This window comes from Wyeomyia smithii, chromosome 3 (assembly GCF_029784165.1).
Source record: "Wyeomyia smithii strain HCP4-BCI-WySm-NY-G18 chromosome 3, ASM2978416v1, whole genome shotgun sequence".
In the NCBI taxonomy this organism is placed as follows: Eukaryota; Metazoa; Arthropoda; class Insecta; order Diptera; family Culicidae; genus Wyeomyia; species Wyeomyia smithii.
In genome coordinates this window covers 241,935,795-241,993,536 of record NC_073696.1, presented here as the reverse complement: position 1 = coordinate 241,993,536, position 57,742 = coordinate 241,935,795, and the positions used below count along the sequence as shown (strand labels likewise).

The window sequence follows — 57,742 nt, the reverse complement described above, 5'->3', positions numbered from 1 at the left end:
CTGTACGTATGCATCGATACTCCATTCCAACATACCTCCTGCAGTGCTCGAACTTGCGGACCCTCAATAAGTCGGAAAGAATGTGGGTACTTCCCAAAAAAATTGAGAGACTTGCAGTTCCAAGATCCGATTTTCCAATCGTGACAGTACTATTTGAAGTCCCACGCTGGCACCAGGACGTTAATCTGCCACCCCTAACATGAAGAACAGACGCTGTTTTGAGCCACATCATCTTGGTGAACAGACACTCGGGTTGGCGAAGCATCTGCTTTACCACCGAGATATGATTAACGAAGCTTTAGTCGGATGACAACACTGTCCAGAATACACCAACCATTTGTGTCCATGTTTCAGCTAGTAGTGCGAGGACGGCAGCTAAGTTTAACGCTCCTTGCAAGTTGTGAATTCACCATTTGAAAAATTACTCATCGTACTCAAATTGAAAAAATTGATGAATTTTTAGACCAACAAAAAACAGTAAGTATTAAGAAGCGTTCAATCAATCTAATTGTTCAGTGTTTAATTGATGTTGTCTAATGCGAATTTTTAAATTAAATAGCGCTTAACTTTCCTAACTGGTCTCGAGGCACGATACTGTCCTAACTAGCTAGCCGTCGTATGTCGAAGTATATACACCCTTAAAATTCATTAGCGGGTCTCGGTATTTTTTGCCGAGAACGGCTCCATCGAGTGCTCGGTTAAAAAAATAATGACAGCTGTCACATTTTTTTGTAAATCTCGGTTCACCTAATTGAAATTTCGGCACAAAATGACAGTTGTCATTATTTTTTTAACCGAGCACTCAGTGGTGTCGTTCTCGGCAAAAAATTACCGAGACCTGGCAGTGAGTTTTAAGTGTGTAACAGGAGAAAAGTATAATGAAAATGACAAGCATTGCGCTTTCAATAGTCATATTGCCTATAATATGAAGTACGAAGTACAATATTTTAATATTGTTTCACGTTAAAGATGTAAGTAATTTCAAAATTTTCAAAATATTAAAGAATCAATAGTATTAGAAATATGAAAAATACCAAAAATTTCAAAGCAGTCAAAAAGGCCAAACATGCCAAAATTTCTAAATTTCCGATACAGGCAGTGAATGATGAAAATTTAAAATTATTGAAAATGTTATAAATGCCAAACATAATAAAAAATAATCAAAAAAAAAAAAAGAAAAAAATGGCCTGAAAAAGGACAAAAGTGTTATGAATGCTCAAAATGTCAAAAGTTACAAAAATATTAAATGCATGAAAAAACGTCAACAGATCGAAACTATCAAAGCCGGTTCAAACGTCAAGAGCTTTGTATTCAAGAGATTGGAAAAGTTAAAAAATAGGCAAATTGCATTTGCGAAATAAAAAATTAAGCTGTTTAAATTAAAAGTTTAAATTAAAAGAGAACAGATGGTGATTCGAAATCAAATACCATTATTGCTGTAACTGATTCATGTAATTTTGTTTATCACGTGTACTTATTCCATTATAAAAGAACCGGAGTTCATCATTTGGTTATCTCATTTTTAAATTCTTAGAGGGTTTTAGTACAGAAAACAAAAATAAGGAAATATGGTTGTTTAGCTATATCAGTTTTTTATGTCATCTGAAAGATCTGCATTAGGGTGTCCCAAAATTGCACAGATCTGGGGCTCACCCTCCAGATGTTAGAAAATGGTGTTACGAACAAACGTTTGTTCAGCGGCAGCTCTACAAAATGATATTTTCAACTTTCCCCGATGACTTTTTTGAAAAAATCGGTTTTTCTTTTGTTAAATCCAAAAAACATGCCCAGTTATTCAATTTTCCATGAAACCTAATCCTTTTATATTTTTTACAGGTTCCTTAGGGTCCAGACTGTAAGGAAAAAATTCGTTTCGGATTGATTATCGTCAATATATTTTCCTAAAAAAAATTTTATCGTTTGTAAAAGAGATTTTTTAAGTATACTTTGAAATTCAATCAATAATATTGGGTATTAAACCTAATGCTTTCACCAACTGAATGCCATTAAAAGTTGGGAAATTTTATGGGGAAGAAAATTGCCAGAGACTACATGGCTCTGAAATAACTTGATTTTGAGTTATTCGTGATTTTCTGTAGAATAAAAAGTTACATTTTGATGTTTTCCAATAATAAAATGTTCATTTGCCGTATCATATAGTATTATAATTTCAACTAAATCTCCCGCTAGGCCGCTACTCAAAAGGCCCGTTCTGCAGGGTCATTGATAACTGTTAAGCTTCAACATTTCGATTTGGCATCAAAATAATTTCTTTCTATCCAGGCCTTGGGATCTTCCTGAATAAAAAACTTGATATCAAGCCGCAGTCTATCGAAAAAACTTTAGTGACTTCTTTGTGAGTCCACTAGGTTTTTTACAGACGAAAATTTTTTCACTTTTGAATTGTCGTTTTCACTGCTCACTTTTTTCAAGTTTTGTACCACCTTTCTCTTCGAGTCATCATTGACATTTTTATCGAAAAATACCAGGCTAACATTGACTTCCGGAAGATACCACAGTCTGCAGACCCGGCACCGTACCGAAGTCACCGGAGATTGCGGGTTCGAGTCCCATCTGAATAAGTTTTTATTTTCTAATTTTAAGTCGCTCTTTCCGTCCTTGTTCGTTTTTCGCATCCTCGTTAAATTACATACATTTCCTCTCCTTTAGTAAACTTGATAATATTTATTCAGTTTTTTCACTCGACCTTGATTATTATAGAGAAAACATTAAAATTCAACTTTTATTGCACAGTAAATCATGAATAACTTAAAATCAAGTAATTTTAGAGCCGTGTAGTCTTTGGCAATGCTCTTCCCCATGAAATTTCCCAACTTTTAATGGCATTCAGTTGGTGAGAGCATTAGGTTTAATACCCACTTTTGTTGATTGAATGTCAAAGTATACTTGAAAAATCTCTTTTCCAAACGATAGAATTATTTCTAGGAAAATAAATTGATGATAATCAATCCGAAACGAATTTTCCCTTACAGTTTGGGCCCTAAGGAACCTGTAAAAAATATAAAAGGATTAGGTTTCATGGAAAATTGAATAACTGGACATGTTTTTTGGATTTAACATAAGAAAAATCGATTTTTTCAAAAAAGTCATCGGGGCCAGTTAAAAACATCATTTTCTAGAGCTGCCGCCGAACAAAAGTTTGTTCGTAATACCATTTTCTATCATCTGGAGGGTGAGCCCCAGATTTGTGCAATTTTGGGACACCCTAATCTGCATTTAAGTAAAACGTGATTAAAAAAAATTCCATCGTTGTCCTTCGCTTTTTAAATCACGATTTAAAATTGCTCGAAATCTGCTCGAAATCGCTACAATGTCAGTTCACCCATATACCAACTGTCATTGTAGCGATTTAGAGCGAATTTTTATTTTTCATTTAAAAATCGTAGAATAATGATATAAAGTTTTAAAAAATCACGTTTTGCTCAGAAAATACACTCTTTCAGATGATATATAGAAATCCCAATTTAAATTTTTTTAGCTCAGAGGTCTAGTAAGCATATTTTACATACCCATTAAAGCATACTTCAACGAGGTGCTTTTTATATCCAACCAGAGAAAATGAAAAAATACAGTAAAGTGCATGTTTCACCTTACCATTCTACAAGCGTGAATCAGTATCTTAAAGACAATTCGGCACGGCTGAAACGTAATTTAGTCACGCCACTTTTGAAAGCCGCAACCAATCGGCACTAGTTATTCGCGTGAACATTTCTTTAGTACTAATCAACAATTATTCGCTATCTCGAGGGTAATCCCCGTACTTAGAAAGGAAATTCCAAATCGTAAGCAAAATTTCAATTAAATGAAAATCAGTGTCAACATAAAACCTAACTTTAACTCTCGGGAGAATTGTTTTAAAAACTGACAGAAGAACAGGAGTGAAGTTGGCCCGAATAACAGAATTCACAAAACATTACAACAACATATCATTTGTGTTTTTTTTAACTAATTTTGTGTGGATACATTACATTTTAATTTATCCAATCATACGGCTGTGAATGTTCTCATTGATGACTTAAATTTCTCTCAATAATTTTCAATCTACTTAAATATTAAGTTGCAGACTTACAGTCTTAGTTTGATTTCAAGGTTGTCATAATTTAATGTAATTCATTTGAATTTCGATTTTATTTTCAGATTGTCTAATTTATTTTGAAAACATTTCAATTATTCATTGTAAACTTTTCATAGTTATATTATTTCAATAACAATCAGACTAGCAATAAATAGAATATATAAAAGTTGATGAATGAGTTTAAAACTTGAAGAAACTATATGCAAACTATTTATTCCAATTGAAGGAGAGAGATATTAAACCACAATTTAATGACTTATCTACTATGGGAGCATACATAAACGACGTAGCTTTTTTTGAGTATTTGGTATTTAGATATTGTTCACAAAACTTTACGAATACGTAAAATATGCAAAATTATGACTTTTTTTATTCTCAACTTGCCTTTAAATCAATACTCAAAGTGATGACATGTGGTTTTTTATATTGAAATGTTCAATAATGTGCTTGAGAGACCCCTTAGGAGAAATAATCGGTATCTGATTACTAAAAATTACAAGCAAAATCATGACTTTTTGTGTTCAATTTGTCTCCAAATCAAAATTTAAAGCATGACATGCGATTTATTTAACATTTATAAGTTCGTTGTTATTCAGAGAAGACATTTGAGGAAAAATAGAAAATATACGTTTACTTAAAATTGAAATATTGTTCTCAAAATTGTGTAAAACTTGTAAAATTTAGATATTATACACAAAACAACGTCAAATATACAGATTCGTTGCAATGAGATATAAAAAGGGACGTGCAACTAGTATACGAAATACCTGCAATTTAATTGTTCTCTTATCTGAACTGGCAAAAAAACTTCCCGCCAATTTGAAAATCGCGAAAGAAAAAAAAACGTTTCAACTCCGACACATCAGGGAAAACTGATCCTACCTTAAAAACTGTCTCACCCCGTACATGGCTACAGTGACGCCAGATACGCATACATGTTACATCTTCGACAACTTTATTTGAAACATTTCATTTTGTTTTAAATAAAATAAAGAAGGAATTTTTGGAAGTTTGTTTTGAAGATCAGTTGAGAATATTTATCAGTTCGTTTATTAAGCTAATTTATTTAGATTCAACTGAAATAACTTTAAATAGTATCAAGTGAAATTAACGGCTTAATCAGTTCCTCTTCTGGAGTGTTTGATCAACAATATAAACAGATTACTATTATCAAAAATTCATCAACTATTTTAAACAGTACTTATCGAACGATCACACGAGTTGAGTATTAAAGTGTTTTCGGGTAATAATATTTAAGAACTGTGATTTTTTTTAAAAATGACATATCTTCCAGTTTTACTGTTTCACTCAACTCCTTATCTAAGTACAATAGTTAATATTAAGTGAATATATTCAAAAATAGTTAAAAAACAGCATTGTTATGTATTATTTTGCCATTCAAAATAGACACATCTTACACTTCACCAAAATCTGGCCGCCCTGCTCGTTGACAGCCACCCACCCGAAAAACTGTCAAACGGTGAAAATTTTGCTCCAAGTGCGTACAACGAAAATTTTAGTGCTCCATTACCAACACCGAAAATCATGTAAAAAGAGCCCAAAACGGGCCAATAGCATCGCGAAATGGCTACACAAAAGCCCGGAGAATGGGCCAATTCACTATTGGCCCGCTTCGAGGAGCAGGTAAGCGCGAATACTGTTCGGTTCTGCCCAGTGCGTAGTCCCACTCGGGCTGGTACTCTGCCATCCGGAGAGCGAAGATTTTTCCTTCCACGATCGATCGATATTGGTTCGGTTGGCCTTGTCGGAGTTTGGCTGCGCCGTGCGTGGGTGGTAACATCCTCGCACCCCCTTCGGGCTCCGGCCCGCCCCCTTCAACAAAAATGCCGGTTGGGTGGGGGTGGGTTTGTTTACGTTGTTTCCTCGCAACAGTGTGCGTTTTCATTCATAAGAGATGTGTTTACCAACAAAGTAGTATTTGCGTTGGTAAGCGGATGTGTTTTTATGAATGACAGGATTTTTATGAATGAAAGTGATTTCAATGAGCACAGTAAGGAATGGTACTTTTAAATTTTCGAAGCAGGGAGTGTTTTTGTTTGAATAAAACAACTTTGAAAGCTTAATTATCATTTTCAGCTACCCTATCGGACGGGTCCCCATGGAACGCAGGCCCGGCTCAGCATCGATCAAACGATGACCTGTTTGATTCAGATTTCCCGCTATCGGTTCTCGCTGGTTATTTCCGGCCTAACCAAGATGCTGCAACGAGTCAACGAAATTGTAAGCACACAATGCAACCGTGTGCTGTGCGATCCTCAACATTTGATTCTAGTTTATTATTCTACAGTTTCAGCCCCCAGCCTGCAGAGGACACGAACCGGAACGGTGCTGCTACGATTCGCTGATCATTATACTGGAAACGCTAGAACGCTGTCTCTCTGGCCAGTCGAAAGATACGGCCCGGTTCGAGGAGGCAATGAACGTGAAGTTGCTGCTGCGAGAAATTTGCCAGTTTATTGGTAAGATGTTTTGGAAGAACTTTCGAACTTCCACTACAAGTAAGCTTTCGTTGTAGATATCCAAAATGAAAACAATCAGAATGCAGCTTCACTCAAGGCTCTGGCATCTAAGGTGCTGTACGCGTTGTCTCAAAATCATTTTGGAGCCGTTTTCAATCGTATATCTGCGCGACTGCAAGAACTGAGCACCTGTTCGGAGGAGAATCCGGACTACAGTGATATCGAACTGATTCAGCACATCGATTTAGACGTTAATCGGTTGACAAAACTATTAACAGAGACTATTCAAAAATTTAAGTCATTGAAAAAATCAGCACATTTAATCCTGCTAAACTCACTGGAGAAGGCACTTTGGAATTGGATCGAATTTCATCCAAAGGAGTTTGAGGATTTGCAGCGCAACCCTAACGATGAGCTGTCTAAGTGTTGCGAAACTTTCTTCGACATCCTGGATTCGTACGCAGAAAACAAAAAGGCCCGTTCGGCTGTGTGGCCGCTGCAGATCATGCTGTTGGTACTAAGTCCCAAAGTACTGGAAGAGATTGTGAACGCTGATTCGGGAGCACCGTGTTCACCGAGGCATTTGAAAAAGAAGCATTTCATGGAGGGCATAAAGAAAGGCTTGGGAGCTCATGCATCATCTAAACAATCCACCGAATCGGCAGCTATTGCGTGCGTTAAACTGTGTAAAGCCTCCACGTATATTAACATTAACGATTCCAGCAACGTAACTTTTCAACTGGTACAAAGTGTAATTAACGATCTGAAGGCGCTACTTTTCAACCCTGCCAAACCTTTCTCTCGTGGGCAAGGTTTCAACTTTCAGGATATCGATCTGATGATCGATTGTTGGGTTTCTTGCTTCCGGATCAAGCCGCATAACAACGAAGCGTTGAAGGTTTGTCTCAGTTTAAACTCACCGCCGGCGTACCACTTTGTCATTGTTAGCTCCCTGCTAAAGATAGTAACCCAAGCGAGACTACCATGGTGGCCACAGATTGATTTGGTTTATGCCCGTTCCGGAGAGCTGAGAGCGTTGTTTACCGACACCCTAAACAAAGCCACACAAGGATACATCGCTCACACCCCACTAAGGATGATTACTTCGTTGACGCTCAAGTCGAAAGATGCTCAGAGTCGGTTAACGAGACCGGACGAGGGGCCAGCTCATAAGGCATTGCTGCTGTTAATGGTCAGACTTATTCACGCTGATCCAATGCTGTTGTTAAATAGCCTCGGTAAAGCCGGCCATGAAGTGCAAAGCTCCACACTTGAGTTAATCAACGGTTTGGTTTCGCTGGTACACCAGCCGACAATGCCAGATGTAGCGCAGGAAGCTATGGAAGCGCTGTTAGCTCTCCACTCGCCGGATAAAATCGAAGTCTGGAACCCGGAAGCTCCTATAAACACCTTCTGGGACGTCAGCTCCCAAGTTTTGTTTTCGATCTCACAGAAATTGATTCAACATCAGATCGCAAACTATACGGATGTCCTGAAGTGGCTGCGCGAAATTCTAATCTGCCGAAATACGTTCCTCCAGCGGCACAAGGATTACGCTAACGTCGGCAGTCAAATCGCAATTTGTCGACAGGCTCACATTAAGCTGGAGGTGGTGTTCTTCATGTATCTGTGGTCTGTGGATCTTGATGCCGTGATGGTTTCACTGTCCTGTTTTGGTTTGCTTTGTGAAGAAGCGGAAATTAGGTCCGGCTCGGATGAACTAACGGTGGGTTTCATTCTACCGAATTACCACCTCTATCAGGAGCTTTCACATGCATCCAGCACGCTGACAACGCAAAGCGTTGAGTCGCGTTATAATTTCTACGAGCACACGCAGGGCAGGGTAGCCTTGCAGAAGAATATTATGTCACTGATGCGAAAGATCGAACACTGCGTCAATGGAGTTCAACCGGCCTGGGAGGAGACGTTCCGAAATTGGGAGGTCACCTCGAAACTATTGCAGAACTATCCCAAGGGAAAGCCAGAGGAAGGTCAGGCGGAAGTTTTTCACCGCACTATGGGTAAACGTCGAGCTAGTCATCAAAGTTCGGAGCACGACCTGGAGGAGCAGATCACAGAGTGGGCCAACATGACTTGGTTTCAGTTGGCCTTGGGAGGAGTTTGTCTGCAGAAGCCACGCAATCAGCGGCTGGCGCAGAGCCAAATACTTCCCATTGGAGTAAGTGGACCGTCGTTGATGCAGTCGACTACTTCGCTATCCAGTTCCAGCTCGGGACGGGGTTCGATGCACCCGATAATGGGATCGCTAGTTTCGTCAATGGGCGGAGGAAGTCAGGATGTTCAGTACTGTCCTGTGACGCAGTTTATCGGACAGCTTTTGCGTTTGCTAGTGTGCAATAATGAAAAATTTGGTCCCCAAATTCAGAAGCACGTGAAGGAATTGGTTGGGCAGGAAATGTCAGCCCAGTTGTATCCGATTTTGTTCGATCAGATTCGAGCGATCGTGGAGAAGTTTTTCGATCAGCAGGGCCAGGTTGTGGTCACCGATATTAACACACAGTTTATCGAGCATACGATTTACATTATGAAATCGGTACTGGACGGTCGCCAGAGTAAAGATCAGAACGATCAGCCTTCGAATGCGGAACACCTGGGCGTGACAAGCATCGAGAATCTTATGCTGGCGATCGTGAGGTACGTTCGTCACTTGGATATGACCGTGCACGCAATCCACATCAAAACGAAACTCTGTCAACTGGTGGAGGTTATGATGAAGCGCCGTGACGATTTGGCGTTTCGACAGGAAATGAAGTTCCGTAACAAGCTTGTCGAGTACTTGACGGACTGGGTGATGGGAACGTCCCATCAGATTGCTCCTCCTAGCTCGGGAGATGTGACGATAATAACCAGAGATCTTGATCAAGCCTGTATGGAAGCGGTCGCTGCTCTACTGCGTGGATTGCCTCTTCAACCAGAGGAATCCGATAGAGGAGATCTGATGGATGCCAAAAGCGCTCTCTTTTTAAAGTATTTCACGCTGTTTATGAATTTGCTAAACGATTGCGTGGACGGATCGGAGGCGGATAAGGATACAAACAACCCGCCGTTGCTACCGCCTCGACCTAGGGTTGCTGCTGGCAAGCTGACCGCTTTGCGGAATGCTACTATTCAAGCGATGTCTAATCTGCTTAGTGCTAACATCGATTCTGGACTGATGCACTCCATAGATCTGGGCTACAATCCGGATCTACAGACGCGAGCCGCTTTCATGGAGGTTCTCACGCAGATTCTTCAACAAGGAACGGAGTTTGATACGCTGGCCGAGTCGGTGATGGCAGATCGGTTCGAGCAGCTGGTGCAGTTAGTAACTATGATCAGTGACAAAGGCGAACTTCCGATTGCTATGGCTTTGGCTTCGGTTGTCACAACATCCCAAATGGATGAATTGGCCCGTGTTTTAGTGACGCTGTTCGATGCCAAACATCTGCTTTCTCCACTGCTTTGGAACATGTTCTACCGCGAAGTGGAAGTGTCCGACTGTATGCAAACGCTGTTCCGTGGCAACTCTCTGGGTAGTAAAATCATGGCATTCTGTTTCAAAATATACGGAGCCAGTTACTTGCAAGGACTGCTGGAGCCTCTAATTCGACCCCTGTTAGATGATCCAGTTACGAGTTTTGAAGTCGATCCCGCTCGTTTGGAAGCCTCTGAAGACATTGAAGTTAATCGCAAGAATTTGATCGCTCTAACGCAGAAAGTTTTCGATGCGATTGTCAATTCCGCAGATCGCTTTCCTCCCCAGTTGCGATCCATGTGCCACTGTCTGTATCAAGTGCTTAGCAAGCGTTTCCCCAATTTGCTCCAGAACAACATCGGAGCCGTCGGTACGGTGATCTTTCTTCGGTTTATCAACCCAGCGATCGTGTCCCCTCAGGAGCTGGGGATCGTCGGCAAACAAGTGCCAACTCAAATCAAGCGAGGTCTCATGTTGATGTCGAAAATCCTACAGAACATTGCGAACCACGTGGAATTTTCCAAAGAACAACACATGCTCTGCTTCAATGACTTTCTCCGTATGCACTTTGAAGGCGGGCGTCGGTTTTTCATCCAGATTGCATCCGATTGCGAAACAGTAGATCAGACGTCACACAGCATGAGCTTTATTTCGGATGCAAACGTGTTAGCACTGCACCGACTGTTGTGGTCACACCAGGAGCGGATCGGAGACTATCTGTCGAGTAGCCGCGATCACAAGGCGGTTGGTCGACGTCCCTTCGATAAAATGGCCACACTGTTGGCTTACCTTGGACCACCAGAACACAAACCGGTTGATTCGCATTTACTGTTTTCGAGCTACGCTCGTTGGAGTTCAATTGATATGTCGTCAACTAACTTCGAGGAAATCATGGTCAAGCATCAAATGCACGAAAAGGAAGAGTTTAAAACGCTCAAATCCATGAACATTTTCTATCAGGCAGGAACCAGCAAAGCTGGCAATCCCGTGTTTTATTACATTGCACGACGCTACAAAATCGGCGAGACAAACGGGGACCTGCTGATCTATCACGTGATTCTAACGCTGAAACCCTTCTGCCATTCGCCTTTCGAGGTCGTTATCGACTTCACGCACACCTGCTCGGACAACCGCTTTCGGACAGAGTTCCTACAGAAATGGTTTTACGTACTACCCGAAGTGGCCTACGAGAATCTCCACGCCGCTTACATCTACAATTGCAACTCATGGGTGCGAGAATACACGAAGTTTCACGATCGCATACTGGCCCCACTAAAAGGTTGCCGGAAGCTGATCTTCCTGGACTCACCAGCTCGACTAAACGACGTTATCGACCCGGAGCAGCAGAAACTTCCCGGTGCGACACTTTCCTTGGATGAAGATTTGAAAGTGTTCAACAATGCACTTAAACTCAGCCACAAGGATACCAAAGTGGCAATCAAAGTGGGCCCCACAGCCCTACAAATAACATCAGCCGAGAAGACAAAGGTCCTCGCCCACTCTGTCCTGCTGAATGACGTTTACTACGCATCCGAAATTGAGGAAGTCTGTCTGGTGGATGACAATCAGTTTACACTGTCCATCGCTAACGAAAGTTCGCAGCTCAGCTTTATTCACAACGATTGTGACAACATTGTGCAAGCCATAATTCACATCCGTAATCGCTGGGAGCTAAGTCAACCGGATTCGGTGACTGTGCATCAAAAGATCAGACCCAAAGATGTGCCAGGAACGCTGCTCAACATGGCATTACTTAATTTAGGTTCCTCTGATCCGAACCTGCGAACAGCGGCCTACAATCAGCTCTGCGCACTGACGGCGACTTTCGATCTTAAAATCGAAGGACAACTGTTAGAGACCCAAGGACTGTGTATTCCTTCGAACAACACCATCTTTATTAAATCGGTAAGCGAAACATTGGCCACCAATGAGCCACATTTGACGCTTGAGTTCCTGGAGGAGTGCATCCAAGGTTTCCAAAGAAGTACGATCGAGTTGAAGCATTTGTGCTTGGAGTACATGACACCGTGGTTGGCCAATCTGGTGCGATTCTGCAAGCCATCGGACGAGAGCAAACGCCAGAAACAGGTGGCTTTAATCCTGGAGAAGTTAATCAATCTGACGATCGAACAGAAAGAAATGTATCCATCAATACAGGCGAAGATTTGGGGCTCGATTGGACAAATTCCGGAATTGATCGACATGGTATTGGACAATTTTATCCACAAATCGGTAAGTTCTGGATTGGGCTCGCCGCAAGTGGAGATCATGGCGGACACTGCCGTGGCCCTGGCATCCGCAAACGTGCAGCTGGTCGCGAAGAAAGTTATCGGTCGCCTTTGCCGTGTTATGGACAAAACCTGCCATTCGCCCACGCAGTATCTCGAGCAACATATGATGTGGGATGATATTGCAATTCTAGCTCGCTACCTGCTCATGTTGTCCTTCAACAACTGCTTGGATGTTGCCCGTCATCTGCCATATCTGTTTCACACCGTAACGTTCCTAGTTTGCAGCGGATCGCTCTCGATGCGCGCCTCGACCCACGGTCTAGTCATCAACATTATTCACTCGCTGTGTACCTGCACTAAACCGTCCTTTTCTGAGGAAACTCAACGAGTTCTTCGGCTGTCATTGGACGAATTCTCGCTGCCAAAATTCTATCTGCTGTTTGGCATTAGCAAAGTTAAATCCGCTGCTGTTACAGCTTTCCGTTCGTCCTGTCGACATCCAAACGACCGCTGGTTGGGTAACGAACGTGTCTCTCAAGCTCCACCTGCTGATCGTGAACGCCTAGCATTACCATCGCTGGAAGTCATAACGGATGCCTTGCTTGAAATCATGGAAGCCTGCATGCGAGACATTCCGGACTGCGACTGGCTACAGACCTGGACATCGTTGGCGAAAAGTTTTGCCTTCTGCTACAATCCTGCTTTACAACCACGAGCTCTGATTGTGTTTGGTTGTATCTCGAAAAGCATCACCGACCAGGACGTGAAACAGTTGCTACGCATACTGGTGAAAGCTTTGGAATCCTTCACGGATATTATTCTGTTGGAATCTTTAGTCATGTGCTTGACTCGGCTGCAGCCGTTGCTTCGACCTGAATCTCCCATACATAAAGCTTTGTTCTGGGTCGCCGTGAGTGTACTCCAACTGGACGAATCAACCCTCTACGCAGCGGGACTTGCCCTGCTAGAGCAGAACCTACACACGCTGAACTCGCAGCAGCTGTTCGACAAACAGAATATTGCGGACGTGATGATGGCCACCCGGGAACCACTGGAGTGGCACTTCAAACAGCTCGATCATGCCGTCGGGCTATCGTTCAAGTCGAACTTTCACTTTGCGCTGGTCGGTCATCTGCTAAAAGGCTTCCGCCATCCGACACCGACGACGGTTTCTCGTACCTCTCGCGTGCTGACCATGCTGCTGGGAATTGTTGCGAAGCCCCACCGGCGGGACAAATTCGAGGTGACACCGGATAGTGTGGCCTATTTAACGGGTGAGTAAGATAGCAACGCATTCATTTGACAGAAGGACTGCTTTTTGTTTTTGAGTGATCTTTTCTTTTTTCGTTTTATTTCTTACTCTTCTAGCCTTGACTGAATCAAAATTATTGATAACTTCTTCAAAATCGAATCGTTTTCAACAGACATATTTTTCGAGCTTACTAGTCTGTTACCTTCAAAGCGTATGATCTAATTTTTGTATTTCACAGCCTTGGTGTGTTTGTCGGAGGAAGTGCGCTCACGGTGTCACGTTAAGCACACGCTTCCCCGCTGGCCGGTTGAAACCGGTGGCGTCTCCGAACCCGGTGCTGGTGGTGGTGATCATCTATCTGCTGGTGGAGCCGGCAATCTACAGGCGACTGCCGCCGGTGGACAAAACGTTCGACGACAAAAGTCCTGGGATATGCTAGACCAATCGGCCATCCAGTATGCCCGACAATCGCACAAAGTACAACCGCATCAGGTAAGCCAAACGGTAGTGAAAGCAGCCCGCCGCACAGCAAACCGAATCAATAAGACGAACTTCATTTCACTACCTATTTACTTAACACTGTTCCTCTGACAGAGCCCTCGGTAGCTCTGATTGGAGTTCAAATAATGGTTCATTTATTTATTTTAAGACTCATTCTTGTGTAGAGTTTTGCTGTTGGAAAATTTTAGTGTAGGGTATTTAGTTGAGAACTTTTTTTATGAAACCCCGTAGAGTTGAGTATTTGTTTTCCGTTTTGGAAATACGCTACATTCTCATAACTGGTCTCACGATGGTCACCTATTCGTTCCCACAGTTATCACATTTCTCTATAATGTTGCATTCACCTTCACGTCCGTCTTTCGTTAGTTGAGACACATCAATTCCGTTACATGTTAGTTGTTTCCTGTTACTTAAATACATCTCTTACGAGGACATTTTGTTAATTATTGTGAGTTATCCTATCTCATTCCATATTGATATTCTGTACAGAAAAAATGTCTTACCTTCTAACTGCTTGGTTGATATACCGAACACAAACATGCGGCCTCGTCTTAGACACAACTCTTTTAAGTTCTTCGTTTGTTAAACCGTTGTAAATAAGTGAGTGTAACTCACTATTTTAGGTCGCGTTTTTTTTTCTCGATAAATGGTAAATCAACCCAGCAAACCCGAAATATCTAGTAGCAATGAGTCTTCCAATAATAATGTTATTTACGAGACCCATTTTTGTATGAACCCCTCCGTTTCCTCGTTTAGGACCCGGCAATCAAAGGAAAATCCTGGCGAAGCTTAGACCTAACCCATAATCCACACATGGGAATGATCAGCCATTCCTCGTTTGTGTCACATGCTTGTACTAATACCAATACGACTACTAGCACACTTTCCGCGTATACTACCACCAATAACAACACTCTCACCAACAACGCAAATACTTCCGGTGGCAGTAGTCAGCATGGTGGAGCCTACCACAGAAGCGACTTCCGTAATCGTCGCTCCTCGTCGGAACCAGTCAACCACCAGATGGTGCTGGTCAATCCGAACATTGCCAAACTGATGGCCCTAAAACAAGCACACATTTACACCGGTACTAGTATCTCCTCTGCTTCTCCCTCCGCTACAACAGCGACCATAACTACTACTAACAATAGCAACATTAATACGAACGCTGCTAGTGCCGCAGTAACCATGATTATTACCAATACCATTAACTTGAATACTACTTGTACAAGCTCCGCCACTACCACAAGTACGCTGACGATCAATACTGCCAACAGTAGCGCGACAAACAGTACTAGCCCAGCGCAGTCTATCGAAGAGATTGAGAATGACGATGAGGCGAACAATTTTATCGTCGACTGTTTGCAAGACATTTCATCGATCAAAGTAAGGAAACTGTGCGCAGCACTTGAAACGCAACCAGAAATCCAATCCAAATCGTTTCTCTCGAGCATTTTGTCAGATTACAGTCTCTTCTTCTCAACTTACCTGACCGCATTATCTATCACTAATCGTTTTTTTGCTACGTTTTCCGCTATCTCACGCACGCACACACTGAAAAATTGGTACTTGTACTTCTCCAAAAAAAAAAAAAAACCCTGCACTCTACTTTTTCCTGTAACTCTGCATTTGTTACTCTATCAGCGTTCCATATTCGGTTGGTTGGAAACCCAGAACTGGGAACTCGATTACCTACGCACGCACCGCAAGGGGGAAACTTTCGCACAGAACTAAATACGCTCTGCAGGTTGGTTCTTTCCTTTAATCTGATCCTCGTCATCATTAAAATTCCATTCTGTTTCCGTTTGTCTGTTCACTGGTATGGTTGATTTTTTGTCTCGTGTTATTTTTATTCTTGGAAAAATGTATACTAAAATCTGTCATCTAACGGCTATTAACTCGAAGGAATGGGTCAGCTATTTTTTGGTACTTACGGTAGTTTTTTTACATTGTTGTCTCAAAGTAAAATCTTTTATGCTCACCTCTGAAAATAAAGGATTAGTGATGCTTCATTTACATCTCCGCATAGCCATTGAACGTAGCAGAGATGTTCCAGAACCGTTGAGTCTGACTGAATACCCTGAAGTTGATAGATTTTCCTGTCAGAGCAGGAATAAGGTTCATTCTTAAGTTGCAGCCCTGTACTTTAGATCTTCCTGATTTACCTTCAGGATGCACAAAGTCACTTTGTGCGATGACGGTTGCAGAAAAGTTTAGATATTTTCTCTTCCTATTTGCAAAGACGGAAAATTTTGCCCAATCCTTCTAAAACTGAAATGATAATTTTTACCTCCTAAGCCTCGAGCTTCTTTTCTCAAACCAAACAATAATCACGTTATCAAGATGAATGGGATTATTTTAAATTGGTCTGACAAGGTGACAAGGTACTTGGGACTAATTTACGATAAAAAACTTATTTTCATAGACCACGTTGAGAGTATACAAGCAAAGTGCATTAAATATACGAAATTTTAACTTTTGTTTGAAGAATAAACTTTTGATTTACAAACAAATTTTTAGACCAGCAATGCTTTATGCTGTACCGATCTGGTCAAGTTGTTGTTTAACACGGAAGAAAATGCTTCAAAGGATTCAGAACAAAATTCTGAAAATAATTTTGAAGCGTCCTCCTGGTCCTTCTTGGTTTGATACACTCGAATCACATAGACTCACTGGTGTTGAAACATTAGAAGCTATGTCAAATAAAATTATTACCAATTTTCGACAAAAACCGTTGCAATCCTCAATTGCTACAATAAGCTACAATCTTCATAGCCAATTAGTTTGCAATTAAGTTAGTTGTAAGTTTATTTCCCTTTTTTTTGACAAGTAGGTTTAAATCCTTACGAATGATAATTCCTAATTCACTCTCCGTATTTCCTGGGGAAAATACGGGAACATCTGAGTGCTTTATCCGAAAAATCGTATCAGATTACCTTAGCGTGGGTCCCTTCTCACTGCTCGATACCGGGTAATGAGAAAGCGGACTTTTTGGCTAAGGTGGGCGCAACAAACGGTGATATTTATGAAAGACCAATTGCCTTTAATGAATGTTTCGCATTTGTACGTCAGAATACGATCATCAGTTGGCAAAATTCTTGGACCAAGGGGGAACTGGGAAGGTGGTTACATTCCATAATCCCCAAGGTATCGACGAACCCGTGGTTCAAGGGGTTGGATGTAGGTCGGGATTTCATTTGCGTGATGTCCCGGCTTATGTCCAATCACTATAGATTTGACGCGCATCTCCGTCGTGTTGGGCTCGCGGAGAGTGGTATCTGTGCCTGTGGTGAAGGTTATCACGACATAGAGCACGTTGTTTGGTCATGCCCTGTACACCGTGACGCCAGGTCTAGATTAATAGCTTCCCTGCAGGCCGAAGGTAGGCAGCCGGCTGTTCCTGTTCGTGATGTCTTGGCGAGCCGTAACCTATCCTACATGTCCCTTATATACGTTTTCCTGAAATCCATCCACGCCCCAGTTCAGTCCTATTCCCTTCCGCCTACATCCAACCAAACGACAAGAACACGTTAAGACCCCGGATCCGGAAACAGCAATCAGACCCGCACGATACTCTCAAGGCCCGATGGAAACAACCCAAAATGCCAGTCCGTAATATCTTGGCCCAGCAGCGGAACAAATTTAATATGCTGCTTACCTATGACAATGGAAACCATCAAACAGCAAACCTGTGCTTTTAATGCAAAATATTCTAACTTTAAGTTAGATTTAGTTTCAGCTCTTAGTCGGCAGCGAGGATAAAAAATTTGCTTTTAGTTATTAAGATACTTTGGAAAGTAAGCTACCAGATATAATTTGCGCCGTTAAACATTGAATTGTATTTGTGCTGTGTCAAATAAACTATAGATGAAGAAAAAAAAAATAAGTCCTAATTGCTAGAGCAAACAAATCCTAACAATTAAGCCACCATTTGTGATGTGATTGGCCACACAAACTCATTATCGGAATATATATAGTTTGCTTGACTTTCAGTCACGCGCACGACAAACGAAAGTTACTCAAATTGCCTTTTTCCCAAGCAAACTCTGAACCTGAGGTTCACTGAAGTTTGTTATTTTTTTTTAGTGTAGCAACGCGAACACTCCTGTTCTGACTACAAGTTACCTTTGCTTTTAGTCCTCCACTCACCTCCTCTCGCCTGGTATGCAGAAAGTGCAAGGAAATCAAAGCTAACTGCGTCTTAACTAATGTTCGGCACACGTGTTAAACTAGCACATGGCTATAGGTTCTGATGCAGGTGCATCGACAAAAACCGCCAAAAACGTAATAAAGAGCAGAAAGCAGTTTTAAGATATAAGAAAGACATAGTATCAAAAATATCAAGCATGTAAATGAAATCTAAAGTTACCCAAACTACTGTCAGTTGATTATGAACGTTACTTTATAGTTACATGTCCAATAAGTTCTGTAATGTCATGGCATTGCCATCAAAATTAGGTTGTCAAGTTATGGAATAAGGCAGTACCTGTTTTAATTCATTGAGGATAGACTATGAAAAAGTCAAGAACATGATGGTGATTATGATCCTTTTGCTCGAGAAAATAAGCAGTTTGGATTTTTTTAAGTGTGTAGTGTAAGTGTATTTATAAAAATTGAAGAAAACCGGGTGTAACTCGGCAAAGCTATTTTATGCAAAACACCATATCGAGTTTCAAGTTAAGCTTATGGCGCATGACAAGTCAGCCGCACTTGAAATCTATCCAACTTTCTTTCTCAAAGCTCTAACAAAATTTACAAAAAGAAGTTTTAAATAAAGACAGAGCAATATGATTTTTTTTTCATATTTTTAAAAATAGGAAAGACATTTAATCTACACAAGGCATACTGCTCATATTGTACCCCAAATTAATTTTTTAAGTATTCGTGGTATACTCAAGATGTACGGAGAAGGGATAATTTATTTGTGATACGTGAAAATTTTAGCTGTTACAAAAAAAATTAGAGTATAAGATAAACTTATTCCCGACGGGTGACATTCAAACTTTGATTCAAGTTCAATAATTATACTAGAAAATTTTCTCGATGAAATTATTCAGTAAGGTTAGAGAACAGATTGATCTTCAATTTGTGTTGATTTGAGTTTGTGTTAATTGTGTACATAGTTGACGAGTAATAAGAGTTTGAAGTACATTTTTTGAGGTAAAAACTGATATCTCTCCGCCGGGATCAGGTTAAGCTATTGGTCATTATTTTTAAACATCATTTACTATTTTGATTCAAGATATTTTTGAATATCGACATGAAATTTCCAAAGTTTTTAAAATTAAACATAGGTTTATCTACTATCCTGCAAATGCGCTACAGTAAGCCAACTTTTTTTTATTTCTTATCAAATAATATTTGTTTGTTTATGTAGAAGGAGACGAAAACAAAGAAGTAGACGAAGGTGGTGTTGATGGGATGAGGATTGTTATGTTGTTACGCAACACTAGAAAAGGTTTCTGTGATGGAACGCAGATGACAGATGTTTCATGCGCGTCATTTATCATGTGTGAAGTTATATCGGGGTGTTAGAGAGGGATTTGAACTACCCATCAATGACAGTACTTCGTTATTCCAAGCTTTGCTATTGTTAATAACCAATTGCAGAGACAAACTTTTGCATGTGTGAATATTTTTTTGAGCAATCCAGTATTTTTTCGTGAGCAATGGTTTTTGTAAATTTTTTTTTTCAATCACATTCATATTTAGTTATTTGTAAGTTTAGTTTGAATATAACATATGTAACATCAAACAATTGAGAAAATCAACTATTATTCAAGTTATGAAATTAAAAAAAAATTTTTTGAAAACAGTTTTTCGAAAATAATCAAAGAATGGAGAAAAAGTCTTTAGATATTGGAGAAAACAGCTGTGCAGATTCGTTTTCGAGTAAGCAATCAATCCACGCGGTTTCATGATCTACTGAACGAAGGACTTATCGCAATTTAGATAAATTATTAAGTTTTAAACCAGCGCTGGCCATCTGCATCGAATTGTCGATAGTATCATAGTTACATCTTGAACTTCATTTCGATATTTCAAAAAAATAATTCATCATGTTAGATGAAATACTAACTTTTAATAGTCCAAAATGCATTTGAAAGTGGCTAGCTACTACGGGCCAACTAGTTTACTAATATTTATCATAAATACCTAAGCTCCTAAACAAACCTCCTTTTTTTTAAAAAAAAGCGCTGATAAATTATCCCCACACGCAGGTGCACAAGAGCGAGGCAGAATTGTTGGTTAGATTTGTTAAAAACACGTTAAATTTTACTGATTAGATCTTTTTACAGAGCCATACTTTGAGGCTTGGACTGATTCAAAACAATACCGGTTAGGATTGGTAGAAGCACTAAACGTAAGTACACTACAAGTGCCCGTACACCGCTTCAAAAAATTATTCATTTTGTAGTAATTTAAAACTGCTGATTAGGCGAGAAATATAAATCTTGTGAATTTGGAAACCCTTCTATCGATCCTTTTACAAAGAGCACTAGCAGACTTAATAAAGTTTTAGCAAAATCTAAAGACTCTCAAATTGACTTAATTAAAAATGAACATCAGTGATATAAATCTTCCTGTGAGTTTCACTTAGGTGATTTCAGTATCTTTTTCCCTGTGCGTAATGATTGGATATTAGGCCGTATAGAAAGAGAAATTTCGGATCACATTGTTATTTATACGGATGGATCTCTGCTTGAAAGAAAAGCTGGAGCCGGCGTTTATTAATTGAATTAAGGTTGGGACAGTCCTTTTCATTGGTTCTTACTGCACAGTCTTTCAAGCTAAAATTTTTGCCATTATCTGTGGAGTGCTGGCAGCCCTTCAACAAAAGGTAATTGGGCTTCTTCTATCTTCTAAACATATAAAAATGCATCTCTGTCTGTCTGTCTGATCCATATAGGCTCGGAAACTACTGAACCGATCAGCGTGAAATTTTGTATATAGGAGTTTTGGGGGCCGGGAAAGGTAACTAAGATATTTCGAGACTCCTCTTTATTCTAGAAAGGAGGGGTCCCATACAAATGAAACACAAATTTTGCACGTCTCGAGAACCAATCAAGCAGATACAACCAAATTTGGCACGTTATTGTTTTTAGGCGTAACAAATATGTCCATAGTGGTTCGGCACCCCCCCCCCCTCTTCAGTAAGGGAGCGGTTCCATACAAATGATAAACAAAATTCTGCACATATCGAGAACTAATCAAGTAAAGGGAACCAAATTTGGCATGTAAAAGTTTTAACATATTTGAACACATTCCTCTTCAGAAAGAAGGGGTCCCATACAAATTAAACACAAATTTCGAGAACCAAACAGGCGCAACGGCGTAACAAATACGTCCATGGTTGTTCGGTCCCATACAAATGCAAAATACAAATACAAAATTCTGCGCATTTTGAGAACTAATCAAGTAAATGAAATCTAATTTAGCATGTAAAACTTCTCAAAGCCAAAAAATATTTCCATGGTGGTTCGACACGAAGAGAGGGCTCCCATACAAACGAAACACAAATTTTTTCACCACTTAAAAACTAATCAAGTAATTAAAACCAAGTATGGCAAGTGGAGGTTTTTTGGAACAAAAAAATATTTTCGTGGTGGCTCGACACCCCTCCCTTTTCTAAATGAAAGGGCTCTTTTGCGAATCGAACAAAAAATTTTATGGTGCTTTGACACTTCTCCGTATTCTGAAAGGGGGAAAGTTCTCCCAGACAATTTAACCAGATATTTCAACCAGTTTTTCCAGAAAACAGCCTAAAACGATCGAGATAATGCACAGGAGCTGAAAATCGACTCCAGACGCCATTTTGAAATTCAAGATGGAAACTTCCGGTTTATGGGAATCAGCTGAACATGACCGACTACAACCCAATAGGAAGGTTTCCGGAACCAGAATAACGCTCAAATGCCAGAATTTGTCCCCAAATGCAATTTTAAAATCCAAGATAGCAACTTCAGGTTTTTGAGAAACGGCCGAAAGTGAATATAACCTGGGAATTTCCGGAATCGTAATGATGCACTGAAGCCGCAAATCGACCTCAGACACCATTTTAAATTCTAAAATGGCGACTTCTGGTGTCTGGAAAACAGCCGAAAATGACCAAATACCATCCAATGAAAATAATTCCGGAACCATGATCATGCTCAGAGGCCAGAACTGACTTCACATGCCATATCGGAGTCCAAGATGACGACTCCAGATTTCTGGGAAACAATCTGAAATGTCCAAATACCACCCAATATGGATATCACCGTAATCGTGATGATGCACAGAGGCCCAGCATCGACTTTCGGTTCCTGGAAAACAGCTGAAAATGACCGTATACCACCCAATATGAGATATTTCACCCAATGTGGGATATTTCGAGAATCGATGCGATGTACGGAAGCCAAAAGGCGAAGATGTTGTCAATCCGATAAAACCAATCATTTCAAACGATTTGTCTTTTGATTTTGATCGTATCCAATATTCGATTCGTCATGCATTTGCAGCTTATAAACAAATCGCAAGAAATCGACGAAGTGGGACGAAGTTTGTCGGGTCAGCTAGTAATCTATAATTGTCCTGGTAGTCAAACTGCTACCAGAGCATTTGGTTCCCATGATTCTAGGTCGAAACTGGTCATTGCATATCGCACTTTTCTAGAAGAATCAATCTAGAAGCATCATGAATACTGTCAATCTTCTTCGGGTCCCTAGACACTCAAACATTACTGGCAACGAATGATTTTGTGTGTCCTGAGCCCGCGGTACCTGTTCCTGAGTCTTGGAGAAAACAAAAGATATGTTCTTGGGCTTAATTGGGTAGTGAATGAATCTTGATTCCGGTCGCCAAACAAAACTGCAATTGACAAGCCTATCTCTAAAAGTTAGCAACTATCTTTTGAACCTATCAAAAATCTATAAAAAAAAAACTGCGGTGTGCTGATGAGAGTGTCAACTGGCCACTGTAATTTGAACTATCACTTAGTAAGCATGCATCACTCGAACACTTTTGCCTGTGACCCCTGTGAGGGCGATTATGGGTCTTCCTTTCATCTAGTATGTAGTTGTCTCAAACTTGCCCAACTGTGTTTAGGATTTTCGGTCGTCATCTCATAAATGAATCTGATCATAGATCTCCTGATTTGACAGATATTCTTCAGTTCATCTCAGTTGCGGAAATTTTTGCTGGGACTAAGACTAAGAAGACGAACATTATGGTTGGGGAAAGTTTCTACGTAATTACTCGAAAAACGGTTTGTCATCGATAGTTCATAGAACAACAATATCCCAGCAGCTTGATCAATGTTTCCAATCCCCTCTTCATTCTTTTCCTCTCCCACTCCCAATACTTCCTTCTTTTATCTCTTCCTTCCTTTTTATCAGGTGAATGATGAGAAGGTTCCCACGGTTAGGCACGAATCTTCCACACGTCAGGGGAACGTTCCGTTATATGCTGTGGCTTTCTAGCCGATCTACCTGATACCTGTAGCGCTTATTTACATGTAATCAATAATTGGGGTGACCGAAATTTTGACGTAAATAAAAGTCTAACATTTTTATATTTCTCAATAGAGAGAAACATCATTCTACAATGTTGTAGCCCCATTGATTTTAAGCGACTTTGTAAAAAAGGTTGTTTCTATTGTTGAAATCACCCGATTTAAGTTTTAAATTTTCACGTCAAAACTACCTACAGTCGATTTTCGGAGCTTTTTAAGACAAACATTTTGCATTGTTGAGATCGTGAAAATCTCATTGCTATTCAAAGTTATTTTCATCGAAAAATAATGTCGGCTTCAACGGTAACCGTGCGTATCTATTGAACGACTGCTCAAAACCGCAAAAATATTAAACTCCTCCCTGCAGTATTTATCATCTCTTTCCCATGTTATTCATTAACAACTTCTGCGTAGAAGTTTGCAGAAACAAAAACTGGTGTTCTTAACAATAATAAAACTGTTCTTGATGTCATCCACCTATCGACGTTCCTCGTGTTAATTTTTATTCTTTACCCATTTTCTCTCTTACTCATCATTGCGCCTGCCCGATGATGCTTGTGTGTTTGGACTTATCAACAATATTGCAACCAATCAACCATCAACTACCACCTTGAATGTCGACTCCATCACCACGAAACCATCTTGAAAAAAAAACCTCTTTTCAAATGTTACCAATCCTTCGTTCTCACAATCAAACAACTCACTATCGTCTATTGATATCTTTTGTTCGTTGTACCAAATTTGACGTTTTTTCGTTCCAATTCTGTATGCATGTTTTTAAAATATTTGTATTTTTGTTTCACAAAAAAAACTACACCAATACTTACTACACTGAATTTGGACTTTTGGTCTAAACCATAACCACAAACGATCATCTTTTTGTGTACTCTACCATTCCCTAACTGCTTGTCACGGCACACGATTTTCGTTTGTGTTTCATGGTTATGTTATGTTACCGTTCCAATATCAACACTTTTAAAAAACAAACCTGTTCCACGGCACTAGGAAAAGTGCTCCCAGACGGCCCGATTGCTTTTCAAAACGCAGCGCTCGTTCTCCGTTCCTACGCCCAAGGAAAGCCAGGGCAAATCCGCTGATCGGCAGAAGGTATCACACAGATTTCTCACTTTGTCTCTCTCTCTCTTTCTTTTCTTGTACTGTTTCTTTCTTCTTCTAAATCACGAACATTAGCAATTTAAGTACACGCTCGACTAAAACATTCGCTGAACGTATTTCACTCGAATTATATTACCACCACTTGCCTACTTTGATATGTCTACACGTGTATCACCACTCGCTTTTAGTAGATCTTATTTTGTCTCTGTCTGTGTGTGTTTTGTATGTATGTGTGTTAACCTGGGCCAACAAATGAGCAAATTTCGTACTTTTCAGCTGTTTCTTCGTAGATTCGTAGCACAATAGGCAGTCCTTCCTCAGCGCTGGAGCGAAGCACTGCACTGCTCACTTTCTGATTCACGACCGATGATCGGCTAGCGGGTGTCACTGATTATGTTTGTTTTACCCTTTTTTCCCATGCACAGGAGCGCGGATCGCGATCTTCCGTGTCGAACGAATCGAACGTACTACTCGATCCGGAAGTGCTGCCGGATTCGTCTACGCAGGCCCTGGTGCTGACAGTGCTGGCCACACTGGTTAAGTACACCACAGACGAGGCGGAAACGCGAGTCCTCTATCAGTATCTGGCCGAGGGTTCGGTCGTTTTTCCGAAGGTATTCCCAGTGATGTGAGTAGGACATTACCAAAATCCTAGGGCGATTTTCATAATTAATTTCGTTATTTCATATGCAGCCACTCTTTACTCGATCAGAAGGTCAACAATGTTTTGTCGGTGTCCACCGACCAGATCGTGCTGGCATCCGTGCAGAGCATCATCCAGAACATGCTGGCCAGCGAGGATGCATCCCAGCAACCGTTGCACTTTTTGCAGAGCTGTGGCTTTGGGGGGCTGTGGCGTTTTGCCGGACCGTTCACCAAGGTAAACCATGAATGTTGGATTAGGCACTTGTGCTACTAACTCACATTTTTCTCTTCCAGTACAACATGATGGTCGAATCGTCGGAACTGTTCGTCAACTGTCTGGAAGCGATGGTAGAAACCTGCCTGCCGATGGAGGAGAACACTCCGATGCCGCCGTCACCTCGGCCCTACAATCTAAGCTCGAGCTTGAGCAGCTTGACGCTCGGTTCGCCTACGGACAAAGGTTCTTCCTCTAATTGAAACACTTCCTTCTTGTCAGTGTATTTGTGTGTGCGTGAATGTGCTGATTTCTACGTGTCGGCTTTCATGGTTCATGTTGGGATTTCGACAAATTATCGATTTAGTTCGTTCAAAATATCTCTCTTTCTGGTGTCTCTCTTTTTGTTTATACGTGTTCTACAGACAGTTTAGGTTGTATGTTTGTTACTGTATTTATTATTTTTATCGTTTTACGATTAGGTAGGACATTAAGGACCGGATGATAATGTGTGCAGTGTTACTGGATCTCTTTCAGTATCTATGAGCCTGTTATTGAATGTTTCTTGACGTTCGAAACCAGTTATTGAATGTTACAAGATATTTTCTAACAAAGTTCTAAATTCGAGATGATGATTTTGCAAACTTTAACACAAATTGAAATTTTATAATGAAATTATAAGTCAATCCCCTGAGTTATATTTGCGTACTGGAACTGTTGTACATGGAATTGTAGAATAATGAATCTGTGATTTACTTAGAAGTTCAGTTAACGAACTAATCTCGTTTTTGTCTTATGACTACATTTTGAGTTTTAGAAAGCGGGCAATTTATGCTGTTTTACGAAGGCTTCGAAAAAAAAATTCGTCATCCAGACGGTCATCGGATTCATTTTTCGCACCCTCGTTAAACCACATACATTGCCCACTTTACAAAACTTAAAGGTTCAGTTTTGGTAAATGTTCCTCTCTGATAACAATTTGCCACCGTAATCCTGAACCTCGACATTACATCTCAATTTCCCATGTATACTAACGAAATCTGAATGTTAAGTCTAAAATTGTTGAAGTAGAACAATTTTTGAGATATTTTAAAAACTTTTTTCTTGGTTTTCAAAAAGAAATTTTTTTCAGGCTGAATTTGGCCCCTATTACAGAAGACGAGACGAGCAACTTGCCTCGCCCGCAGTCACTGAACAATTTCTGAATCTGAGATATAATTTTTAGTTAATCTAAAATCACCAAAACCTTTTAAGCACTTCAAGATATCCTTATATCTAGAAAACTGTCTTACTTTCAAATATTGGATTTCACATTCGGTATCGGTGTGTGACTAAGAATGAAAAATTGTAAATTTATAACAAAGTGTAATTTGGATGTTTTATTGGATTTCTTTTAACGCACATGGCTTTTGATTTTGTTTCAAACTAGTTAGATATATTTGTGTTCTATTATTCTAAACTAAACATTACTGTGACATGTTCAATAAAGGTGCTCTACTATCAACATAATTGCAATTCAATATAACATGACTAGTTATTGTTCTGTTTTCGGGTAAATTACCAAAAAAGCATGTTACGATTATTTTTCACTTAGCATGAATTTCATTGAATTTAAGTAGTATACTATTCTTTAAAATCCTATATTTCGTACTAATTCAGTTGTGAAATTACCAATTTATTAATTTACTGTTAAGTGTTCAATTCTATGAAAAAGAGACTAATTCCAAGCAGTAACTAACATCTAGCCTTCTTGTCAGAATCTCTGGATCACGACGGCTTTAGTGGTAGTGTAAGTTCCCTGCGCAGAGCTTCCTGCAGCAGAGCACGTAGCACTAAGCATCGATTCGTTGATAGTCCTACTCACAACATTTAGAGCGGCACATGAACGTAGTAACACCGGAATCGGTCCCAATCACCATCAAGCCCCTCGTAACACTGTACCCCTACTAACGTAGTTCTGTGAGTTAGCACCAAAGACACTTAAGAAATGAGTTTAACTACTTGTGGTTCAAAAACAAAAAACCCACTCTGAATGTCACCCACTATATTACCTAGTATAAAAGGCCAAGCAGATGTTTCTGGTGTGAAAGGAACATTAATCAATGGGAGATTGTGCTTTTAAACCTAATAGTACATAGTATATTTACCCACATTTTGATAATCGCACACATACACACAGAATTCTAAGCTACCTATGAATATACTTGAGATTAAAGCGCTCACGCACACATTTTTTAGAACCCACGTCATATCTGCACAAACACTGAACCAAAATCTGACAGTTACACACTCGCAAAAACGTAAACGAAAATGGATAAAACCAAAAACTCAGATTGAAGAACCTATTCCGTGCATATTATTGAGGTTTTACTACTCAAAGTTGGAATACCATATTACAAATGTTCAGATGTGATAATTTCCTATTTTTTGAATTGCAGAAAAGAGACCTGAACTGACTTTCTACGCAGTAGTTCTTAACCAGAACTGGCGACGAAGCAATTTTTCGTTATATTTAATTTGTTTTCCAATCTTGCTCTTAAAACATGACTGTAGCAACCATACAAACCATAGTTTAATTTGAAACCTGAACTAGACTTCATAACATGATATCCCCTGATTTCCCCTGATTCCCCTGGTTTTCGCCATCTTGTTACCCTCTCTGAGAAAACAAACCAAGCCTGGAGGTACAATTGATTTGGAAATTGTCGGCAAGGGGTACGCGGTCTAAAAAAGGTTGAGACCGCTGTTCTACGGGATTCAAGATGACTGTAAAATACTTTTGAAGATCTATGACTGTTTTATTCAAAATTTATTTGGTTTGGTTGGACATTTAAGCGTTTGTTATATCAAAACAAACAAGTTGTTACTATACTCGGAATGCGAAATAACAGTCGAGGAAACCCGAGCAAGTGTGTTCTGTTGAATTGAACTAGGTTATATTTCTCTTCGATTTGGTTTGAGTATTTTAGCTGCTATCTTTATATTTTGGTTTAAAATTTTATATTCAAAATGTTTGGTACCCTCCTGAAACCTATAAATGGCGACTCTGCTAGCATTTCACTTTATTTAGAACATTCTGGTAACAAGAAAGAATCGACATAATCCCGCTTGAATTTCAATGCATCACTCATAAGTCATATCGTTGAGATTGACTAGCAACACTTATTTTGTACGCAAAATGTCCATGCATGGAATTGTTCGCTTTGCCCACTTAGATCCTTGATCTGACGGTTCACTTGGAGTTTTCGGTCTCACTCTTAATGCTGTAGTTTAAAATAGAATTAGTCTCTCACTAGGGACAAGACACAGTTGATGTATTGTGAAACATTTACAATGTTTAATATTACTAAAGATTTATTCCTGTGTTTTGGGCACACTTTTACACTTTAATCTCTTGGCTTTATATTTTTCCAAGAGCTTAGAACATTGATATCACCAGTGTGACATAAAAGTAACAGTTACATTAAAGGTGTTTCACCCCAACTTCCTCGCATATTTTTAATGTAACTCGGGATTTGAATACTCAGTACTCACACCATTGCCCGTTTCAGAATAGTGGAAATAAGTCATGCACGTCAAATGAAATTTTCTCAATAAAACAGGTTCCAAAACATGTTTCCTAGTTGTCATACATCATTATTAAAAGCTTTTCACAAAAATGAAACTAGAAAAGCTAGTCGCATTTGTCCCCTATCAAAAATTTCATCTATGAAAAACTATCAAAATGTGATAAGATTTCACAAAAAAGCAGTGCGATTTACTCTTTTTCCGACCAAACATGTGCCAAGGGTTGTATTAAATTAAAAAAAAAACACTATTTCTTCGAGGCCTAAGGTAAACCGAGTAAGAGTTCATTCATTAAGGGCACAAGTCGCAGACAGACGTCCAAGCTGAGTTCCAAACTTGTGTAAGGTTTTTTGTAGTAGCAATCCGTAACCAGATAGCGCTACCAGTACCGCCAGCCTCGTACACCAGCGAAAAAAAATGTATTGTAGCGATAAGGTCACCAGGCGGCGTTAGTGTACAAGTGATTTATAACGCAATTTACTTTGAAAATTAACACGGAAATTTTGATCAATGTTGTCCCTGCTTGGACGTCTGTCTGTGCCCAAGCTTTAGGTCAAAAATTGTGTTCCATTGTAGCGTTAGTCTTTTTTGTTATAAACTGTTGCTTCTGTTGTTTGAATATCCTATACCATCTCCTAATATTAGGGAATCTAGGCAGCTCTAACTCTCCTGTTGATGACTGAATATGCTAATTATTTACGTATATATGTAGAAACTAACGTAGTTATCTGTTTTTGTTAATGAAGCATTAATGCTATGCTAAGCGATAGAAGCCATTATAAAAAGCTATTTGAGGCCTCTCTAAGATGTGAGTATATTTTTGAATACATCTCATGTATGCACACAGACATCGCACACGCATCAAGAGTGCACACCTGTACTGTTCACAGAAGCAGAATAAATATTTTTGTGTCAATTCGTTGGAAACTGCGCTGATCCGAATTTCCTGATTGGATTGCCCTATAACAGACATCCTTGGACCTTGAGCATAATGAAAAGGCTAAGTATTTCGGTGAGAGTTTTGATAAAAATGTCTAAAAGGTTGTGTATGAGACACGACCGCAAGTAAAGTAGAATTATGACAACCTGTCTTATGTCAATGTATTTCTTGCAATTGGCAATTTTTGACTGTTTTCCAGAAACATCTCTCTATCCCGAAAATATCCAAATTGGGTGGGATTTGGTCATTTTATGCCGTTTTCCATAGATTTCAAAATGGCGGCTAGAGTCGTTTTTCGAACTCTGAATATCATCTCGGTTTCGAAAATACCCATATTTGATGGTATTTGGCTTTGTTTACAGTTCTAATTGGTCGAAATTCAAAACAATGCTCTATAATTTTTAATAGTACAATAGTTGGTATCATAAAATTACAATTTTTCGCATTATGGTGGGCGCTCAGCTAATTTTCTATTTGATTACTGCAAGAATGAAGAAAATCTGTTGAAAACTGATTGAGTTATTAGCAATTGAAATTGAACATTGGTTTGATTTTTAAATCACGAATGAAAGCTGCTCGCAATCTTGAACTGTTATTCAAGTGATTTGGAGCGACTCTTATTTTCCATTAAGAAATCGAAAAACAACGATAATTTTTTTTCAAATCATCGTACGTAGGCAAACAATTCAATTTATTTAAAAATCCCGTTTCGCTTAGAAAACGAAGCTTTTCCCAAATAATATATAAAAGCTAGTGTAGCCTCCTGAAAACATAAAGTACGATGTATTTTGCGGTGAGAACAGTGAATTGACAATGGGGCTTATTACGGATGTCACCTCACGGTGAGAACGAAGTGAAAAAATCTTACGGTGAAAAAAGACGCGTGCAAATCAAATGGGAATCACTTTCACCGTGCCTATTACGGTTGTCATCCCACCGTAAAGTGACTCCCGTAATAAGCCCCAATGTGTTTTTTTTATTGTAACCATAAAAAACATGGTATTTTACTGTAAGCTTACAAACGGTTTTTGTCATTACCATGTTTCAACCACGGTTTCAACAACGTTTTTTGTTGTTGAATCTTGGAAATAATTTTTACCACAAAACACATGGTCAGTGATTTCTAAATGTATGGGAAAAAATGCCTATAATGTAAAATTGTAAAATTGATGTATTTACACTGGGGTCTTTTTTACGTGGTTGATTGTACTCCGTTTTAACACAGATAACAGATATCCAAGCTAGAACAAAAAAACTCCAGAAATCGTGTGTAAGATTTCAAAATCTTACTCGTTTGGAATGCTAACGACATCTTTCTGCAACTTGCGACTTTAACTACTTTAGTGATGGCAGCGCTGGATTATAGTCAAAGCTGCCAGACGCATGAAAATTCTCACAGATTATAGAGTCGGTGTTTTTTGCAACGATATAACACTGTTTTTGTGAGATTTGTGTATTTTTTTTTATATCAACACTAAAACAAACAAATTTATCGAAAAAAAACTGGGATTGAATAAAATTGTCGATTAAGTACAAATTACGACTGCTCAAAATTTCTACGTTAAAAACCGGAAACCCTTTTTGTTGCAATAATATCGATTAGAACTGGATACTATCGATTTTATCGAATCATTGACCACTAAGTGTTCTTAGCGCCACCATACTGCGTATTGCGACATGCTAAAAAACCGTTGCGTCTTTTTGACATGAAGCAAAATTAGCTTGGATGTCTGTTATCTGTGGTTTCAAAAATTAGATTAGATTTACTTATACTGGACTTATTTGATGCCGTTTAAAAATAATCTTCTAATCGCGTAAAAATAATCCGCGTTTAGGGCTCATTCAAATAATACATAACGCGCTCAGGGGTGGGGGGGTATTCAGCGAAGCGTTACATTGCGTGTGGCAAACATGTAAAATTGCGTTACGTGGGGGTGGGTGGGTATTGAAAATTGCCAAATTCCGCGTTATGTAATATTTGAATGGTTACTTATGTAAAAAATCGAGTTTACAAAATGCATAAAAATAACCCGCGTAAAAAAGACCCGAGTGTACAATAAAAAATTTATTCAAATTATGATAAAACCTAGGGTAGAACTATGTACAATTTCAGCAATTTTTAAGGTTTTTTGATGTTATTTTTTTCGGGCTATAGTATAGCAAAACAACCCGATTTCTTTACTCTCAAACTTTATTCTTTATTTCAACCCACACTTCAAGATTGTAAAACGATTTTGTATGATATTTAAAGACATATATTACAGGAAGTGAAAGAACGATGTTCAGATATCGTCTGAAGTTGCTTTACAAAGACTCACTTCTCAATAATCTCGATTGTTAGCTAAATCAGGAGGAATACCCTCCCATTAAAACTGTGAAATAACAAACAATATCTAGAAACTTACGACCCACCGTGGTTCAAATTTTGACAACTAAATGAGCGTACCTGTTTTTGGCTTACCCTTATTGCATTGTTTGCTTTTCATTCTTTCCACAGTACCAGAAATTGCCTGGGCATTTTGTCTCTCGCTTTCTCATGTGCCGCCGTTCATATAGGTTGACAGAAGTCGATGATGCGGAGGGTAGCCATTTTGCTCGTTCAATTGAAGTGAAAAGTTTTTCATCGCGTTCGCTTTGGTTCGTCGCGAGTTTATTGGAAAAATTCCAGCTTGCGCGAGTACCCGGGACCGGTTTTTTTGCTGCTATCCGATCGATCATTTCCGGATGCGTTCGTAGGTGGTGTTTTGAAGTCGAAAACAAGCCGATTAAGTGCGATTGGGAACAATCGAAATCCCTGCGACAAATTTATTCCGCTGACTTGATAGCGGCGGCTTGCACCTATCGATTCGCTTTTCGTGGCCGGTTAGCGCTCCGAAAGTGGGCCTCTGCACGCATACAAACGAAAACCGGTGCTTTCCGTGGAAGTGTTGGTGAGTGAAGAAAATTGACAGCCAGCTTGAAGTGCAGTGTTTTGAAAATAGAAGTGAAGTTGAAACCGCATTAAGTTTGTAAAAATGGATATGTCCGGTCCTCCCAGGGGTGGCTACCGTGGACGCGGTGGCTTTGGCGATCGAGGACGTGGAGGCTTCGGCGATCGTGGAAGGTAGGTTTTTTTTGTACCGAAGTTACAGTGGGCGAAACGTAATTTTACCTGTTTTTCCATTCCACGCTTGATAATTAATTATCAGATAAATGATCAATAAAAACCGTCAGATATCATATTATAAAAAAATGCATTTGTACTATGACAAAGGTGTTTGTTTTTAATTAGTTGAAGATGTTTGTTTTTCAATATTTTCAAGGATTAGTGGGCACATGAAATATTCAGATATAGAATATTGAACTCAGAACTCACAGAACGAACAACAAGTCTCTTTCTAAATCATGTACACAAAGATTTAATTAAACCAGAACGCTAAGATAAGATAAGATTATGCAGACCGCGGTGTGAAAACACGTAAAGCTTTGACGGTTTCCTAAGATCATGTAAAATAATGGTGCTTCGTAATAAATACTTAATAGAAAATAGTTATATAGGACGACAAATGCCCTAAAACTTGAAAAATCTATATGTAAATATATATTAATCATGAAACATACGTAACGCGTCGAAAAAGATAGAAAAAATCGAGGTAAATGAAAGAATTCGTGCTTAAAAACGGTGTTATCTAAACATGCGATTAAGATGTTATTTGATTCAAAAAGAATTAAGAATAAAATCACGATATTCGTAAATCCATTAAGAACGATGAAAAAACAAGTTTTTACGCTTTCAAATAAATCGTTAACAAAAAAACTTGCAAAAAAACTAGATGAATGTAAACCATTCTGTACTGAAAAGGATATTATTATTCGGAATGTAATGAAACTTCCATGATGGTTTCATTTTCATACCTTAGTATGGAAAACAAAGGCATAAAAATGTCATATACATATACATGCATTACTAAAATGATCGTACGTCTTAGGACATGGCCTGCATAACATAATTCCGCCAACTTGAGCGGTCCATGGTCCATGGCCAGATCATGCTCCACCTGGTCTAACCACCGTGCTTTTTGCGCTTCTCTTCCTCTAGTACTAACTAGATTCGAGGTGAGAACCAATTTTGCATGTTAATTGTTCGTTGTTCTCGCCACGTGCCCTGCTTGAGGTATCCGTCCAGATTTCCACTTTCTGGGTACTGGGTTCATCGTAGAGCTGCGCGAGCTTCTCCGTCTCCACACTCGGTTCTCCTGCACACCGCCAAAGATAGTTCTTAGAACCCGTCGTTCGAAAACTCCTAGCACCCGCAGGTCCTCTTCAAGCATTGTCCACGTCTCATACCCGTAGAAAACAACCGGTCTAATAGGCGTTTTATAGAAGGTGCACTTTGCGCGGGAGCTTAGACGTTTCGACCGTTATTTTTTGTGGAGACCGAAGTAGGCACAACTCCCGCTGATAATTTGCCTCCTAATCTCACGGCTGGTATCGTTGTTCTCAGTCACCATTGAGCCAAGGTACACGAACTCATCGACTACCTCAAATTCATCACCGTTAATTATCACAACACTACCTGGGCGCGGTCAACACCACCCGCTAGCATGTACTTCGTTTTAGACGTATTTATCTTTAGTCCAATTTTCTTTGCTTTACTTTTTAGTCTGGTGTACTGATCTGCCACCGCCTCGAATGTTCTGCCGACAGTGTCCGCAAAGCAAATTAATTGACTGATTTAACGAAAACCGTGCCCCGCGTGGCTAGTCTCACAACACCTTCTAGGGCAAGTAGCAGGCAGGAGAGACCATCACCTTGTCGAAGTCCCCTGCGGGATCCGAATGGGTCGGATGAGTGTATATCCTTCATCGTAGAGTATTCTCCATAGCTCTTCACGATTAATCGTGTCATAAGCGGCTTTGAAGTCGATGAAGAGATGATGCTTAGGAACTCTGTATTTGCGGCAGCTAAGCTTGGTGAAATCGAGTGATTGGACCGTGCATCGATTTGTGGAGCTATAAGAAGTACTCCATCAAAGGTCTTAGATGCAATACTTCGCCTTCTTCCACTTCATCAGGTGGTTCAACTAGAAGCAAAAAAGAGCGCTCTAAGGCTGAATCGTCAGGCTAATCCAAAAAAAGGAGCTCTAGCAGGACACCTAAGAATACTGAAAGATTTCCAAATAGACAATCTAATAAAAAGCAACGAGGATTGCGCGGAAAAGAAACCAAGCTTCAGGATTCCGTACAGAATACAGGAGACAAAACGGGAAAGTTGGGAAAAGGTGAGCCCACAATTTGTGACGGGCCACTTTACTTCTACACAGCCGGTTCTACAATGAATAATTCCGCGGTAGCGGGATTTATAGGGAGAGGAATTAGTATTTTTTCTTTACAGTATTCCAGGCGGAAATACATATAAGCGGAAATAGAATACGCGAATACGTGGCTGGAAAGAAATTAACAACACGCAACGCATTTCTGCGATAGTCAGGCAGCATCTCTCTATCCCGAAAATATCCAAATTGGGTGGGATTTGGTCATTTTATGCCGTTTTCCATAGATTTCAAAATGGCGGCTAGAGTCGTTTTTCGAACTCTGAATATCATCTCGGTTTCGAAAATACCCATATTTGATGATATTTGGCTTTGTTTACAGTTCTAATTGGTCGAAATTCAAAACAATGCTCTATAATTTTTAATAGTACAATAGTTGGTATCATAAAATTACAATTTTTCGCATTATGGTGGGCGCTCAGCTAATTTTCTATTTGATTACTGCAAGAATGAAGAAAATCTGTTGAAAACTGATTGAGTTATTAGCAATTGAAATTGAACATTGGTTTGATTTTTAAATCACGAATAAAAGCTGCTCGCAATCTTGAACTGTTATTCAAGTGATTTGGAGCGACTCTTATTTTCCATTAAGAAATCGAAAAACAACGATAATTTTTTTTTCAAATCATCGTACGTAGGCAAACAATTCAATTTATTTAAAAATCCCGTTTCGCTTAGAAAACGAAGCTTTTCCCAAATAATATATAAAAGCTAGTGTAGCCTCCTGAAAACATAAAGTACGATGTATTTTGCGGTGAGAACAGTGAATTGACAATGGGGCTTATTACGGATGTCACCTCACGATGAGAACGAAGTGAAAAAATATTACGGTGAAAAAAGACGCGTGCAAATCAAATGGGAATCACTTTCACCGTGCCTATTACGGTTGTCATCCCACCGTGAAGTGACTCCCGTAATAAGCTATTAAAACCCTGAATGCTCCTTTTAACCACCCTAAACTAGTGTGGGAGTGCATTCTATCGCTCCAACAGCTAGCTAAGAAAAATCAAATTAATTAACGCTGGGTTCCTGGTCACTGTGGAATTTAATGATATGAGAAGGCTGACTTACTGATCAGACAAGGAGCATCCACTAATTTTGTTAGCCCAGAACCTTTTTGTGAAGTCTCACCGAGCGCCCCAAAAACTGAACTCAGTGAGAGAAAGCAACCATCAAAGCAAACTGGGATAGCACAATTTAAAAACGTCATGGATTCAAATCGCGAAAGAGCTTTGTTCTTTTTAGGATCAATAAGAAAGACCTGAGGACATTCACAGGACACTGTCCGAGCAAGTATCATCTCAAGAAGCTGAGCAAACTTGATGATGATAAATGTCGTCTTTGTGGCATCGAAAGCAAACCATCGTAGTACCAATTCAGCGAATGCCGAGTAATTTTTTTCCAGTTTGAGCTCTCGGGTGAAACTTGTGTTTACAGTATTTTTTTTTTTCAATCCCGCCTGCATCCCAGAAAAATTGTGTCATGATTTTGTCAACGAACTTCGGTTTTTTATTCAAGAGAAGGTTGTCGTTTCTCGGTTTCTCGGTGGTTTGGATTGTTTCAGATTTGTAGAAGGTTGAGTCTCATAAAGAAGATCAACTTCAACATTGTATATAATTTGTGGATCGTTCTAAATCATCAATCCATGGTTTACGATCGAAACACATTTTTCTAACATTCCAACTCGAATCTGTGTTTAATTCTCATACTTTCGTGCGTTTTCGTAGAACTTTGCCTCGGCTTCGCAAAACATTATTGTTGTTTTTTAAGTTTTTTTTAGACTTCGCGGCCGATCGTTAGTGTACATGATTGCGGGGCTCTCTACTGACACGAGCAGTCTCTCCCGAGCCTCTCCCTTTCAAATTCAATTGGAAGTTATTTGTCGTTCTTTAACACAAAATCTCTGAAAATTATTCACGTAAAAAACGCCTTTACTTGTCAATCCGTGTGAAATAACTGCAAAAACTTCGATTTCCATTTTAAAAATGTACAAATTCCGAAATTCGCATAATCGACACCTGTGTGCATTCCAAAATCCATTAAAAAAACCGGGTTTGAATTAAGTTGAGTTGAGAAGGGCAGTAGAAGTAGAGAAATAAAAGCAACCATTATGATGAAAAAATGAGCCGTTGCGGAACAGAGTGGTTTATGTGCCATCGAGCAAATTTGTCAGGAGAAGCCATTTTCGATTCTTTCGGATTCGGATCCCTCTTCTGTGAGGGAGGGGTTCCATACAAAAGAAACACAAATTTCTGCTTATCTCGAGAACTAACCAACTAATTGGAACCAAATTTGGCAGGTGAATGTTTTTAGGGGTAACAAATATATCCATAATGGTTTGACACCCCTCCCTCTTCTTTAAGGGAGGGGTCCTATACAAATGAAACTAAAATTTCGCACAGCTCGAGAACCAATCAAGCAAATATAAACAAATTTTGCAAGTGAATGTTTTTAGGTGTAACAAACATGTCCACAATGTTTCGACACCCTTCCTTCTTCTGGCATATCTCCAAATACTATTTCGAGATCTAAGATGGCGACTTCCGGTTTCTGAAAAACAGCGGCAAATGACCAAATACCACCCAATATGGGTATTTCCGGAATTGTTATGATGCACTGAAGCCACAAATCGACCTCAGACAACATTTCGAATTGTAAGATGGCGACTCCCCGTTTCTGGAAAATAGCCGAAAATGACCAAATAACACCTAATATAACACCAAATAACACCTAATTTATTCAACCAGAATGACGCACAGAGGCTAGAAATTGTCTCCAAATGCCATTTTGAAATCCAAGATGGCGACTTCCGGTTTCTGAAAAACAGCGGCAAATGATCAAATACCACCCAATATGGATATTTCCGGAATTGTTATGACACACTGAAGCCACAAACCGACCTCAGACAACATTTTGAATTGTGAGATGGCAACTTCCAGTGTCTGGAAAACAGCCGAAAATGACCAAATACCACCCAATATGAGGGTTTCTTTAACCACATTTACGCACGGAGGCCAGAAATCGTTCCCAAATGCTATTTCAAAACCCAAGATGGCGACTTCCGGTTTCCGAAAAACAGCGGCAAATGACCAAATACCACCCAATATGGGTATTTCCGGAATTGTTAAGATGCACTGAAGCCACAAATCGACCTCAGACAACATTTTGAATTGTTAGATGGCGACTTCCGGTGTCTGGAAAACAGCCGAAAATGACAAAATACCACCCAATATGAGTGTTTCTTTAACCAGAATGACGCTCAGGGGTCAGAAATTGTCTCCAAATGCCATTTTAAAATCCAGGGTGGTGACTTACGGTGTCTGAAAAATAGCCTGGAGTGACCAAATTCCACCCAATATGTGTATCACCGGATCCAGAATGATGCAAGGAGCTAAAAATTGACCTCAGACACCATTTGAATTGTAAAATGACATCTTCTGGGAAACAGCCGAAAATAACCGAATACTACTTCATATAGATATTTCCGTAATCGAAATTATGTATAGAAGCCAAGCATTGACCCTGGACACCATTTTGAATTCGATGATGACCACTCTCAGTTTCTAAAAAACAACGAAAATAACTGAAATGCATTCAATATATATCCGGAATAGAGGTGATGTACAAAAGCCAAAAGTCGAGGATGTTGTCATTCCGATAAAACCAATCATTTCAAATGATATAAACAAATCGCAAGGAATCAATGAAATTGAAATGTTTAAAATTATTAAATTGAACACTACAATAGGCGAGACGAAGTTTGCCGGGTCAGCTAGTCCAGATATAAATACGGAACGGAAAAATGACGTTGACTCGTACAAAATGGCTAGTGTCATATGTTATATGATGTACATGGCATGTCACATGTAACATGTGACGTGTAACATTACATGTGATGTAACACAAAATGATACATATTACATGATAATTGACATGTTACATTTTTCGTGTTATATTACGTGTAACATGTTACAAACCACGTGTAACATGTTTCAGGACAAGTGACAAGTTACATACCACATGTAATATGTTACATGATGGTATTACTTCGATTTATGTACATAAACCATTCTGTTTCGGACGAAATTTCAACATGGTATAAATTAGCTTTAAAGTTCGATTTTTCGAAATTTTTCCAGTCTCCTAACGTCAGTTTCTTGAGTAGATGCGGATTATGTAAAAAACTCATTTTTGAAAAAAATGGCCTTTAGACCACTCTGTTCCGTAGCGGCTCAAATAGTAAAAAAGAATACCAAAAACTCGAAATCATTGAAAAGTTATCACTCAATATACTGCCGTTCCAAGCATAACTGTCCCAGCATACATAAGATTTGTGTAGAACATGGGACAACTATGCTTGGAACGGCAGTATATCTCTATGAACATTGTTGTATTTTTTCATGGGTTAGAAATTAAATGTGAAAGCTTGACTCCTTGTTTTAGTAACCTCCAAAAATACAAACTTTAATATAAACTCTACGTTTTTCTCTAAGTAACAATCGTTAAATATTTCTTGGCTTATTCTAGGTCCTCTCCCTTCTATGGCAGCCGTGGCGGCGGACGCGGTGGTCCCGCAATGGGTCGCATGGGTATGGGAGGAGGTCCTCCGATGATGCGCGGTCGTGGTATGATGCGGGGAGGTCCACCCCGTGGAATGGGGGGACCACCTCGCGGAGGCCCTCCAATGTCCCGCGGTGGCCCGTACGGTGGACGACCTCCGATGGGCTCGAGCAGCTACGGATCATCGGTTCCACGCAGTAGCAGTAGTTATCCTTCCTCAGTTTCTAATGGATCAGGCCCACCACCCTCGTCTACCACCGAGAATGGTGGAGATTTAAAATCAGCCGACACTACATCGACCAAAACCGTTGCGGCGACCAGTGGAAGTACACCTACTTCTACATCCAATTCGGCTGCACCTTCGTCAGCACAGAAATCGAGCGTCCCGCCATCGTCACAGACCGCTGGCTCAGAATCCGGTAGAGTAACACCACCGCAGCCGATCAAGACGGCAGACTCGAGCAGCCTTTCACATCCCCGAGAATCACAAGAATCGTCATATCATTCAAGTGGTAGCTCGTACCATTCATCGCGTGGTATGGGTTATCGAGGTCGTAGTAGCTATCCACCACGTGGCATGGGACGTGGTCGAGGTGGATATGGTGGTGGTTATGATGGTCCGCGTCCATTCCGCGGGGGCTATGAGGGCGGGCGGGGTCGTGGTCGCGGTGGTGGATATGGTGGAGGTCCGGGAGGTTATGGTCAGCCAAGTTATAACAGTGGTTACAACAGTGGACCACCTCCTCCGCCTCCATCGTATGGACAAATGTCCGGCTATGGTCAGCAAGGTGGCTATAGTCAGGGTCCTCCGCGACAACAATTTGACACGCGACAGCCATCCAACACAACTACGGTGACACCTATCAAACGTGGAGGAATGCCCGGTGGTCCTCCGGGCCCAAAACGAGGTCGTTATGATTCCGGTCCCCCAAGCAGAGCTCTTCCACCGAAAAGTATGCCTCCGCATCACGGTGCTCCCGCTCCAGTTTCATCGTACAGTGCTCAACCTGCGATGGCAACTCATGGCAGTTATGCAGAACATACTCATCCGCCTGCTAGTATGGATCAGTACGGAACGCATAGTGCTGCTAGCAGTACCGGTTACGGAGCAACCGCGGCTTCACAAGGCAGTTATGCCACCAACGGATATGGTCAAACATCGTACGCAGCAGCAGCGGTTCCTTCGACCGCATATGCAACTGGAACAGAATATGATACGAGTCATTATGATTACAGGTAAGCTAAAACGTTTCGAAATGCCTATAGAATTCAATGTTGCATAAAACAAACATTTAAATTTTCCGATCGTGTTTCTCAATTCTAGCACTGGAACGTACGACACACGGTATCCGACCAGCTATTCTACTGATTACAGCCAATCGTACGGTGCCACGACAGACTACAGTGCTGTGCCCACGGAAACCTATCCTAGCACACAGTACGATGACCGATCAGCCTACGCCGGATATGGTGAGTACTATTAAACTTTTCCCCTGATTTAGCAAAGTATTTCGCGACTGTCTATGATTTATCGTTTCGGTTACTTGAGTTTTAGTTATCTGTCACTAAGAAGAAAAAAAAATGAAACAAGCAAAAGCAAACTCAACTTACCATCAAACAATAGAAGTCAAACTTCAAAGTTCATGCAAAGTTCCTTCTGTTATAATTTAGTTACGGTTTTTGTTCATTTACTGCCGGGATATTAAGTTCATAAGCCGCTTTCAGCAAAGAAGGTAAAATAATACAATTCGTTCTTATTTCACATATTTTATAGACACGCAAGCCTACTCACAAGGCTATGCAAAGACCGATCAGTACGCCCATGGTGGTTATTACTAAGCAAACAAAAAGTAAGCAACTGCAGCAAAAAAACAGAGATAAACAAGTGTGTGATTGTATGCAACAAAACAAAAAAGCGATAGATAAACTAAGCAACAAACAAACAGATAAACATGAAAGCATCATCCGTGAGAATGAGCTGAATATTTCTTCAAAATCTATCGATACTATACAAGCAAATAGTATTGGAAATTTGACGCAGAAGAATCGCAGATAGGGTTGCGATTTACCAACTTACAGAAAAAAAATCAATTGTTGGCGAACAACCGAGAAAGTGAAGAAATGCATACGCTAAGGGCAAACTACTAAAATCGTCAAAGCAAAAGCACATAGACCGCACAGCACCGGAAGAGCGAAACACTAAGCAAAACCTAACAGCTGTGTAGAAAGAAACTAAAACAAAAAAGATGGTGTGAAAAAATATAAGTTGTTCGAACATTTCGTGTCCAACGTAGGGATGGATTGCTTGTCTTAATTTTACATATATTAACTTCAACTGCAACGTAATTTAAAAATTACATTTTAATCCAATTTACATGCAGTTGTATATTAACTTTAACAGTAACATTCAGTGCGCAGGATAGGATTATGCATCAAATATCTTGAATAAAGTGTTTAGAAAAAAAAAACAAAGTCTGTCGTCGTAGAGCTGTCAAATGGTACCAGATTAACAACTATCCGTAGCATCTTACTCTTAAAGCACAGAAATAAATTATTCTATTGGATGTGTGCGCACTCTTTTTCCGTCACACCGCTAGCAAGAAAAATCGAAAGAAATTTCCCAGTTTGAAAAAAAAGATGTCATGCTTTATAAGAATTTTGCATCAAACGAAACGGAACATATTAGACATTTTTCTAGAAGAACCGAATTCAATTACTGTCTAGTCTCTTTTGATGCGAAATTTGCTTCTAGCTAACAAAAACAAAATCAATAACGCAGATGGAAGGCAATACGATAGTAGTTTTTTTATGATGTTTTTTTTCGTTACACGATGAAAAAAAAATTTCCCAAACCAATCACACACACGCAAAAGAGGGGGACAAAAGTAACCCATATAATTAAACTATTTCACGATAAGAAGATTATTATCATTCAACAAGTATCGACAGCGGGTGAAGTTTTACAGATTGTCGCAGTCAAAGTTTAACACTTTTTTACGAGTGTGGTAATGTAGGATAAAGTTGATGTCGTGAGCAGGATAATTAATTTATTGATTTTTTTTTTCAGAGTTATATGATGTTTATCAGGTTGGACCTAACTCAGATTGAAAAGCATAAAAAGCGCAATAGAACCTAATATGTAGTTTTGTATCACAACTTTGATTTACAGTCAAACGCAATTTTAACAAAACATAAGGGCGAATAATTGATTTCATGCAAAACACGCTTCCTTTCCAATGCGCCTCATACATTCAGTTGGTGAATTCATATACATAATGCAATAAATGAAAAGTAACCAGTAACAATTTAAAACTTAAACTCAATCAAACAAATCGAAGAACTAAAACAACGATATGCTCTAAATCATCTTTAAAAAAAATACGTCGAAGGTCGATTAATCGATGCCTAATCAAACCAAAGCATTAATATCACGGGATAGAATAGAAATTTATGATACAATATCTATTTTCCTACTTGTCGTCAACCTCACCGCGAGATCAATCAATATTGAACGTTTGCTATACAAACGATGATTAGTGATCCAAACAGGTTTCGGTTCAAAACTCATGAAACGCCATTGTTGATTGAAACGGAACATTGCTTATATGGTGATTGTATTTTTCATTAATCTTATTTTTCAAGAGTAACTTTCCAAAGGTATCTATTGACAAATTTACTGTCTACTACAGTGTTTCACCTACAAATTATAACCAAGTGAAGTCAAACAAAATTTTGTAAAATGTTCTGGACAGTCCTCCTCTCTTCTTGGTCGATTAAACTTAAAAGTTTTTTTTCTAAAATTCAGAATTCATTTTTTAACCAAATAAATACAAATCGTTACACCTCTGGAGGGGACACCTACGACCATCAGCGGCAAATCATAGTTCTTTTGGAATCAGCTGAATTACTAGCCACGTGTTTTGGACTGGTAATAATAATTGACTGAAAATTAATAGGAAGGATTTCACAACATGCGGAAGAGCAGCTGAGAAGTTTTAAACAGTGTTATTTACGGGTAGCATTTGCTGTGGACAAAACTGAAAAATGGATGTGATTTGCAGAAGTGACGGTGCCAGTAAAGCAAATCATAAAATGCTACATTCTACTGGCGAAGCTTGACCAGTGACCACCTTCTGTTTATTGTACACAAACTTTACACATAGAAGTAAACATAAGTCAAACCTGTTCAAAAGTGGGGAAAACTCAAACTAGGTAAACTATGTTTGGTAGTGCTTCATTTTGCAGTGTGATGTTTGTGATCTTTTGACAGCTTTGTGAAAGTTGTTTTTACGATCGTGACGAGAGGTTTAAATTGACCGCAATCCAACAGGTTTTTTTGGATAATAGTGAAGCTTTGATACCGTGAGCTGAGATATAATGTTTCTCAAATAAGTATTTTTTTAACTAGAACAACGACGCAGGTTGTAAATAATGGTTAGTTGAACAAAAAGGTGTACTAACCATGTAAGGAAGTGCCCCCAAATAATAAGACATTCGTCAAAACCAATATCATAAAATTTAATTTAATTTAAATTTATCATCAAAAAAAAAAAATTTTATACGTTATCTTAAACAGGAAAAAGTTATGTTTCCGGTAATATCTGGTTGAACGGTTTGTATTACGTAAAAGTGCTTATATTTTTGGTTATGGTGGTGAAGAAAAAATCTTCCGGATACTTCCGGTTACCTGCTTTATCGTTCTGTGAAAATAATCAAAAGTTCCTTATTTTTCGCTTCTGGGATAGTTGTAGTCTTGGTTACAAGAACTTGATGATAAATTCGAGTGTTTGAATGAATTTTTAGCCAAATATGATTGAATTTGAATTTTCTTATAAGAAATATCAGTGGAAACAGTGTCAAAACAAAAAATACCCATCACTAGCAATGAATTTTTTTATGTTTGATTTATTAGTGATAAATCTAGATAAACATTTTAAAAGGTCCTATCTGCTTTCATTGTTTTCCCGGAGCGTCTTTTCGTTTTGGTAATGGTTCAGCTTCAGTAATTCTCTCAAGCGTGGATTTCGTTCAGAAGGCTAGAGTGACCCCTCCGCTATTAACTTGTGCAAATAACGTGTCATAAAAGGTGTTTATTAAGGTGAGGTGAATCCAAAAATGGCCGACGTGAAAGCACAAGACTCGGAAATAGCTTGTTTGCTGTGGTGAAGCAAACATAAAATAGAATTTTCATAGGGAACGCAATGAGTATTTCCGAGTCTTGTGCTTTTGAAAATTCGTAGTGGTGACTCGAAGTCGGCCATTTTTGGATTCAATGAGGTTTCACCTTAAGTTGTGGTGATTGAATAAACGTGATCGATCAAAGCTAGGACCTTTTGAAATGTTTCTCTAGAAATGTATTAGAGCAAAATCGCGCTAAATGTCGACCATTTTTTGATTTGAATGAAACTTCGCACACGTACTTGACTTAGCAAACTGAGCATTTTTCGCAGATGGAGAGATTTTTCAGACCTACACTGCCTATAATCGCATACCAGTCCAATACGGATTTTCATCATTTTTGAGTTAACTACTATCGATTAACCCTCTAGTGCCCAGTGCCCCCTTCAGACGGTCTTCAGTTGAACCTCTAAAAAGCTTCAATTAGAACCTAAAATTTGTTAATAAAGTTTCAAAGTGATATTTTCGAAGTCCGTCTTAAATTTAATTTGGGCACTAGAGGGTTAAGGGAACAAAATAGTATAGTTTATTTGAAAAAAGTCAGAAAAAAATGTGAGGCCAAATTGTCCCATCTTAAAAATAATCGCATATCCCATCAAATGTTTTTCCTGAGTATGGTTATATTTTTTTTCTTCAATCCATATAACTGCTGTTTGCTGTTTTTCAAGCTTTTTATTGTTACAAAATTTTCAAATAATTAAATAATGCAAGGTTGTTTCAAAAAAATTCCACACAAATTTTAAGTAGACACTGAAACTGCAACTTTTTTTGAAAAATTTTTTTTGAAAGGTTATAGGTTTCGTCAATCAGAAGGATAATAGCCTTGAGCAATACTGCTTTTTGTTAAGGGTTAATTTACAAAAAGTTCCCCCATACCCTCTACCTATTTTTATTGACAGCGTTGTTACATTTGTAAGCTGCGTGAATAACTTAGGAGTTTTCTTTAAAAATAACTTAGAATGGAATGCACACATTAATAGTCAATGCGCAAAGATTTACGGTTCATTGAAACGACTTAGTTTGACAACTAAACATTACGATACACTGACCAAAATTAAACTTTTCAAAGCATTGCTTTTACCCCACTTCACTTATGGTGAATTCATTTACTCCAATGTCTTGAGTAGGTCAATTGATAAGTTGCGTCTAGCGTTGAATGCTTGTGTCCGGTATACTTTCAACCTGTCAAGATATGCACGTGTTTCACATTTGCATAAGAGTCTAATAGGGTGTTCTTTTATAAACTTCTATAAATACAGATCATGTTGTATGTTGTTTAGAATTATTAAAACTAAACTCCTAACTATCTCTCCGAAACAGACTTGCCAGATCTACGGATTTATCCGTAGATCTACGGATTAACATTTATATGGGAAATCCGTAGAATCTACGGTTTTTAGCGAAAAAGTTCGGGCATCTCTGCTCCGAAAAGCTTGTGCCGTTGCGGGGCACACGTTCACAAAATTTTAAATTACCTCAGCATAGTACCTCCTACTACAGCCAATCATTCTTTGTTAGAGGCATTGTCTACTGGAATAGTTTGCCAACCTCAATCAAGCTACTAAATTCAAATTCATGCTTCAAGAGGGATCTCCTGTTGAACTTGCAGTAGACTAGTAGGTATAATTAAAGAGAACAATTTGAGAAATAACATTTAAGTAAAAAAGTTAACAATTAGAATCCAAATCTATCCACGTTGTAACATTAAAGAAGATACATATCTTCCAATATGCTAAATGCACTGGCTAATGCGGAATAGTTTTATTCAGCACGTATTGCGGAACACTGAAGACGTAAGAAAGGAAATTGTTTAGTAGCATATCCAAAACTTCAACCTTATATTTTGCTTTTTCTAAGACAACCTTAAAGTCGGGATGAACGTCTTCGCCATTCTTCATGCAGCATAGAAGCTGTTTGCGGCCATAAACGTCTGTCCATATTCAAAATACTCGAGAAAAATATGACTACTCGTACACCGAGCGGTTGAAAGTGAGACTGGTATGCGATTATTTTGCTACTCGATGGACTAAATAATCGCATATCAGTCTCTTCTTTATTTTTCATAGTAAATTCCACGAGAAAGGCAATTCTTTGATAAAGAAGTTATGATTAAAGTCTATTTCATAACATTATGTCGAAAAAATACTCAAAGCAAGAAAAATATCTCCTAGCGCCGTTTGCTCAGCTCGATAATTTTCCAGATGGGACTGATATGCGATTATAGGCAGTATAAGTTATTTTCTAAAAGGGCGCATGAATTTTGACATGGGTTGCATTCAAAGCATTGTAGTTCAGAAACTGTTAGTTGCACAAAAAAACTTTCTGAGAATGAATTGTAAGAAATTAATAATGCTTCACAAAAATACACACCGTGAAATTTTTTGTTTCACGTGGGACTACGTCTTTGTTTCCTATACTGGTATGCATTCTGTAAAATTGGAAATGAAACTGGCAAATGTTGCGTCAGATTTCGAACGATAATAACAACATAACCACATGATGGATAACAATAACCAATACATTGGTGGATAGGTAGAATGTTCAACAATTTTGTAATACGCTAGTTATCATTATTTTTTCATTGCAAAGCGGTAAAAATCGATAAAAAGTGCCAAGGACAATTACGCGAACAATGGACTAATCACATGTGAGCATTCCTAGCACAGACGACATGAATAGACACCAACCATTCCCTGTGATATTCTCTGTATCAATATAAAAAAAATGACAGAGTCTCCCCGTCCCAATAGGTCAATTTATGTTTGCTTCCATGAACCTAGACTAATTTGATGTCTCGAAGGTAAAGGTTTTTCGAAAAGTTTGAAACAACCCCTTTTCTTGAACAATTTCTAAACCTGCTGTTACAGCGTAATAGAAACTGATGGCTTGAAAGAAAACATGCTGGTAAAAGCAACAGTGTCGTAGAGTATATGTGGAGCTAGTTTCTCGTCGTCTATCATTGCAGCGGCCACGACTTCGCGTGCAATCAAACCTGCAATGCTGCAACTGATGTTGATTGAAAGTTTATCTCATGAATATGATTACCATAAGAACCATAAATTACTCAACAAGAATTGAACATTTTTGCAACGGTTATAAGTTATTTATATTTATTTTTTATCTTCGATGTTCACTAAATAATCGTGACCGACATGATATTCAACGAGCAAGTTCTTGTATTAGCTTATATTAGCTATCTTCGTAATACAGTGAATGTAATTGTTTGTAAATGAAACAAACTTGTGAAGCAAAAAAACAAAAATTATTCTCAACTTCGTTGTGATTGTTAAATGCTATTTGCACAAAAAAAAAAAACACTACAGGCACAACATCACCAAGTGTAAATAAAGTTCTTTCGAAATACATTTAAAAAAATGAATGGGAGGCTAAAAATCAAAATAAATCACTGAACAAACTCATTTATTGTGCCTGTAATTACAGTAATTACAGAGTTTAGTCCCACATCACCATTTCTTACAACCCTAGGGCTGTATACCTTGTAGTGTTTACCAAAAAAAAATTGAAAATAAACACTAAATTCCAATTTAATTAAAAAAAAATGAATTGAATTTTTTTTTCTAGAAAGTTGAAGTTATTAGGCAACTTAAAAAAAAGTCCAGGATAGATAAAAGAATGACTAATTTGAAAAAAAAAATCTAACTTCAACATTTTTCAAAATATTTGTATTCTAATGATTTTAAGAGATTCAGACAGTCGTTTTAAATCAAAAAATCCTTTGTAGTTAATATTTTAAATGCATCGGTTTTCGAGTTATTTGAATTAAAGTTTCTAACAATTTTAAATATTTAGGAGTTTTAAGTAATTCGTAAAATATTTCAACGTAAATAAGTGAGAACATAAAAACGCGACGCAGATGTGGTATATACTGTAAAATTGCACAAAGAATAAAAATTCTATTCGTAAAAAATATTTAAAAAGACATAAAACGACAAAATTTAAATAAAAATGATAAAGTTGTTAGAAGCGTACCGATTAGAAATGGTTACGGTCAGAGTTGCCAATGTTCCAGTTTAAACTGGATTCTTCCAGTTTTTTTTTCAAGTGATCCAGTCAGACAGTTTAATCCCAAAATCTTCCAGTTTTTTGTATATCTGCCAGTTTCATTCAGGTTTTTTTGTCATTCAAGCTCCGACTGGTTTGGAAATATTTTTAGAACGTAAATTTTGTGGATTGATAAGTCATTGTAGCAATTCTTAACAGCATTTTTAGTATCGTATCTTCTCGCACGAAACACGGCCAAATTAAGGATTGTATTGCATGGTTGAGGTAAAAAAAGGAAGTAAGCTTTCTTCTAAAACTAACAAAATCATATCATGAAGAAAAACAAAAATGCAATGATGGGTTAATGTTATATAAAAATAAAAATAATCTATTTCAAAGATGTTGTATACGTGCGGCATTCTTCAAATTGATTTCTGTTGCGTAGCAGTTTAAAAATTGTTCGAATAGTTGGATACCAAGAGACAGCGAACTCAGATATAACGTAAGAAAACACTGCATCAGTTCTTTTGTTAGAAGTAAAAGTAAATGAAAATTACCTACTTTATTTTCTTGATTTTGCGACAAACTGGTTGCGCAATTTCGAATTTCGCTCTTGTGGATTAAATTTTTTATCCTACAATTTCAACAAAATGTAAGCTCGAAGTTGTTGTATTTAAAACTTATATTGGATTGAATTAAGTCTCCCAGCTGGTCTCGAGGTACGATGTTGGCCTGACAAGCCAGTCGTCGTATGTTCGAGCTCGGCTCGGGAGCAATTTGTTAGTGTCAGTAGGATCGTAGCGCTAGCCTCGCAATTGTCCTGTACACTTAACAATCGGCTGCGAAGTCTGTGTATAGTAAAACAGAAGGTCGAATTTCGATACGGAATGTAGCACCAAGGCTTTGCTTTGCTTATTGGATTGAATAACCATCACAGAGAACTTCTCTCACAAGTTATTTTTTTAGTATTTTGTATTTATACAAAACATATTTATATGGAATCCAGTTTCTTCTTCAATCTTCTTCCAGTTTAATTAGGAAAAATCACTCTTGAGTGTGACAAATTTGTTTGCTCACACAAAATACGCAGTTTACTAAGTCAAATCCGTGTGCAAAGTATCATTAAAACGCAAAGTATCATAGGTCAACGACCATAGGTTTTTTGGCATGGAAAACCTCCTACTTCGAAATTCCGATTGTTTCTCATCGATTTGAATAACACATCAGACTTCTAGTTAAAAGGATGGTAGCGGAAGAGAAACGACTGCATCGCAGATTCAAAGATCGCCAGGAGAAAATCAGCGCAAATATAAGAAAACTCTGACAAAAATCTGCAGAAACTATGGAATATCTGCAAATCAATAAAAATCTGCACACGGACTCTAGAAATCTGCATTTTGCAGACAAATCTGCACATCTGGTAGGCCGGGCCGGGAAGGCTATTGACTAATTTGAGTGTCATGGTAATGAATGCGGCACTTTGGACAACACATGTAAAAAATTCAGAAAGCATCATACCAGAACTTTGTCTGGCAAGCGATCTGCGGATGCGGTAAAATGAGTCAACCGTTAATCGTATCAGGGACCGTCAAGGACAAATCTTCAATGACGAATGCTTTTTTTTTCACACAAAGGCTTGCACTTAGTGTTCTACCGTTATGCCAGTCTATCTTAACCCTCTAGTGCCAAGTGCCGCCTTCAGACGGTCTTCTGTTGAACCTCTGAAATGATTCAATAAGAACTTTGAAAATATTTTTAAAGCTTCATAATGGTTTTCTCGAAGTCCGCATGAAAATTAATTTGGGCACTAGAGGGTTAACTTGTATAAAAACAAAAATTTTGTTTTCGTACCGAAAAGGATGACTCCAAACATTTCGGAAAACAAACCTCAATTGAGTAAGCGCGGTCGTTTCGGTTGGGAGAAGAAGTTAAATAAAGCAATCATGTCAAAACGTAACTATGAAGTAGTATTTTATTATCAAAAAGTTTTAATTGAATCTGATCTAAGTAGAATTTAACAACCTGTCTTGTGTGATCTTTTTTCAAATAGTCCCTCATTCAATCGTTAATAACTAACTGAATTGGCAAAATATAGATAGAACTGTTCCGAAGAAGATGAAGTTCCAAAAGTCGACCTTATTCTCGAAGAATGGTAAACAAACTTTTAATATCGATTTTGTGTTATGAACTACAGAAACAAACGAGAATTATTCTAACTTACATGAAGCTCCCAAAAATGAAAATAAAATGCTAAATTAGAAATCGAAACCCATCGCTGGGTGGAATAAATAGGAAATATGCTTGTTGATCTTCCAAAGTTGTATGTTCATGAAATCCATAATTTTCGTCTGTATCGAATGGTAATTTTGAAATCATTAATATTTGCGAACGATGATCATTTCAATTTTAAGGTTTAAGGGTATGCCTAGATGCACAAGTGCAGGTTTGACGTAGGACTATGAATGGTATGATAGGTTGAACTTGACTTCAGCTATATCTAACACTTGTACTGCTGCGATATCTCTTTTTTGGAAATATCAATTCAACACAGGACTACAGCACAACTTTAAAATCCCAACTGCTAAGAATCGCACTCCAAGGTTCCATTTTGCCAAAAGTCGTACATCAATAGCCATTAGCCGATGTGAAATTTGCTCTTCTACTGTGAGGGCATCTCAAGTTGATTCGCTCTCTTTTGAAAAAAGCAGCAAATATCATTTTCTAGTAGGCAACTCACAACCGTACGGGTCAGCAGGCAGACGCTTAATGCAAATAATCGCCTTATCAACTTTCTTATAGGAATCTTAGGGTGGTTCGGATCCTTCTGAACAGGCACGTTAGTTTATAAACACCTCAGCAATTTTTGTCAAACGTTTCGCTAGATTACTAACTGGCTGTCATCGCTGGCCAATAGAAATGTATTTGGAACCATTTAGTCTAACATACTGATATCTGTATTAGAGAAATGAGCGAGCCTCATGGAAGTTGTATAAGGACATTTGACCTTGAAATATTTTCTCAATTTTCGTCACGTAACAAGAAAATGATAATTAATTATCTTATGAAACATCCTGTGCATTTCTAATATCCAATTATGAGCATTCAAAAATTGTATGCCCACAAAACGTGATGTGAAGAAAGACAAATTCCTTCGTTAAACTCAGTGCATGATAAATGTACCATATTCGTACATAATCAGAAACCTAATAACGAAAAAATCATCCTTAGTAGGAACATCTGAATGAAAAAAAAAAAAAACAAACAAATCCACAAATAGGCTAGAGAATTTTACATAATTAATTTGACAACCTACCAGAATATAATCCACAAATTTGGTATAGCAGACGATGAAATATTTTTCACTAAACTTGGATAAACATACGACAGCAACTTTAGATGCAAAATTTCGTTTTTTGATTCGAACTCTGTTTTATTTAGATGTAAAAATGTAAAAAAAAACCAAGAATGTCCGAATTGTGCTAATTTATTAATAAAGCATATTCTTCCCAGAAATAATACAGAACAAGGTTCTCTGGATTATTTCTGGAAAAAATAACTACAGGCCTTCTTTGATTTTGGCAACACACACGTCCAATTGAAATTTTTTATGATGCCTACTGGATTAAAGATAAAATTCAATAGCCAATTATGTAGCGGTATCCGAACGCCTACTGGACTGAAGCGAAAATTCAATTCAACGCTTGGATGGTTGCTGGTGGCAACAGGTCCAAAGTTTTTATGTTGTCAAAATCGAACGAGGTCTGTATTTTCATTAGGTGTCAGCTTGGTGCAAATTTTGAAGGTCGTAACTTTATGATGCACTATGAATTTCTCGGAAAATTTATTATATAAGAAGTGTGAGTCCTATCAAGTACTTCGAAATATTACAACTTGAAACTAAGTTTCAATGCTTCAGTACTTAAGAATGGCTTGATAGATTTTACACAGTCGAAAACAACACATGATATGCGAAAAAGTTTAATATATATCAGCTCGAAATGGAAGAAATCAACACCGATTTGAAGAACATGTTGGACTATGAGTAACCCACGAATCTGTGTATGTCGTAAATAAAACTCGACGCTCTTGGCCCTGTGAAACACTTGAAGGTAAAGAATCAATTTAATCGATCTTAATTCGGTGAACTAAAAAATCCTCTCTCTTGGTTTGAAGCCACAAGAAATTCTATTTGGATTAAAGCAGCAGGAATCATCTGGTATAAGCGTTCCGAAAAATTTAACTTTCAACTATAACAGTGGTAGAAAATGAATTTTTTTCAGGCCTGAATCAGCAATACATATTCTGATGGTTTTCTACGAAATGTGAAAACAAATCTAAAGTACCTACTAAGAAGTCGTTTTGACCTATTTATCTACTTTATGAAACACGTGGCCACGAAAACCCGACTGCGAGAGATCCATACACTACACAGTACCAAAAAATGAAATTTACAACTAATACAAATGAAAGCACATAACGATTTCTAACACATAAAGTGAAAAACATATACAATTTCACACCGTAAATAATGTACAAAACAGAATCGTTTTAAGGCATGTAAATTTGTACGTTAATTGATATAAACTTAAAGCTTCGAATATAAATTTGCATGCAAATTCACAATATATTCATTTACTTTGCATGTGAATATAATGCCTCACGAAATATTACGTGGTTTCCAATGCTCCATTTATGTGCATTTAAAGTAATGTAAATTTTTTTTACTGTGTAGATCACAAAATCAAGCCAAATCGTGATAAATTCAGCCTTGTCGGATATCAACATTTTAAAGCCTCTACATATGTTACACATTTTCTTTCATGGATTTTTTAATTTATTTTCTTAGTTTAATTTTGTTTTTACGTGCCATTTTCAAATCAAGAAAACATTACTAAATTTTGTTATCATATCATTGGTATATGAACCCATTCAAACAGGAACAAACAAAATGGTGGATTGTTTTACAAACGTGAAGATTAATTACATACGATGACAATAATAAAACAGAACAAGCAAGAAAAAGGACTAAATTTGTTGATACACACAAAAAATCGCAATCGTTTCAAAATACCGACGTACGTTCGATGTTGTTTTTCTAGAAATCATTAAATTACTTAGCAAAAGTGTGTAAAATGTTAACTGCCCAAAAGTTCCAGTTGCTCATCAGTCGGTAAAAATTAAAAATTCATAGGTAAGATTCATATAAACGAACCGGATTCAGATTTACACCAATACCGTTCACTAAAAATGATCACACGAAGATGTTTTGTTGTGTATTCTCCAATTGCAGCATAAGTCGGAATGCCACAGGTAGCTAAAAATCAATGGATAACATTCCCAATGTAACATTAGAAGAAAAGGTAACTATCAAATGAAACCATTCTCAAGAAGATGAAAAAATGCGCAGGATGATAGAAAAACACGCGGAAGAAAATTTTCCGGTTAACAGTATCAAAATGACTGCCTGAATTATAAAACAGACGATAAAATATTTATACCTTTACTATAATGAAAAAACGCTTCAAAATGGCTGACCAATTATAATTTTATGTTTAGAAATAATTTATTTGCAGACAGTAGCACGTAAAATACGGAGTCGAAAAATCGCGCCGGAAACATAGGAAAATTTCGTGCAGTTTGCTGAATTGTTATGGTAAACTTAGCGGCACCAATACAGTTAAAAACTTGTCATAATCGTTTCGATATATTCTCGCTTGTAGTACAGGTAATCGTAAAGGCTTGTAGTACAGGTAATCTTATCTAGCAGCATCAATACAGACAAAAACCCGCCAGAATTTTCATAGTTACGCTTGTAATTTGGGTAGCCAAAAAGGCGGCTGTGTTGCACAGGCAAACAAAAACGCAGCAGTTACTGTAATAGGAAGAGTAGGAATGACAGCGTACCTTCGTATAGCACTACGCTATGCTAGTGTGTGGGTACACTTTGCTTTTGTATACCCGAACATCTGCTGAATTCGACCGTCACTTGAATAAATGTTGGCTACGGTTGCCTTATTCAATCATTCTGTGTTCGGCAGCGTAAAATTGAGGAAAGCATTTTGCCATGCTGCGGTGTGCAATTTGGTGTGTGATCAAAAGTTAAAACTGACGCTGCAAATAAGCGATGCATTTAGTTTTTTTAAACAATGTGTTCAAGCTAAAGAGTCATAGCAAAAGGAAAACCAACAAAATCTATCGCCTTTGAATTTTCGCGTGCCTATTACGTATTAGAGTTTTTAATAATGGCGGCTGCAGGACAGTGTTGAATCGATGATGAAAATAATATTTGATGAAAAAGCAAACATGTGATTAAGGTAATCAGTAGGAAATAGTGCAGTTTGGTAGATTTTTAACACAAACCAGATGATACTGAAAAAAACTTATACGTCAGCCATTTTGAAAGAGTACATTGTTAAAAGAAAAACGTGCTTTTGCTAATATTTCTTCTTTATTCTTCTTCAAACAGTGATCCAGAATGCGGTACCAGCCGGCTAGTTTGACCTGGAGAATTCACGATACAGTACGAAACGGAATGAAATCTATGTGCTGAATTGAGAACCACGAGGTATGGAAGCAGGCTTCCGTACCGGTCGCGATTTCACCACTGCCAGAGTTGCAGAGCAAAGTGCCAGAGAAAGGTTGTCTCTACGGTCACAACGGCAGTCATGAATGAACGTCGGTACACCGGTGAAATTGTAAGTTCCTTCGCGAGAGGGTGGTCTCAGATCATACATCCAAAGCTAAAACACGAAATGTCGTGTTGCTCGAGGCATTCGTCAACTAAACTTTTGCGTTTTGTGTTCTAAGATGGTGAAATTGGTTATTCTGTACACCTTTTCAAATCGAGATAGTCTTAGAATATTTGAAGTGTTTATGTGCAGGGTACTTTATTCTACAATCTAGTGATTTTGTGTCTTTGTAGGTCTTCACAACTAGGTCATTTTGAAAATTTTTAGTTTAGAACGAAAGGATTGACAACAATGCATAAGGTGCTTTGAACATCTTTTAGAAATTAGATTGTTTAAGAACATTTCTGCTGAAAACCAAACTACGGGAATTGTTGCTAACATCGCTTGGTTAGGATAATTTCTACTGTTTGCACCACGGTGCCAAGTTTCAAAGTGTTCAAATAGTAAAAATTTGATTTATTTTACGTGAAGTGGAATCTTAAAAATTTGATTTTGTTCTGTACCCGCCATTTTTAAAGCCGCATCCGTCCATAGCCGCATCTGAAAGTTAAAGTAAAAAACTGGTTTGAAATTAAATGCTTCTACTTCAGTTCCAATGTGATAACTATATCAAATGTTTGTTATCAAACTACTGTAATTTTGGATGTTTCGAAAATTGGTTTTGCTGGTTATCAATAACCGTATATGGACAATATTCTATATCGTTCATGAAGTGTGCAATAACACAGTTTGTGGTGCAAATGACAATTAAGCATGCTCTTCGAATATAGTACAATATAACCTTAAATCCAATGTTGAAAAATATTTGGCTCGTCTAATGTGGTCTAAAATTCCGTCTATACGTGGCAATGGGAATTTATTCGGCGTTAATTTTTCGTTTAGTTGGTTAAAAACATTTTTTTATTGGAACGATCTTGCTTATCACTCATTTCAAGTATCAGTACAGTCACTTAAAAAAAAAAAAAAAAACAAAGAGCGAAGTTGTGAAATTTCAATATTAGGTTTCACGAAATTGCGTTGATACATAGAAATCAAATTAGAGTATAATCTAACAACCCAACTCAGGGTATTTTTACTTTGATTTACGAGATTACAAAACACCAGCAGTTATGTCACGCAGTAGCTGGTTGTTGATCGCGTTGCGAGTTTGCCTATATAAACCTGTATTCTAATTCGTATCCCTCTGTCTATTCCGCAAATCTGTTTATGCTCCACTTCCTTGCTTTCTAGCTGTTGTTGAACGTTCATCAAACGATTTAAGGACGCTATGAACACTGCTTGCAGGTAAATCAAACTTCTTGGCAAGCCTTCCAATTGATAGCTTCGGATTTTAATTGCGACCGCTCACAATTACTTTTCGCACCCGTTCTTCTATCGACCAGACGTTTGTTCGGTAGACCAATCTTATATTTTCAAACAGTAAGCAACCGTGCATCACATTGTGAAATATTTCACTTACTGACGGAACATTTCATGAGATGTATCCAGGTTTGGCGCGAACAAGCCTTAAATGATAAATTACCATTGGGAATTTGTTTAATTTATGTTTTACAGTGCCGTACGAACGAGTTAGTATACTAGATTCATCCACTGTAATTTAATGTATATAATATAATAATATATATTGTGGATGGAACTTTCAGAGTTCCGCGTAGATATTTCCACTGTAATTTCAATAATATAATAACTTCTACATCATATGGCTATTACCATTCCACTTAGATACCTCCATGTTCTCTTTCTGCCCTTTGTTGTTCTCTCCACGATAGGTGTTGTTCCACTGTAATTTCGGATATGTTTTAGAAATTCGTTTTTTCCTCTCTGGGGCTGCCAATAATGTTGGCGGAGCAGCTTTTCAAGGAGTGGTCCTGATCCTTTGAAAAAAAAAAACAATATAATTTTACAAGAATTTTAGTCGCATTTGATTCGTAAAGATACTTTCACTGCAATTTAATGTATATAATATAATAATAAAATTTGCGGATGGAGCTT

The 57,742-nt window shown here is 38.3% G+C and overlaps 2 protein-coding genes across 6 annotated transcripts; both read left to right on the top strand.

Annotated features, from left to right (window-relative positions):
• Positions 1 to 5,559: 5,559 nt before the first annotated feature.
• On the top strand, positions 5,560 to 29,986 carry LOC129732917 (neurofibromin). 5 transcript variants are annotated; one of them, XM_055694351.1, is made up of 11 exons: positions 5,560 to 5,740; positions 6,194 to 6,337; positions 6,405 to 6,576; positions 6,633 to 13,556; positions 13,773 to 14,026; positions 14,792 to 15,421; positions 24,534 to 24,635; positions 25,070 to 25,272; positions 25,338 to 25,524; positions 25,584 to 25,749; positions 27,261 to 29,986. In XM_055694351.1, the coding sequence occupies exons 1-11, from the start codon at positions 5,681 to 5,683 to the stop codon at positions 27,374 to 27,376; spliced, it is 8,958 nt and encodes a 2,985-aa protein (XP_055550326.1). In that variant the 5' UTR covers positions 5,560 to 5,680; the 3' UTR covers positions 27,377 to 29,986. The 5 variants fall into 5 exon arrangements, with proteins under 5 accessions (XP_055550326.1, XP_055550325.1, XP_055550329.1 ...); XM_055694350.1 differs by having other exon boundaries at positions 6,390 to 6,576; XM_055694354.1 differs by lacking the exon at positions 14,792 to 15,421 and having other exon boundaries at positions 6,390 to 6,576.
• A 2,605-nt stretch (positions 29,987 to 32,591) lies between these two features.
• Positions 32,592 to 42,469, top strand: LOC129732722 (pro-resilin). The gene is made up of 4 exons (XM_055693854.1): positions 32,592 to 33,113; positions 39,849 to 41,117; positions 41,206 to 41,351; positions 41,656 to 42,469. The coding sequence occupies exons 1-4, from the start codon at positions 33,025 to 33,027 to the stop codon at positions 41,718 to 41,720; spliced, it is 1,569 nt and encodes a 522-aa protein (XP_055549829.1). The 5' UTR covers positions 32,592 to 33,024; the 3' UTR covers positions 41,721 to 42,469.
• Positions 42,470 to 57,742: the final 15,273 nt, after the last annotated feature.

Coding starts and splice junctions, on each gene's coding strand:
- LOC129732917 (XM_055694350.1), top strand. CDS start 5,681: ATGGCTACACAAAAGCCCGGAGAATGGGCCAATTCACTATTGGCCCGC. Junction 25,273..25,337: donor CCGAAGGTATTCCCAGTGAT/GTGAGTAGGACA, acceptor TTTCATATGCAG/CCACTCTTTACTCGATCAGA. Junction 25,525..25,583: donor TTGCCGGACCGTTCACCAAG/GTAAACCATGAA, acceptor TTTCTCTTCCAG/TACAACATGATGGTCGAATC.
- LOC129732722 (XM_055693854.1), top strand. CDS start 33,025: ATGGATATGTCCGGTCCTCCCAGGGGTGGCTACCGTGGACGCGGTGGC. Junction 33,114..39,848: donor GGCTTCGGCGATCGTGGAAG/GTAGGTTTTTTT, acceptor GGCTTATTCTAG/GTCCTCTCCCTTCTATGGCA. Junction 41,118..41,205: donor ACGAGTCATTATGATTACAG/GTAAGCTAAAAC, acceptor TCTCAATTCTAG/CACTGGAACGTACGACACAC.